The sequence below is a fragment of the Podarcis erhardii genome (genome assembly GCF_964252035.2).
Source record: "Podarcis erhardii genome assembly, chromosome: 9".
NCBI classification, from domain to species: domain Eukaryota; kingdom Metazoa; phylum Chordata; class Lepidosauria; order Squamata; family Lacertidae; genus Podarcis; species Podarcis erhardii.
In genome coordinates this window covers 32145677-32215859 of record NC_138512.1, presented here as the reverse complement: position 1 = coordinate 32215859, position 70183 = coordinate 32145677, and the positions used below count along the sequence as shown (strand labels likewise).

Here is a 70183-nt window from a genome sequence, read left to right as displayed (position 1 = left end):
AGTGGAAGACAGGAGTGCCTGGTGTGCTCTGGTCCATGGGATCACAAAGAGTCGGACACGACTAAATGACCAAACAACAACAACAACAATATTAAAAATATCAGTGAACAAGCCTTGTGTTCTATTATGGGCAGGTAGGTAATAGGCTATAAAATTTCTAAGATCACATACTTGCTAAATTCAAATGAACCTTTTGACTCTTTCACAAATGCCTAACTTTGGAAATCCTGATCACATGGCATAACATGCGCTGTAGGGTGTATGCCTAATCCCTGCGATCTCTTCAGCCATAAAACTTGAGGTTTCTTAAAATGGTTTTGGAAATGTATAGATTTTGGAAAACTCTCTTGTGGTATATTCATCCAGTCATTTGCTATGAAATCCCAAATGCTCCAGTTAGCATATTAGTGGTTTTTGTTTTACATTTCCTTAATCAAGTAGTAATTGAAACCAGGGCTTTCTTTCAGCTGGAACTCACTGGAACTCAATTCTGGCATTTATCTCTCAGGTGGGTGTCACTGCCATTATAAGAGAACGAGGGAGGCATTCACCTCCTTTTCTAGAAAAATAGCACTGGATGAAACTGATTTGAAAGTCACAGCCATGATTAAGGGGCACTTGCCCACTATCAGAATAAAACTATCTTCTTTATGTGAATAGCTTTATAGGATATGGAATATAGTAATAAACATTGCACATGAAGGACATGCTTCACAAAATAAACCTCCTCTGAAATGAGCTATGCTTGAAATGTTCAGGAATAATTACAAACTCCATGAGTATGTCAGAACCTATGCTGTTTTCTCTCTGATTTGATAGCACTGATTTCTTTCTTGAAAGTAGCGTTAATAACTATATATAGTGTTTTAAACATGAACATGTGTGCATATTTAATTTCTTGCATTCCTGCTTCCGCCGCCCGTATTGTGTCAACCAGTACATTCTGTGAATGGAAGCAGTTGCCACTCACTCAAGAAAGGAAGACACTTTCCGCTCACAGAATTATGCTTGCATCTGACTGGAGAACCTGTGGCATTCCAAATGTTGTTGGACTCCAACTTCCATCAGCCCCAGTTAGTACAGCCAATGCTGATGGGAACTGTAGTCCAGAAACATCAGGTGAGCCACTGGCAGCCCATCACTGACCTAAGAAGGTGTCATAAGGTCCAGTCCCCCTTTCAAGAATATTCTGTATTCCGCAAGTCCAGACTTTAGTAAGTCCAGACTTCAGTAATTCAGTGTTGGTGGTAGCTATTGATTATTGAAGGAGGGAACATCTCTCAGCCTGTTCGACCTTGCAAGAAAGGCAGGTAACAGCAGTTATAAATGACTTTATAAAGTTGTCTTTTTTAAAAAAAAAAACTGGTTTACAAATATGTACAACTTCAGAGTAGAATATATCTGGGACACCAGTTCACCCCTATTGGTCCACTATTGGTGGATGTTGCAGATGTTGTCCCTTACAGGAGTTAGTACCAGAAACACTGTGTCCCCCCCACAACTGGAACTCACTGGAACACAGTTCCAGCACCTTTCAGATGGGCACCATTGCCATTGTAAGAGAACGTGGTGAGTTCCGGCACTTCTTTTTCTTGAAAAATAGCACTGACCAGCAATGATATAACAGCAATGGAAAAGTTCAAAACAGCTTACTCAGTTTGAAAACTTTTAGTTTTGGAATCCTGCCTTGGACCGAGGCATTATTACAGTGACAGAACGATCTCCGTTGGGCCACTGAAGGCGGACATAAAGAACAGGACAAGTATTTAACTACAGGTTGTAAAGGTTCTTTTCATTAGGTCCTAAGTAATAATGAACACTTATAAAAGGAAAATAGCACAGATAAAGTATTTCCACTGAAGGCATTTTATGCGCAAGTTCCCTCATTATTAGTGTTTAAATATGGGCCAGGCAGTATCAATTCAAATGTGCATCCATAATTCCCTGCATAAAAACATAATTGTACCCAATCTCTCTCACTCTCTCCTTGCCGCATTTTTCTTGAGTTCCAAGATCATTTACAACGGTGGTGCCATTTCCCCTTTAAAACTGTCTCTGCTCACCATGTCTCAAACGGAATCCTCATTTGTAAACAAAATGGTGATTCATTATTGAAGCTGAAGGGCATCGTTTTTACCTGGATGTAAATTTATCATTTTTTAATGCCTCCCAGCTTGGTGCCTGAAATCTCATCAAGCCCTCCGAAAGCTTCTTTGACACAGATTGATGACCCAAACAATTAACTTAATAAAGGAATCAGCAAGCATAGGTTGGCGCTGAGCACCGGAAGCATGGGCCAAAGCGATCCCTCATGCAAGCCCAATGAACTTTGAAGAGTTCCTTGAGGGATTTGTCTATTTACCTGCATTTGTAAAGGAGGTTCAATTAAAGGCTTTTCCTGCTCTTATGTCATGATCTTTTTAGGGGGTACAGCTGACCACAATGAGCAATATTTGCAGCAAAGAGCTAAATGGGATGGATATGCAAGTTGCATTTCAGTACAACTGTAAACTGCATTTGGCTATCCCTCACAGTTTAAGAGAAGGGCTGGCACAAGTGGTACATTTAACCTAGCCCTGCACATTGAAACCTTGAAGGCCGTGAGGCCTTATACACAGTCGTTAATATTTTAAGCTCTTTAATATGACTAAATCCATATGACTTAACAAAAATTTGTAAATTATCAAATCACATTTCTTATTTCCTTAAATTTGTAGTTCTAAGCTGAGAGTGTGTCACATTTCGGTATAAGGTGTATAAAAACATATTGTGAAACTTACTGAACACCAGATAATTAAGAAGTGCAGAAATCTGAGGTGCCATTTGAGCATAAAGCCCTCAGGCCTAATGGTTCTTTCTAATCCCAGTCTGATAGGACCTGATCATGTTATTAGAACGCCTTTTCCATTATAGATTGATAGATTACACACTTATGAATATAGATAAATTGTACTTAAGAGTGTGCTATCATAATACAAGCAGGCAGTTACACTTTTTGGAAAATTAGAATCAAAGTGAAGCAGTGTAATACACTGTATACTTTCAAAGACCTATCAGGAAAGAAAACACCGTTAGAGCAATAAAACTTGCCATCTTGCTGATGACACTCAGGAGAAATTCAACAGATGTTTCTCTGAGCAAATATATACTTTGCCTCATCTGATTACACTGATCTTGAGAATTTTTGATTTGATTTGACACTTAACAATTCTTCAACAGTCTCATTAAAAAAAAATCCTCCTGGAAAATATGAGCTTTGAATTTTTCCTCACAAACAGTTGAGATGAGCCCACACTCCCTTACGATGAAGCAGTATCCTTATGTTCACACAACTGAACTATAATTAAATATGATGCCAGCGTCTCTGTAACTGCCTGCTGAATGCAAGCCACATTTTTTTGGTCATTGTGAAAACCACTTTCGCTGAAGTGACTGGTGACCGCAATAAATCATTTCTCACACTCTCACTTGCTATGCTGTATGAATAATGGCTTTTGCACTTCTTACCTGAAAAGAGGTTCGCAAACCATTCATTACTGCTTCTGAATACTTAAAAATGAGATATTTTTCTCTTGCCAGATAGATATCTCTATAGCAATGTAACAGTGCTTATGGACATTATCCAGAACAGGGTGTCCTCAATATATGCTGGTGTCCCAAACCCCTGGCCTACCTTGCAGCAAAGTTCAAAGTCTGAGGGTCAATCCACACAAGCACAGTTCAGAGTCCAAAATCCCAAGTCTGAAGGTCAGGAAAAGAGGTTCAGGGTCAACCTAAGTAGCCAAGTCTGAAGTCCAGCATTCGCTACACTGAGTCAAACCTGAAGCACAATCTGTGGAGGTCCAGGAGCATCCAAGTCAAGGTCTAGCAGCAGGGGCAGTTGAGTAAACATAGCACCTCAGCTCTTCTGCATGCTGATTGCAGCACCTGGGCTTGATGAGGCAAGTGACCCTCACCTGTTCTGAGCCTACTCCAGCTGAGGAATCACACACCTCCTCCCAAAGCTAACGAGTCCCACCTGGCCTGCTAATGAACTGGGCTGTGGGCCTTTGCCTACCTCAGGCTCCTAGAGTGCTCCTCCTGCTTCTCTCTATGCCTCGGAGCCTGCCGTGTTCGTGGAAACTGGGGTCTCTCTGGCTCTGGGTCCTGTGCACTGACCTCCATATCCTTGTCATCCTCCGTCACCTCATGAGTACTTCCTACACTGTATTACAGGATAATGAGATATGTTACACTTATTGAAGTGTACTGATAATTCTATCACATTCCATATGGCCACATTTAAATAGCATGCATTTAAAGCCCTATGGCACCACTTTAGTCATGGCTTCTCTCAAATAATTTCTGGGACCTGTGGTTTCTTAAGCGTGTTGAGAGTTCTTTGGAGACCCGCTATTTCCCTCCCAGAGCTACTGTTCTCAGAACGGTTTAACAACCAGTCCCCAAGGAAATCTGGAAAGTGTAGCCCTGTGGGGTGAATAGCAGAGGGGTTTCCTGACAACGCTCAGCACCCTTAGCAAACTACAGCTCCCAGCAACCTTTGGGGGGGGGGAAGCCATAACTATTCAAAGTGGCATCATAGCGCTTTAAACGCTGGGTGTGAATGTGGCCACAGTGTGAGTAAGTTTATGACATGTGAATGGCATCCATTTTTTATTTTTATTTTTAAAGAGGCCCAAGCAAATTACTGCAGCATCTTGGGAAATATTACAATGATGGGCAGCATCTGGGCAAAAAAATAAAAAACAACAACAACAACCCTTAATGCATGGGCTTCTCCCTCTGGCCTGAAACCTACGCATTATAAAGATTGTTTTGCCTCCACTGTTCCTATAAATCACTAGGTGCCACCTTGTCTTCATGCGCCTCACCTGCTCAAATTGCTGGCATCATTAACGCACTTTATATTATGCCATTCCTCTTGCTGCCCAGCCTGTCACCTCTCTTGCTTTTTCTAGCCTCCTTCTTGACAGATGCACTCAAGGAAACCTCGGCTGCATTCTCTCTCTCTCTCTCCCCCCCCCCATTTTCCATAGCTTTGCTCGCGCTATAATGCCAACCTCCTCTCGAGGGCGCTGCTGCATCGTCTTCAGCTTCTGCTCATAACCAAAGCCACGGTAGGCATCACAGGGCCCAGCATAAAAACTGCTTGCTGTACACACACACACACACACACACACACACACACACACGAACGTTAGCTCACTCTGGAGGATGTGGATTTTGTACTTTTATTCACAGAGACCATTTGTTACCCTGAGCAAAAATATAAACACTGCACATTAAAACTGCAATATACCAGAGAGCTCTGTGTCTAAGGTGATACATTTTTCTCCCCCTGCAGAGAATGTACTTCTTCCTGTTCTTTTCGGTATTAAGCCCCTCACATTATCAGTCAGTGTGTACATGATGAGAGTCACATCTTCCATATATTCATGAGCAGGAAGCAGTCAGGAAGCTTTGCATCCTATCTGGAAGACTGCATGGGTCTGCATTTCAGAGCTGGCAAATACGTACTACTCCAGTCGAGACAAATGAGAATGGCGGGAGTGAAGGAAATAAAAACGAAAAAACACACTTCAGGGGGCAGGCTGGACTTATTCCCAATGCAAAAATCACAACATAGTTTATACTTATTAAACAAACAAAAACAAAAAACCACCTTTTTAAAAAACCAAAACAACCACCCTGCTTTTGTGAAATTATATTAAGAAACTTGTAACTCTATGCACACTTAGCAGGGAGTGAGTCTGAGCTTGTTTGAACTTGTTTCCAAGTAAACATACAGAGGATGGGGCTGTAGGGATAAAAAGGAGCAAAGTCTTCTGATCTTGTTTGATGTTTTTTCTCTTAAAAGATTTGCAAGGAACAAGACAATTCAAACCAGAGAGAGAGAGAGAGAGAGAGAGAGAGAGAGAGAGAATACAACTGTTGCAACACATGCTTGGTTCAAGTGCAATAATTTTGGGGGTGGGTAGGGAGAGAGTTGTAGCAGCTTACTGTATATAGTCTCATATACTGCAGTAAGGGATGCGGGTGGCACTGTGGGTTAAACTACAGAGCCTAGGGCTTGCCGTTCAGAAGGTCGGCGGTTCGAATCCCCGCAACAGGGTGAGCTCCCATTGCTCGGTCCCTGCTCCTGCCAACCTAGCAGTTCGAAAGCATGTCAAAGTGTAGGTAGATAAATAGGTACCGCTCCGGCGGGAAGGTAAACGGCGTTTCCGTTCGCTGCTCTGGTTTGCCAGAAGCAGCTTAGTCATGCTGGCCACATGACCCGGAAGCTGTACGCCGGCTCACTCGGCCAATAAAGCGAGATGAGCGCCGCAACCCCAGAGTCAGCCACGACTGGACCTAATGGTCAGGGGTCCCTTTACCTTTACCTTACTGCAGTATGGAGCTTCTCACTTGCTTCTCTGCATGCCTAGATAGATCTTCCCTGTCTTGAGAGTTTCTCCCCTTCAGATCAACCACAGAAGCAGTTCTCAGAGCACATATGAAGCCATTCCTTCTATGAGGAATGGGGAAACCCAAACACTCAGGACACTATTTGCATACAGAAGTGCATATGCATCTCATGGTATAGACACCCATATGCAACATTGGACTGGGATACAGGGGTGTGTTCCCCCCCTTTGATATCAAACATACATATTTCCTACTTTTAAATGGGAAGGCACTGGAAATATTAAATGATAATATTTAATGATAATTAAATATTTAATTACATAATATTTAATGATAATAGCTAAAACGTGCTTGATATACACACAAAACGAATTTGCTAGCTTACTGTTATATGTTCATGCTTTGAAATTTGTCTAGGAACTTTTACTTGGCTATTACTTCTCTGAAGCATATGCCAGTTTAATGAATGAGCTGCTTAATCCATCTTCTAGATCATTAATGAAGGTGTTAAATAAGACCATCACTAACACTGCTCCCCCTGGAACTTCACTAGACATCTCTTTGCAGCTCAATTTATCACCACTCTTTGCTTGGAAATTACTTGGAAGATACAGCTGATACACAACAAGCCAACCCACCTGCTTAGTTGTATTAACTACAGGGAGCATATTACACCAATTATTTTAAAACTTCACCACTTTCTTATTTGTCTCTGGCTGCAACTCAGGATACTCAGATTGTTGACAATGAGCGATGGGTCACCTCAAGGTTTTGCATCTTATTCACTTGAAAGGCTAAGCTCAGATTTTTAGGCAAAGTGCCAAGCATACAAAGCAATCTTCCAAAATGACATCTTCGTGAATTCCCCCCCCCCAAGAAATAATGTTAGTAAATGAAATGAAAGCATAAATCCAAAGACCAGAGAACACTGTGTGTGTGTGTGTGTGTGAGAGAGAGAGAGAGAGAGAGAGAGAGAGAGAGAGAGAGAGAGAACATTGTCGTCTTTATAGAATCCACAGTCATACAAAAACCATACAGGATCGAAGATATAAGAAAACAAACTCATAAATCAACCATCCATATATAAGTCTGACTGTGTTAGTCCACCTGATGTATCCATTAGTTCAGTTTCAGCTTGATTAGATGCAGCTCAAAACCAATACAGTAGTTCCCCTTTCAAAAAAAGGGCTGTGAAGGGATGAATGTGACCTTCTCCATTCATTGTTAAGTTATTGCTTTTTTTATATATAATGGGCATGGAATTTGAATGACAACTATCAGAATGACCACAACACAAAAGAAACAGCTTGCATGGACTACATGGAACTGGCGGAAATGACTGGCAGAATCCGAGACCAGGGAGAAGAGTCGGTGGAAGAAGATTGGAAGAGATTTAAAGATTATCTACAGAAATATTGTAAAATTAAGGAATGTTAGAAAGATGTTGGAATGAAGTTACATGGCTTTAGCAGAAATCTTATAAAGAATTAAGTATAATAGATTGTAATTGGATTAAAGGGAAAATAATGTTAGAATTTGTTAAGTTAAATGATAGGACAGAAGTTTGAGGAAGATGGAAAGGATTTGCTGAAACAATTAATCAAAGTGGTATACAAAAAAAGGGAGGTGTGAGGAGGTCGCTGAAACAAGTAAAAGAAAGTTAATAACATTGAAAGTATTGGATGTGTTTCTTTTTTCTTTTTTTAATTGTTTTTGTTTTATTTTTGTCATGTATATGTAATATTTTTGTTTTTGTATTATATTGTATGGTTTTGTTATGTTTAACACTTTTTCTTTTTCCTTTCTGTAACTTTCAAAACTTTAATAAATATTATTCAAAAAAAATAAAGAAAACAAACAAACAAAAGAAACAGCTTGCCTACAAATTGGGGTGGGTACCATCTTCATTGTTGGATGAATGCATCCATCAGGTGACCTCAATAAACTGAATGTGATGGAGAAGCACGAGTGCTAGGGCTTCCTGAAATTGTACCCCCCTTTACTATTATTTATTTATTTATTTATTATGTTTTTATATGTGTTGGAAACCGCCCAGAGTGGCTGGGGCAACTCAGCCAGATGGGAATAATAAGGATGCCCATATATTAACCAAGTCTTTGGTAGTCAGTCTGATGTATGCCGATCTGTCACAGAAGGTCTGGGACTCAACATCTCTTCCTTGGGCTGCTCAGGTATCACAGGAGGGCAGATAAAGATGCCCCAGGAAAGGACAGGAGGAAGGAGGCAGGGAGGGATCAAAGGAAGGGGGCAAAAGAGGCAGTAGGCCGAGGCTGGAAAGAAAGAGCAGATGAAAGGGCTAAGGGCAGTGAAGCTAGGTAGCAAGAAATAAGGAATGGAAGAGGAGAAAGCAGAGGCTTAAAGAGGGCTAAATAGGCAAAGGGGAGGAGGAAAGTAGGGATGGAGGAAACCAATTCCAGGAAAAGGTTATTGGGACTGGCACTTGTCTATCCACTTAGCTATAACCTACAGCCAGGACATAATGCCTTGTGCACATCAGATTACAAAGGCAATCTCTGCTTCATCCATTCATCTGAAGGTTGCACCAAAACAGCTTGGTGGATGGCTGAGACAAGTTGCTCCCTTTCACCACAATGCTGTGAACTGGGCTGTGTGAAGGCCTGATTGTGCAAGGCGTCATGACTATGATCCAGGGGCCATGCACCATGGGATCGAGTTCTGCAGCTTAGGGGCCACTGCAGAGAATGTTGTCTCCCAGGCTGCCATTTCCCTGAACCTCTGAGGACAAAGGAAGCCCCCCCTATGCCGATCTCAGCATCTGAGAAGCTCTGTGGTGAAGGGACAGACTTTTAGGTATTTGGGACCTGAGTCATTTAGGACTTTATATTCTAACGTGAACACCTTGAATTGGGCCCAGAAAAGGCGGCAGCCAGTGTGGCTGTTTTAAAACAGCTTATATGAGATCTAAATGAAATCTCAGCCAGTAATCTGGCTGCTGCATTTGGGGCTAATTGAAGTTTCCAAGTTATCTTCAAGGACATCCCCACATATAGCACACTGCAGTAATCCAATCTGGCCCAATAAACAGCATCACCATGCCTGCTTTGCACCTGCTGAAGAAATGGCAACTGAACAGCACTGAGGAAGTGTATGCAGTTAATTTTACAGTGTATCCTCATTGCTCTGCTGATGAAAATGAAGTAATTGAAAATTACCTATGGAAATTATCTGCCTCCCCAGCTTCTCTTCCAATGGCATGTCAGACATTTTAAAGGGATTACTGATAGTGTTTACACTGGTCCCCCCACAAAAAAATTTACACAACCTCAATGCTGTGATATGTCTGTAACAGTTACTTTTGATTACATAAAGAATGGCTAAGCCTTTTAAGCTTCATTATCAATAACATGGCTTTGATTCTTAGTTGCTTCTGAGAGCATTCAGGCCCTTTGTCAAGTCCAGCCTGTGAATACCAATAATTAAAACTCCAGAGTCTTCATTCATTTAAAATTCTATTTATAATGATCAGCCATCACATGAGGAGATGCTTAAAAAAAACCCCGCTCAGATTCCCAAAGCCTTTTAAAATGATTAACACCGGGGCTGTTTAATTTAGCCAGATTTCTCTCACTATGGCACACATTTATTAGTGGGATGGGTGAGTTCATTGCTCCCACCACCAGTACTGCAGTGGGCAGGGCTTTGGGACAGAGGTCCAGAGACCCACTTAAGCAGGATGGGCAGGAGCGCACCCAATTTCAGCAGGGCTGCATTACCTTTTGAAGGGATGTAGTATGCACATTATCATCAGAAGGGTGGGTAGGATGCATAAGACCATTATGATCAGAGTCTGAAGTACTGTATTATACACTGCCACTCAAAGAGCCCTTTATATACCTGGGTCATTACATGATTAAGTTCAGAATCTAAAATTACATTACTACACCAGTCGGTGGCTATCTTACTTGTGCCATTTTAGCTACCCCTGAATGTCTGCACACTGCAAAATAGGCCATCTCACAATCTATAAATATGAGCTTTCAAGTAGTTGCCCTCTATCTATCTATCTATCATCTATCTATTTATCTATCATCTATCTATCATCTCTCTCTCTCTCTCTCTCCCCCTCCCTCCCTCCCTCCCTACAATCTTGTAGAAACTTCAGGCGCACCAATGTTGTGTAGGCCCAATTGATTGTGATTATATGTCTTTTGAAATAAATACGCACAGGATTGGACTATTCTGTCCAGAAAAAAATTAAAATAAGCCAATAATCTTACTGTTTGCTACCTGATGTTCCCATGGTAGTCGGGAATAAAGGCGCAAAGGCCCACATAGATCTAACAGCGGAAAAAGAAATCAGTTTGAAAAAGACAAAAACAACAGATTACTTTCAAAGAGTAGCAGATGTATTATTGGAAAGAGCTGGCTCTATAATTTTACAGGAGAAAATATATATTAATGGTTTCTGACAACAACGGACACCAGACCTCTTGAGTAGCACTTATTGATCATCTGACTTACAGATCTCTCAATATCAACAGAACAGGTTGCATCTTAACGCCTGCTAGACTTAAATGGGTAAAACCAGTCTCACATAGCAAATTTATCCAAGCTGACTGCTGTGTCTAACAGAGACATCAGATTCTGTCAGATGACAATGTGGTTATCACTTTAAATAAAAATATTTTAGGATTATTTCACCCAAACAGCCATTTTTTCAGTATTATATCTGCAATCTCTGCCTATGGCTACTAGGCAAGTTGTTTAAAAAAAAGGCTAATATAGTTATATCTTTGAGAAAATATGAATTGCTAAATGAATATAATTATTAAAAATTATATAATAGATATTGATGCTACCTGCATGTGTGCTATGTGTGTCAACAGATAAATATGTTTAGAAGACAGACATACAATGTTTAAAATCAGCCAATTTTTAAATAAATGCAAAGATGGTTAAAACTAATTTGATATCCGACAAGTCATTGAAAAACTGATTTCCTTATCCTCCACTTTTTTCTGCTTTTCTCCTTGATTGTACTGGCCTCTGACTGCCTAATGCCTTATTCATTCCTCATTTTCTGGGCAGATCACTAGTTTGTGAAGATAATTAGGGACCCCTGCTATTCCATCAGAGACTTGGATCTCGAGGCTAATTAAAATGAAGTGCTGCACATATGCAAGCAGCTGATAAAGGCTTGCAACAAGGCACCTGGAATCCTGGCATTTGGATAGCAGCAGCGGCAAAGAGAAGAGGCACGTCTTGGCAGCAGAAAAACTAAGAGGAAAGGCAGAGAATCCTTCACTTGCTGATGTCTTCCATGCTAATATTTTCCAATATGCTGACTGGCTAACCTACAGCAGAGCTCAAGCAAGAGAGACAGAAAGTTTTTTGGGCTCCCTTCATTACACTGTAAAATCTTTGGATGAAAAAAGGGAGCTAGAGCAGACTAGAATTTGGATGACCCGGGTTCAGATCCTAACAAGGCTGCAAGGTTCACTGGGTCATCTTGAGCCAATCACACCTTCTCAGCTTGTCACATACATCACAGGGTTGTTGTGAGCACAAAATGGGAGGTAGAAAACCATGCAAGCTCCTTAAAGGCAAGACGGGACGTGAATGCAATTTTAAAACAAGTGCTGCCTGCACATTAAGCCTAGCTGTGCAATTCTTCCACCTCTTGTCTGGCGCAGAGGAATTACACATAGAATTGTAGAGTTGGAAGGGGCCCTGAGACTCATTGGCTGGAATATGCAGCTGGATCAAACCTGCAACCTTGATGTTATCAGCACCACACTCTAACCAGCTAAATTATCCAGTGTTGGTTACATGATCATGTGTGAATGTGCGCGCATGCACACACATTCATGATCACAAGACACATATCTATTCCCGGCACATATACACAGCCTACACACTGGGGCACTGGATGAACTGGATCTCACACAAATGCATGGATATGAACTGGAATTCTTTGTAAGGGCGCTTACATGCTGCTTTCAAGGGTTCCCCCACCCCTCCAACTAAGTCATACTCAGAACAAACATCATTATCAATGGACTTCATTGGCATATACAGTTATGACACACTGTGCTGCAGGCTTTCAAAGTTTTAAGAAAAATAAGTCTCTCTCCCCACACAGCCATGCCCAAGCCCTGGCAACTCTAAGGCTTCACTTTCGGTGTAAATACCCTGTGTTGCATCAACAGCAGCTCAGTCGGTGGAGCAGGAAACTCTTAATCTCAAGTCCCACGTTGGGCAAAAGAGTCCAGCACTGCAGATGGGGTTGGACTAGATGACCCGTGGAGCCCCCTTCCAACTACTCGGCAACCTCACTAAGTTCAATGGGGCTTGCTCCCCGCACCCCCGGCAAGTGCGAAGAGCATCTGCAGCTCAAATATCAGTGATCTTGAATACGCGCCAGATATGGAGGCATTTCCCCCCCCTTTTTTATGGAAGACAGAAGGAGGGAGGGAAAGGGATCCAGGGTCTGCAAAACACATTCGCAGGAGCCCTGAAAGCCCAGCCGTTCCTTCTACATGCGGAGCAGCTCTCGAGCTCAGAGTTGCCGGGACCCGGCGCACAAAACTCCCGGAGGCGGAAGCGCGGGGCGGGGCAGCGGCCAGGCCAGGCAGGCGGGAAATTTGAACGCTTTTTCTTTTTCCCCCCACGGCGCGAGAATGGTGGAAGGTCCCGGCTGCGCGCTGAACGGGGAGAAGATCCGGGCCCGCGTGGCCCCCGGGCAGGCGGTGCGGGGCGTGCGAGGAAGAGCCCTGACGACGCCCCCGTCCCTGTTTACCATCACGGCAGGACGAGGCGCTGCCGCGGCCGCCGCCTCTTCCCCTAACGCGGTTAGTAGCGTCTGCACTCCGCAGCCGGCGCGGATCTAAACCTCCGCTCCACCCGCGCTGCGGTTATAGGAATGACTGCAGGGAAGGAGTCGGGCAGCCTTGTTCACAGGGCTCCCTCCCCCCTCATAAGAGCAGAGGTTGATGATCACCTGTCAGGGGTGCTTTAAGTTAAGATAGGTGACCCTCGGCGTTCCTTCCAGATTCTAGGGCTACCCAAAGACACATCCAGCCAGATCTGCTTTTGGGAGCCCACAAGCAAAAACGAGGAATACCTGTGGCCTTGCAGGTGTCTTTAGACTGCAGCTCCCCCCCCCCCATTCCTGACCAGCCTCTAAGTTGGCTGCGGGCCTGCTGCTGATGGGAGTATTTGCTGATATCGCTAAGGTTGCAGGTTTGAGCCACTTTTGCGGCACAGCTGCATGTTCCTGCATTGCAGGGGGAGGACTCGATGATGCTCAGGGTCCCTTCCATCTGCTATTCTATGAAGATCAGTGAGCAGGATCCACACGCCAGCTTGCTTTAAGCCCGTTTTGCATATTATGGGTGTGATAAGGGCAGAGGGCAGATTGCTAGTTCTGCTCCCTGGTGTTGGAAAAGCACTGGCCCCTGGGTCTGAACACCCACACATTGGCACAGACGTGTTCCCGGGAGGAAGCTGTTCTTGTCTTGGCTTCCATACAATGAGGGTGTGGCATTGCAACAACAGCGCTTCCTGCTTCAAACCCCAAGCCCCGTGATTGAAACGACTTGCTAGGATTAGTTCAGCTGCTCCTCCTGAAAATGCATCCATTATAGAAAACCCATTTAAACTAATGGAAAGGACTGGATGTGTTATTGGTTGTGTTGATAGGATTTTAGGCTGTATCAGCGTGTGATGCGTTTACAAAGGTTATTGTCACGAGCAGGTTTGCAGACTGTAAAGGGGGAAATGGCACATGAGTACTTAAGAAATCTTACCACTGAGTTTTTAAACCAATGATATTTGCATGGCAAGTATGGTGTCCTTTGGTCCCCTTCATTCCATTTTGTTAGGCTCTATATTATAATATAGGGACGCGGGTGGTGCTGTGGGTTAAACCACAGAGCCTAGGGCTTGCTGATCAGAAGGTCGGCGGTTCGAATCCCCGCAACAGGGTGAGCTCCCGTTGCTCGGTCGGTCCCTGCCCCTGCCCACCTAGCAGTTCGAAAGCACGTCAAAGTTCAAGTAGATAAATAGGTACCACTCTGGCGGGAAGGTAAACGGCGCTGCTCTGGTTTGCCAGAAGTGGCTTAGTCATGCTGGCCACATGACCCGGAAGCTGTACGCCGGCTCCCTCTGCCAATAAAGCGAGACGAGCGCCGCAACCCCAGAGTCGGTCACGAATGGACGGAATGGTCAGGGGTCCCTTTACCTTTATATTATAATATTGTGGCCCAGTATTGGGCAGGTCATGTCAAACATTGTATAGGTTGCAACAGCGATGTATGCCATGCAGGTTGCCGGTCCTGTTCCTAAAACTAAGCATCTGCAAGGTTGCCCAGTAAACATTCCTTTGTCGCATGTCAGAATTACAACAGACATGACTGATTGACATGAGGTTTGTATAGCTGACACAATCGTCTCGTCCCCAGTAATCATCAGTTCTGACTGTTTCAGCGATTTCAGGCAGCTGTTTGTGAGGGGTTTTTTTTTTGTTTTTCCCCTGCACAAAACACTTAAAAAGAAATAACTGGCAATCTGTAATATATTCTTGCCATTAACATAATAAATCAACCATAACGAGTCTGATTAATTTGAAGAGTTGGTAGAGCTTGGGCAAACATCTAACACATGTAAGAAATAATGAGGAAAGTGTCCTCGAGTCACTTTGCCTAATTAGGAAGATGGCAATTTTTTTTAAAAAAAAAATTAATTAAATAAATAAAAATATTATAAGGAAGCCTATTATACAATATCTGCTATAGAGTCACTGTCATGGAGGTTTTTTTAAAAAGAAAAGTACAGGGAAAGATCACATACTGAAATTGGCTCACAGGAAAAAAAAAGCAAAGCAGGTGGATGGAGTTGTTTGTTTGCTTAAAAATGTACTAATGAGGCCTGCTGTTGGTGTGAATGCACAGGACAAGGGAATAGGATTCTCCTCCTCCGCTTCCCCACTTGCTTTCCCCATGTACACAGCATGCAATTTCTCCACAAGTTTTGATCACTTGTGTTGCCAGCATAAAATTACTCTGCTGGGGCTTGTGGAACTTTATAGAGAAAAAGATGTTGCAATATAAATGAGCAGCTTGGGTTAATGAGCTGTGAACATCCAAGGCTGTATTCCTGATTGGTGGGGTGGGGGGTACGGAGGAGACTCCCCACCCACGCACCCTGTCTTTGTTCAAGTGCAAGCAAGGAAATTTTATTAGAGGAAACCTAATCCTCAAAAGTACTCTGGTTACGTGGTCTTTGGTTGGAAATATATACTAAATATTCCAACTTGAAAATGCACAAAGTGTTCTCTGTTTAGGTTGTTTGTAAAGACATGTTTGGCATAAATAGTAAATCCTGACAGCACTTCGTATATATATTTTTTAACAAGTGGTAACTTGTATTTTGCCTTTGTAACGATAACTTGTGTTGCTTTTCCCTAGGATACTGTAGCTTTTTTTTTATTCAGTAGAATCTGGGCACCTTGTAGCTGTACACAAAGGCAAACAACTCAGCACTTGGCACTGAGCCTGGTGTGTTTCCCACAGAAGGCCCCACATCCAATCTCTTGACATCTGCAGGTGGGGCTGAGAAGGCTCCCTGCCTGAAACTTGGGAGAGTCACTGCCAGTCTAGCCTAGACAGCACTGAACTAAAGATGGACCGCTGGTCTGATTCCATATAATGCAGCTGCCTGTGTTCCTGCTTAATTGCAACCCTTTGGGAACAGGCCATGCCCATAGCTCAGTGGTAGAGCATCTGATTTGCATGCAGAAGGTCCCAGGTTCATAACCTGGCATCTCCAGGTGGGGATGGGAGAACACCCTCGCCGAAACCTTGGAAGGCCACTGCTGGTCAGTGGACATAGTATTGAGCTAGATGGGCCAGTCTAGGATTCCATGATTTCCTGAAATCTATGGTGTGACTTGATGGAAGGCAGCTTCCTATGCTACAATCCTTCTGTCTGATCTGCACAAACAGCAGATCATGTGGTAAAACATCCTGGATTTGATTGTTTTATAAAATTATTTATACTGTATTCTGCCTTTGGGGGCATGCCTTACCCAAGGTAGCTCACAGTATCATGAAAAAAACACCCACTAAACACAGCAATAAAAAATAGTCAATCTTACTTACTTGAATTTCTTCACACCTCAGTGGCAGGCAAGGGGAATCGCATGACTAACCGCACCTCCCAAACTTGCACACACAGAAAACTACATGTAGTGTGTTTGGAGGAATTCAAGGTTATAATCTTTCTCTCTAGTTGTTGTTTTCATTCAGTGAGGCTTGTCTTTCACAAAACTATGTCATCCCCTTTCCTCAGTTTTGGGGTATCTAAGAACACTTTTATCCTGTGATAAAGGTTTGTGGAGACTTAGTCCCCATTCATGTTAAATGCCAGTGACATGGAAGCCCTGTGGTATCTTCTTGTGTTCCTCTGGTAAGTGTCTGGATACAAAAAAACCTGCAGGGTCAAGTTCAGTTGTATGATTTCTTCCAAGCTGAGGTGGCCACTGGGCCGGGAGGCAGGGTGATTATAGACTACTAAGAACCAATGCAATTCACTGTGCTAGTAACAGTCCCTTTTTCCGTATGCTTACTGGACTCTAGCTCCTTTCTCCAGAGAATATACTTTGAGAAGTAAAGTCATTTCCCGAAAGCAGTTTTCAAACAGTTTGTGCATAGTTAACTTGGAAAAGGTATCATCTACTTGTTGTACATGGCCTCTGCTATTTAGGAGGTGGTAGATTAAGGCATCATGCCGTGGGTGGATTTGCTTCCAGATGATTGCCAGTAATGGCCTAGCCTTGTTTAGCTTGAGGGAAAAACGACATTCATGGTTAACAATGGCAGGGCATAGTATGTGGAAGCCTACAGCCAGCATGGCACACTGTAAACTAAGGAACTCTTTTGTTACATGTTGAACAGAATAAGCTTCAGTCCACCCTTCCTCATGAGCCTGTTTTTACTTGAATCACAGTCACAAAGCTGGATGAATTTCTTGCTTTTGTGGTGTGATTGGGAGAGCAAAAATGAAGCGGTTGTCAAGCATCTGTCAGGCCACAATGTACGGCCAGTGGGCTGAGTTTGCCTTGAGAATGAACCAGTTATACAGGGCTGGTGTACAAAAACATCTGAAAAACGAGGTCATTATCAACTGTATGCCTTGTTGGATGCACTCAAAAGTAAATTGGCCCTGAAACATGTTATTGAAATGCACCAAACTATTCAAAACTGATACTGGCTTTGGTCAGGCTGATGGAAAACCACTTCTAAAGAAACCTAAGTTCGCTCCCATTCACCCTCAGATTTTATGCATCCAACAGCAAGTTGTTATCCTGTCTGAAATAATCATAAATTACACCATGACCTTCAGTTTACAACATGTTCTATTTCACAAAGACATCTAGAAATTCAAAAAACAAATTGGCAATTGAGAAAACAGCAATCGTGGGCCTTTAAATTATTTAATATTGTGTGAGTAGCAAGGAAGATATTTCATAAACAGTGTCAGCATATTATAGTAGTTTGGCAAATAAATAGCTAAGTGTTGATGCATAGTGTTCAGCATTTAGCGTGTAGTCTTCCAAGAGCTTTTGCTTGAATCATTTCTTATATTCTGTTGTACTGACAGAAGGGTCCTAGTGGATAACCATAGACTTCCACAAGTTGGCTTCATACAAATATTTGGGTATTTGGTTTCATGAGTGTTTCAGCTGGAAAACTCTGAGCAAACTGGCAAGGACCAAAGCGGAGCTTAGCACGAATGTAATTAGTTTTCTTTTGTACAAACATTGGAAGATTTGTCCAAGTGGTCATTTGTGTTTTTAAAACCAACATTTTGATCTCAGATTCTTTTTGGTGCACGTATTTGGTTTCTGTGCTTTTAAAATCTACCTAGAAGGAGTTCCATCATACATTCTTAGATTTATATTTGACACAAAATTCCCTTTACTTATTTTTATTTTATTGTTGTTGCTATTGTTTTCGCATCACTCAGATGATTGGGAATAAAGTATCCAGTCAAGACGTCTTGAGTGTGCTTAATGGATGTGTTTACAGTGGTGTGGAAACTCTGGGAAAGGAGCTGTTCATGTATTTTGGACGGAAAGCCTTGAGGTAAGTAAAGTGTACATAATTTGGAGGAAATATTGCCCAACTTTATTAAGCCTTGTTGAAAAAACTGGGCTTTAAAAAAGGTGTTGCTTGCTCTCTCCATCTCTGCACGCTGACATGGTTTGCATCTCACACTAAGCCAAACCATGGTGTAGCATGAACACTCAAGTGCAGCTCCCAGAGAGGAGCTCATGGCTGCCTTGCTCCTCCTTGGTGGTTCTGTTGCTAAGCCCATGGTTCAGCTTACTCTGTCATCCAAACCAGGGTTCTTGGTTTAGCTCTCCTGAACAAACCACAAGCCATAAACCATAGGACAAACCTTGGTTAAAACTCATGGTGAGCCTGGAGAGAGCTAAACCATGAGCCTGGGTTCAAATCACACACCAAGCCATGACTTAGCTCAGTGAAAGCATGACAATGACCCGGAAGGATCAAAGTGGCTGCATTACTTCTCTGCGTACCTACACGCATTTGTGATAAGTTGTGGTTTGGTTTAGTGCGGCATTTGAACTAGGCCACTGAACGCATTCTCATTCCAACTGCAGACTTTTCAACCGTTGACATAAGAATATAAGAAGAGCTCTGCATCTGGTTGTAGTGATTGTCTAGAACTGCAGAAAAGAGAGGAAGCTGGTAGACAAGAGTCTGTTTGTAAGAGATGCACAGTCTAGCAAAAAGCTGTTTGTTCACACAGCGTGACAAAGGCCTTCATTAGCGGATTGGTGCTCACATGGAGGTGAATGTGTTGAGACAAATATATACCATATATAGCTAAACCGCTGATGACCACAGAAGGGGAAGATTAAGAAACAAAAATTTAATAACAATTACAGCAAAAGAAGAACCCCAACTGAAGCCCCAAACAATACCCCAGTTCATCAGTCTGTTCAGCAGCCATAGCCATTGTAGTTGGAGTTATGCCAAAGTAGGGGATAAGCTAGAAATAGTTAATGTTCTGAACTGAGGGATATTCAGAAATGTCTTTCTTTTCTAGGATCCACTTTGGCATGAATGGTTCCTTGCGTATAAGTGCAGATGCAAGCCAGAACAGAAGTGGAGAATTGGCAGTTCTGGAAATACAACTTACTAATGATTTGGTTTGTTTCTACGATGCAACTGTTGAACTTAGGTAAGCCATGAATGTTTTCCTGTGATATGTTTTTACAAGAGTTCCTGAAGGGGGAAATACTGTGGCTCCAAGTTAGAAACATTGCAAGATGGCTTAAATCAAGCGAAAATTATGCTTAAATTCAAGTAGTTCCTTTTATTTGTTTTATAAGCGGGGTGGTGGTGGTAAAAGGATAGATGTTTGCAAAATGCATGGATACACACTGGAAATAAATGAATAAATTGTTATCCATAAAACTGACAAAAGAATATACTGCCCTCTCACAAAATATCAGGGTATAACATGTATAACACTACATTGCACAGCGATATAAGAACACGTGTGTAAGATAACATATTTGTACTCCACATTTAATGGAGAATAGTTGCTTCCTTGCAATCTTTGCTCATAAATAAATGCATGTTTGTACTAGGGCTGCAGGGTTGAATCAACTTATTCATTCATTTCTTAAAAGTTGACTAAAAATATGCCCTTATTAATCAGGAAACAGATTTCTTCCCCTCCCTACCCACCCAAAGTATTGCTATATAGTAATGGGAGTCCTGTAGTCTTCCAGATGTTGGTATACAAATATCAGGTGATGGACTGGTTGGTAGCCTCACCCACCTGCCAAAGAGATCTGGGATGGGATTTTGTTCCATCCACTGGAAAAGGTTTCACACTCCTGGTTTGCTTAGACAAGCTAATTTCAAACTTTTGCTTATGAAGTTTTATTCAATAACCCATAGTTACGGTTAACCACAGTTTACGGTTCTGGCATAATGTTAAACTGTGGTAAATCAGAATGGAGCTTAAAAAGGGGGGGGGAGTTCCTGGTTTAGAACTATGGATTGCTTCCTGCTAAATCCAGCCTGGCTTTGGGCAGTTTTGTTTTTTCTCTCTGATACTACCTACTGATAAAACAACTATTTAAATATTTTAATTGCACAATGCATTGCTCACCTACTCTCCGCTTACAACATATTCTCTTCCCCCTTAACCTTGCAGGAATGCTGCTGAATGTGAACAGAAAGTCAGAATGCTAGAAAACTTGGATGTATGCTCTCCAAAATTTAGTTTTTTAAGAGCAGAAGGTGAAATTAAGAAGCAAAAGGGACGTATGTTATGTGATGTGTTGCTCGACCAGGCAGTCCTACCTGGAGTGGGAAACATAATAAAGAACGAAGCACTTTTTGACAGTGGTCTCCATCCAGTTGTTAAAGTATGTGAAATATTCCTGGCTTCCTCCTACTTGCAGGTTTGAATTGCGAGAACCAGAGTTTAAGAAAATATATGCAAATCTGTACCATTTTCATAATGGTAACAGAATATTAGGCACCTGGCCATGGCAGTTTCAAAAAGCAGATCCTCAAAAGAATCTTCTCACAAAAGGGATGTGGCATGCAAGTGGTCTTGAGAAGAAAATAATTCAGGTTGATATTTCCATATTGGGCAAGTGTGCTAAAATGAACAGTTTAAAAAGTAGTAAAAACTCACAAAGTATTCAAGTACAGTGGTACCTCGGTTTATGAACAGCGCTGTTAACGAACTATTCGGTTTACGAACTCCGCAAAAGTAGTGTTCCGGTTTGCGAACTTCACCTCGGTCTACGAACCGAAGCCAAATGGTGGAAGGGCACTATCGGTGGGAGGTCTCATTAGGGAAAGTGCCCCTCTGTTTAAGAACGGATTTGGTTTAAGAGCGGACTTCAGGAACGGATTAAGTTCATAAACCGAGGTACCACTGTATCTTCTTTTAAAAGCCATACGATGATAAAATTGGTCCCTGATGATGATTTTCTGGTGCCTGAAAAGTCCTATGATGATATTTATCTTCTTGGGGGTTCCTGACTTTATGTGTGCTGCCCCCCAAACCAAATCCTTGCGTAAATGGTGGGTCCACTGTATATCAACTCCCTACATTTGATCTGGAGAGGCCGGTGGGAAAGGGGACCTGGAAACAGCCATAGTTCAGTTGTAACCAAGCTGATTAAAATTCCAGCACTGATCCCCTTTAAGTGATTGTCAAGACAGAAGTTAATGGCACTACCTGGTGTTCATGTTTGTGGTAGAATTTTATACATGTCTTCTCAGAAGTCCACAGACTTCAATGTGGTATACTCCCAGATACATATCCATAGGATACCAGCCTTAAAACAATTCTAGTTGTCCCGTTACCAGTGATGTGGCTTCTTAAGATAGGGGTTCCATGTCCTCAGCCTTTCCTTGTTTTAAGCAGTGACCCACTGTGGTTTGGAGAGTCCTTGGCTGTCGTTTTTTAAACCTCTGCTCCAAATTCCAGGCCTGTCAGCTAATGGATGAGCAAGTACATCACTTGGTGAAAATGACTCGGGATTTCACGCTACTCTTTTATAAGGTAGGGAGAAAGCCCTTTCTCAAGAGATCTTCGAAAACTGCATTAAAATGTAAATGCTGAACATGTGTCTTGATAGTAAAAATGTTTTTAACACCATTAGTATAAAATTGCTTCACCCAGCCAATTGATTGAAGAGGCTTTTTCTCCCTGGCTGATTGAAAATTGCCTGTGGAATCCAAAGGGAAATGCACTTGAGTCTTTTAATTTTCATAGGACTTGGGGCCAACTGATGTATTTAGAAAAAGTAGGAAAGAGCTGTGCCACTCCACTAGAGAGCCCAGGCAGAGAATTAGATGATTCAATGTTCCCAAGCCATCAGAAATTATCTGGATATAGAAAGGTAGCACAACCAGGGGAAGTGGTTTTGGTCTTCAGCATGCTAGGTTTCTGTTTGATTATTTTTTTAATAAGAAAAATGTAATGTGAACTCTCCTGGAGTGCTGCACTATCAGCTTTTTCTGTCCAGGTTGGTTGGTCCTTAAGCACCATTGATGGTAACTGCCAGAGAACTGGTAACTAACCCATCATCCTTTGCACTGTCCTTAAAAGATGAATTGCATTGCTTGACGTCTTGCTTACCTATAAGTCAGAAAGCTAGGGGAAATGTTGATGGTTTCTTTTCTCTTTTTTTGCTGATAACCTTTTGCTTATTCTGCAAATAAGAAATATGGGTTTGTAACATTATATATATATATATATATATATATATATATATATATATATATATATAAAACTTTTTTAAAAATTAAGGAGCTTATTGGTTCACAAAAAAATGTGCATTGTTGAATTTCAACCAAGGGGAAGCGAGGAAGTCACTTAACAAGGTCAATAAGTATAATTTTTAATAAGGTTATGATTTTTGTTTGTTTGTTTTGTTCATTTATAATTTGGTGAAAATTAATTTTAAAAATTGAGAGAGAAAATGTCATTGTCTTTTTCTGACAACAACAAAAGCAGTGCAGTGATTGACAAGCAATTTTTAAAAAAGCAATGATAAAGTTATAAGAACATATTACAAGCAGATTTAACAAAATAGCATCATTTGTGCTGCCCGAGGAAAACAAACCTCTTTGCCCGGTGCCAAAACAAAGCTGGTGCCTGGTTATTCCTCTAGGGAGATCAAAGGGGAAGCTAATTTCCAGGACAGAAAAACAGGAATTTCTCAAATTCATGGAACTTTTTTTAACTGCCCAAAGTGTGAATGTATTTAAATCTCTCTTTTTGGATTTTATTTTATTTTTTCTAGTCAAGGATAAAATGATTTGACAATGGGCTGGAGCTCTGGCTTTCTAAATCACATGAATAATAGGGTAATTCAGTTCTCTGTTCTAGTGTCGCAAGACGGGATCAGCGTTGTATAAGCATTACAGGGTGTACAAGCGCCCTAACTGTAGTCAGTGCAGAGCAAAGATCACGGTGTGCCGCTTAGGAGAGAATAACAGAATGACGTACTTCTGTCCTCTGTGCCAAAAGGACAAGCCTCAGCTTGTGGATCCTGGGTAGGTTGTTCACCTTTATCAAACATTTTCTAAATTATCGCAGCATTCTGAGAAGAGCTGGTTTTAGAAATGCTAACCTTTTGCTCAATAGCTCTCCAGCTTGTCCAGTGTCAAAATCCAACCTTTGGCGTTTGTTTGTTTTAAATGGCATTCTGTATTTTTCTGTCACTCCTTCCTCCTCTCTCTGGGCTACCCCTGCCCATTGCCCAGCCACCTGAATTAAGCCAGCAATTCTGTACGCTAAACCTTGGAGCGAATCCTATTGAACTTATTGGGACCAAGTAGATATGGATAGGCTACCACAGGAAAAGAGTTGAATGTGCACCAGGGATGTCCCACCGGTCAATTGCTATCAATCTATGTTTACAAAATGCCTGAATACACTGGAAATAAATGAATAAGTTGTTATCCGAAAGAATATACTGCTCTCTCACAAAATATTAGGGTATATAACATGTTTAACAGTAAGATCACATATTTGTACTCCACATTTACAGGAGAATAGTTGCTTCCTTGCAATCTTTGCTCATAAATAAATGGATGTTTGTACTAGGGCTGCAGGGTTGAATCACCTTATTTTTTAAATGTCCTGATTAATCAGGCAACAGACTTCTTCCCCTCCCTCCCTACTCACCCAAAGTATTGCTATATAGCAGGGATGTCCAACCGGTCAATCGCGATCTACTGGTAGATCGCAGGGCGTCCCTGGTCGATCCATGTCTTTCGTGTGATCCTGACTGATTCACCCCCCCCCCAAAAAAAATACTTTGGCTCCCTAAAAAAAGCTTAACAACTTTGGTCAATCCAATGGGTAGATCACTGCAAGTTTTTTTATAGTGTGAGTAGATTGCAGTCTCTTGGGAGCAGGACTCCGTGTAGTACATCAACGGAACTTAGTGATATAATGAACATTTCCTGCATTCAATGAGCAAGGCTGCAATCCTAAAGGCACTTTCCACAGAAAGTGGGGTACAGCAAGGCTGCAATCCTAAATCCTGGTAAGGAAGTCCCATTGAACACGGTGTGGCTTATTTCAAGGAAGGCATGCATAGGATTGTGCTGTAAGTAGCCCACCTACTTTTTCTTCGTCTTCCTTTAAATATTTTTCATCCCACCTCTTCTCTCCCTTAGACAAAGTGGTTATTTTTAGGGCCGTATTCCCTGATTCTAAAACAGTAGGGTTAAGGAGCGCATTCACTGCTGGAGTCACACAGATATCTTATTTTCATCCCCTTGTTTCTCTCATGCAAAATAATGCAGGCAGCAGGGTTTCAGCTTGTTAAGCTGCAGATGGAGGATGTCTACTGAGAGCACCAGGGGGGCAAGCTTTTATTGAGAATATTTTCTCCACGATTCAGAAAAGGGGAGAAAAGAAAAATTCTGCTACCTTCTAGCTAAATTGGAAGAGATTTTCAGGGAGGATCGTTTTAAGAACATAAGAAGAATTCTGCTATTTAAGACTAAAGGCTTGCCTAGTTCAGCATCCTGTTTCTTACCTTGGTCCACGAGATACCTCTGGAAAACCCAGAAGGAGGGCAGCAGCCTCCTCTCATGGATGTCCCCCAGTGGTATCCATGTACAGTGGTACCTCGGGTTACATACATTTCAGGTTACATACGCTTCAGGTTACAGACTCCACTAACCCAGAAATAGTGCTTCAGGTTAAGAACTTTGCTTCAGGATAAGAACAGAAATTGTGCTCCGGCGGTGCGGCAGCAATGGGAGGCCCCATTAGCTAAAGTGGTGCTTCAGGTTAAGAACAGTTTCAGGTTAAGAATGGACCTCTGGAACGAATTAAGTACTTAACCCGAGGTACCACTGTATAGCTAAACCGTTGCTGTGAGGGCAGTTCTCTGGCCTGATGCAATACCTGCCTTTTTCTTAGAATGAATTATGTATTTGTCCTCTTCTCTCCCCTCCCCCCGCAAAAAAATCGGGTGTACTCTTTGGGTAGGTACATTTAAGACTGCAGTGATAGCATGCCGCGTTAAACTATGGTTTGGTCAGGATAACAAACTGCTGAGATGGGAAAGCAAGAAGAAACATGTGATTGAAAATGGCTTCCATCATTCATTCCATTCCCTGGTTTCCAAATCACAAGGGGGGAGCCTGCACATTAGCATCCTGTCCCATCTACAGGCTGCCCCCACAGTGAATGGATATTGGAGGCTGTGGGGTTGAATCTAGCAAGCGTAAGTCCACACTCTCCTCCTCATATGATTGATTGTTGATTACATGAGGAACAATGCCCAGTCAGGGTTATTTTGTTGAAATCCAATTTTAAAGCATGGAAGAATTTGAGAATTAGGCTGGAACATAAAGTTCCCTTTTATGTCCCCCCCCCCAAAAAAAACTCACCTATATCTAACAATCTCAGTGCAGGATACACAGAAGCAATCACAAGCGGGGGACGGAGTGGGCAGACTTCTCTTCTGATCTACACGTGTCCATTGGAACATGTGTATAGAGCCCTCTATGTATGGCAGCTGTTATGACTGTACAGGGCAAGGGAGGAACCTAATTTCCATCACTTCCTGGCCTAGCATGTGTATTGAATCTATTTGGAAAGTCTTGAAGGGCTGGACTGCATAGATCAGGGATTGGCAGCCTGTGACCTTTCAGACATTGTTGGACTTCATCAGTTCAAGCCAGCATGGCCAACCACCAGGAATGGTTGGCGTAATGATTGAAGAGCTTCCAGAGAGCCAAACAGTAGCCATCCCCGGTACAGGTGGCTGATATGCCACTGTGTTTTATCATCCAGTGCTTTGAAATAAGTAAACTCTTATTGTTGTTTTTGGGAAATACACTTTTGAGGAGCGGGAATAGTGCCCTTCCCATTCCATGTCTCGATAGCCAAGTTCATAGCCTTGATAAACCCTCAAGGCGAAGCTGGAGCCTCCAAGCTATCAGACGCAGCAGCCCAACTTTCCCCCTCGCTGGTGGCCAAGCTATTAGAATCCAGTGCTGAATCTCCCATATAACCTCTGGTGGAACACAACGCTCAGAACAAACCTCTCAACATGTTAACATCAATTTCCCCCTTTCTTTCACTGTGCAGCAAACTGCCAGGAAGAAATGGTTTAATTGGCTGGGCGTACAGCAGGGGGTCGTCTTGTAAGGAACAAGTTGCTCAGGAATCGGAAGAGGAGTGGGCCTGTACACTATGCACGCTGATAAACAAGCCGTCTGTCAAACTCTGTGATGCATGCCTGACTCCAAGGCCTGAGCGTAAGTCTATATGGTTGTCTGACTGGCATCGTAATGTATTACAGCAGTGCAAGTAACATGGAACCGTTTTGCTTTGCTTTGTGTTGTTTCTACTCCTGTTCACAACATACAGGTAATATGCTCATTAATACACTGGTCCTAAATGCCTATTACTTGCCCTAATGCTTCAAATCTAAAATAGTATATGAGGAGGAAGACAAAGGATATCATTGATATTATTTTATTTCAGAGTTGCTTTATATTTTGTGGCATGGTGCATGCACTGTTCCCTCCCCCTCTCTTTTTCTCTCTGCAGAAAATGCCACTCCCATTTAGCTAGACATGTCCCCAAACATTTAGAGACATGTGACGGACATGTGGTTGGAATTGGGAAGCTGCTATTGGATGTGGCTTCCTGACATGTGTTTACTGCTTATTTGTTATCTTTTCTTTGTGGACTTGACCCCTTTGATGTAGGAACTGTAGGGGTAGCTAGCCTAGTTTGAGGGCCTGCTCTGGTTCCCCAGGCAAATTCTTCTGGGACCCCAAGACCTGGCCAGTTTTCATGACAGCATCAAAAAGAAGGAAAAAATAGTGGGACGCAGCACTGGGGTTGGTAGGCCCAAATTCCTGACATGTATGCAGATCTTCCCTTCCCCAGTCATTACACCAATGACTAATGCGTGGGGAGAAAGAATGATAGCCAACCATGATTCATCTAATCTGTATGATTCGGCTGTGGAATGGGATGGGGGGCAGTCTGCTGGTGTGCCTTTTGCATGTGTGCATAGATGAGGCTGTGTTTTGAATGTGTGGCGTGGAGGGTTGGACAGGGCCAATATATACTAGCGACCCCAAAGTCCCAATTAAAAAGTAAAAAAAATGAGAAGGTCCTTAGGTGTCCTAGCTATGTGGGGTGGGAAGAATAGACAGCCCTTCTTTCCACAGACTAGGAAAGAAATTCAAAGGAAATACTCTCTCAAGAAAATTAAGATAGAGAAAGGTTATGAAACAGCCCTGAGCAGATGCCCGTGTTCTTAGAATCTGCATTATAAACCCAGAAACTTGTCTCAAGGAACAACTGTTTGTGCAATAATAGCATGTTCCTTTTGTAACTCAAATATATACTTTCACAGCTGTTATCCCATCCCATGCTGCATGAATTATTCAGTTAAACCTTTGGTACTTTTTGCAGATTTCAGCAACTTCCCTGAATTGTCAGACCAAATGTTCCATAAATTGAAAGGAAATGCATTTGTAAGGAGAAAAAATTTTTTTTATAGCTGGAAGGGACAAAAGCTGTCCTCCACCCTGTTAGTATTTCAAAAACAATAGAAGTGTTTGTGTGTGTGTGTGCATGAAAAATGTTTAAAACCTGTAATAAAAATTGTGATTTTAAAACTAAGTGTTGAAACTTCACATGGGTATATATTTTTTTTACACCTTTTACAGTTGGAGCACGGCGTTTCCGTGCGCTGCTCTGGTTCGCCAGAAGCGGCTTAGTCATGCTGGCCACATGCTGGCCAATAAAGTGAGATGAGTGCCACAACCCCAGAGTCGTCTGCGACTGGACCTAACAGTCAGGGATCCCTTTACCTTTACCGTTGGAGCAAACTCCAATCACTCAGCAATGATGTCTTTCATTTCTCCCACAAAGAAGAGCTGTTCTCAGCTGCAGTGTTCAGCTTCTAATCTCTGAGGCACTCTACTTCTCTGCCCTGCCCTACCCTGATTGTATTTCCTCCCTTCTCTTCCATGATTCTCTCCTCCTTGCTGTCTCTTTCCTCTACTTCCTCCTGCCTTTGTGCTTTCTGCTGTGCTGCTCTAATTTATCAGCCTCCCCCCTCTAATGAACAAGCCAGTTTCTTTTAAGAGGCTCCCCAAGTTTGGGTTAATATTATGTTTCCTGCATGTCCAGTCTCACCTGGATCAATTGCTGGCTATCCTTACCAACTGCAAATCAGGGGTGGGGAAACACCCACTTTTGCCTCTTCCTTGCCCAGCAGAGGGCATGTGGCCCCAGAAGGTTGCATGGCCCTTGGACTGCTGTCCATTCCTGTCACTCTTCCTCTTCCAGGTCTATTTGTTTTGCACTTGATCTGCCAATTGCAGTCCCTGAGAAGGTGCCTTTACCCATAAGGATGACATAGACTAGTGAAATATGCCTGGAGTGGGCTTGGCTGTCAGTGGAGCACTGATGCTATAAGCATCTGGTAGGATCTTCCAGTCGAAGCTCCCGGAAGCCTTTCACACTCGGGACCGCGACTGGCTGTAAGGGAAGGTTGAGAAAAGATGTGCCGACCTGCTGTAGGTCTTCTGGAGCCAGCAGAGTGCTGGGCAAGGGAGGTTAGCGAGCAACTGTATCTGCAGTTGGGAAGGATTTCTGTTGTCTGCCAAAGTTGCTCTTGGCTGATTGTCTTCCACTAAAATGTCAGCCCCAGGAACCTAAAGATTTAGTCTGTTCAGAAAGTCAGATTTGCCAATTAACTTCTCTCCTGGAATTTATGCACCCAGCTGGTTCCCTAGAAGCTGAAGCGGACCCAATACAACAAAGGCAGCGTGGCTTAGGGCTTTAGAAGAAAATCACGATAATGCTCTTTTTCTCTCTCTCGGCATCTTTCATTCCAGTTGTGAAGCTTTTGAGCTGTTATCAAAGTCCAATGCTGGCATCTAAAGACTTCTTTAACATATGTTTAAATAAAGCAACTTTATCTCAAAAATCTACATTAAAATAAAATCTAGAGGTTTTTTTTAATAAAAAAGATGATGTAAGTAAAATGATTTCCTCAATGCTTATAATTAATGCTTTTGTCCTAGAATCATAATTGTAGAGTCAGAAGGGACCCCAAAAGTCATTTAGTCCAAGCCCCTGCAATGCAGGAATCTCAATGTACCGACGGTCTCTCACCCAATTTGAAACCATACCGGATCCTGCTTAGCTTTGCAAATGTGCTTGCAGTTTTTCCCCCTCCACTTACCGTAATTAATGTATCTAAAATTCCCTTAATTAATTGAATGTATGAAATTTTACTTTCTCTGAAAAGACCCTTTCAAAAACTTAAGTTATTCTACATTCTCCATCCTTGCATATGTTGCTAGTGTGCATTTGTAAGGCCCTTGCTGTCTTTCTAGAGTGATAACCTGAGCTGACTTGAGTCCCATTGATGTAAATGGGGATGTGCATCAGCATCCGAGCCTAGTAGACATTATGGATAACTATTTCTTAAGGAAGAACTGTAGCTCAGTACTTTCATGCAGAAGGTCCAACATTCAATCTCTGGCATCTCCAGGGAGAGCTGGGAATGTCTCCCTGTCTGAAACCCTGGAAAGTTGCTTCCATTCAGGGTAGACAAGCTGAGCTGACTGGACCAGTGGTCTGTCTCGGTGTAAGGCAGCTTCCTATGCTCATAACTATTAAAAGGATCTAGGGGTTTTGGTGGACCACAAGCTTAACATGAGTCAACAGTGTGATGCAGCAGCAGAAAAAGTGAATACTGTTCTAGGCTGCATCAATAGAAGTATAGTGTCCCGATCAAGGGAAGTAATAGTCCCCCTCTATTCTGCCTTGGTCAGACCACACCTGGAATACTGTGTCCAGTTCTGTGCACTGCAGTTTAGGAAGGATATTGACAAGCTAGAACATGTGCAGAGGGCAACCAACATGATCAAGGGTCTGGAAACCAAGCCTTAAGAGGGTCTGTTGAGAGAATTGGGTTATGTTTAGCCTGGAAAAGAGGAGGCAGATATGATAGCCATCTTCAAATATCTTAAGGGCTGTCACATGGAGCAGGGAGCGTGCTTGTTTTCTCCTGCTCTAGAGGGTAGGGTTTGAACCAATGGATTCAAGTTGCAAGAAAGGAGATTCCGACTAAAGAACTTTCTGACTGTAAGAACTGTTTGACAGTGGAAAAGACTCCCTTGAGAGGTTGGGAACTCTCCTTCATGGAAGGTTTTTAAGCAGGAGTTGGATGACCATGTGTCGTGTATGATCTAGTTGAGATTCCTGCATTGCAGGGCATTAGACTAGATGACCCTTGGAGTACCTTCCAAATCTACCATTCTCTGATTCTATGATTAGTAGTATGTAGATTCCAGGGGGTGATAAGTTGTTCAAAGAGGATACTAACTGGAATGTCTTCCTTTTCTTGCTATCTATTTTAAGTTCCAGAAATACAGAAGAATGAAGCTTTGGCAGCATTTAACAGCAGCTTAATCAAGTACCCATGTAATAACTTTGGAAAACCAAGGGGAGAAATTAAGATCAACAGGAAAACTGTGTTTGGGACAACAACATTGGTGCTGTCAGATTTTGCTAGCAAATTGCCTCTGCCGAAGCATAATGGAAGCAGAAGTCTAACTCCAGATGGAAACTCTCTGTGTGATTCTTCACGAAATGATTATAACAGCACCAACCACCATGCTGTAAATACACCCGTATCATTCTCCCATCAATATAATTCTTTAAAGCCGGCACAGAAGAAACAGAAGATTGATTCCTCATCTTCATCTGTTGGGACGATCAATGAGAATTTAGCAATCAGGTTTGTTAATTCCAGATCTAAACAAGATTCCTCTAAAGTATATTTCATTGAATGTGGACTTGAAAGGTAGAAATTGATGGGTGCCAGGCAATGTTTATAGGGAAACATTGGTTTGGGGTTTATTGCGTGTTTTGCTTTTGAAGTGGTTTGATATAATATATATTCTGTCCAATAAGGATAATGGGTAACTCATGAAACAGAGTTTGTTGCTTCGGTGTGTCCCTTATTTGTCACAGAATCGCTTGTGACTTGGGCAACTTCTTAGATCAGAAGAAAGGGCAATTTGCCAAGCTCAAGCGGCTAACTGCAGTGGCAAGAGATTAGTTGCTGTGTCTTAGAAATGAAGTGGGGCAGAAGCCTTGGAACTTTACAGAATTTGATTGTAGGTGCAAGGGGGCCAGTGGGCTTCTCTGTAGCACAGCAGAGCAATATATTCCTTGCTGCCTGATTCCCTACTTGGTAGCCCATAAACAAAACTGCATTGTGGTGTAGCCAGTGTAGCATAGCGGTTGAAAGTGTTAGCCATGGACCTGGGAGACCAGGGTTCAAATCCTTACTAGGCCATGAAGCCCACTGGGTGCCCTTTGGCCAGTCTAGTGTACCTCACAGGGTTGTTGTAGGGGTGAATTATTATTATTAATTAAAATTGTATACCGCCCTATACCCATAGATCTCAGGGCGGTTCACAACATAAAATTGAAGATGGAGAGAACCAGGTATGTCACTTTGAGCCCCTTGGAGAAAAAAACTGGGTATAAAGGCAATAAATAAATATACTTGTACCTTGGTTCTCGAACGCCTTGGTACTTGTACATTTGGTTCCTGAACGCCAAAGACCCAGAAATAAGTGTTCTGGTTTTTGAATGTGTTTCAGAAGCCAAACGTCCGATGCAGCTTCCGCTTGAGTGCAGGAAGCTCTTGCAGCCAATCGGAAGCTGCGCCTTGGTTTTCGAACAGTTTAGGGAGTCAAATGGACTCCCAGAATGGATTAAGTTTGAGAACCAAGCTTCCACTGTAAAGGTGTATATAACCCATTTGAGTAAGGAGCCAAGTAAACCCCCGTTACCCAAAGTTGGACCTTTGGGGAGGTGGTGAAGACTGAGAGGGGGTTGGAGGAGGATGTCAGAGTTCCCAGGTAGCACTTCACGATGTATACAGGAGCGCGAGAATAGCACCGCCGGGTGGAATTTGGCCTTGACTTGTAGAATTATAGCAAAAAAAAGGTTGGCTGCTGCTAAATCAAAGTAACAGGGAGCGAACTAACCTTGTTTAAACATTAACCATCAAGGAAGATGCCCTTGTGCCTTGTAAGCGAAGATGTTCTCCAACTCTTCTGGTGACGCTAATGTTAGGGGAGAGTAAAGCTTCCCTGCCACCTTCATAAAATATACTTTTCTGCTCCGCCAGTCAGACTTCCTCCTCTGTGGAACATGATTGGGATCATTAAAGTAGCTTTGATCAAAGAGCATGGAAAATTGTCTCCGAAGCGGACAAGTAGGTAGAGATCCCCATGGCCTGGTCTAAGACACTTGTAATAGCTTTCCAGAGGGGGAGACTATAATTGGAGGGAATTGGGCCTCGAGTACGTCTTGCTGCTGCCAATTCGGAATGCCTTTTAAACAACATGAAAGGACAAAATTTATGCCAGCGACACCGGAATGGTGCTGCTTTATATTTTTAAAAATGAGATAAAATAAGAGGCCACGCAATTTTGGGACTTTAAATTTGCCACTTGCCCTTCATTTCAATTGCCTGGATGCTCAGTGCAGATTCCTTCAGTTTTATTTAAAGAAAAATCAAGTAGGGCAGGTAAAATATCCGGTTTCTCTATTTTGGTCACTACACGTGTATAACAATGCATTATTGACAGCTGCGTACGAAAGGCAAGAGTGTTTGGTGGAAGGGAGGAAGAGTGTTGTTGCTGCTGCTGTTGCTGTAACTAATCCCTTTTAACTTCATGCAGTTTTTATTATTATTTTGCAACCTGTCATTGCAGAGCACCTCCAGTTAATATGACAGATGGTTCTTACACATTAAATACTGGCAACCCTCGCTGCAGTAAACACAGCCGCTTCTGCGTTCTTCGCGTGGTGAGGAAAAACGGAGAAAACAAGGGCAGGCAATTTTATGCCTGTCCTTTACCCAGAGAAGCCCGGTGCGACTATTTTGAAGTACGTGAGATTGCGTAGCCTTGCCGAGCACCCTTGAAGGGTACAACTTTTTTCCTCCAACCCATTATGATTACTCATGGGTTTCATTCGTACTTTCGGGATTAGTGTACTGGAAGGAGAATTACAATGTCACTGATGAAGTTAGCTTTGCCTAGATAACTTCTAGACACATCCTGGCCACTGCAGAATGGTTTTCTGGGTAGAGTCATGGACTTTGAATTCAGATTTTACACTAAAAGATTTTCATTTATTGATACTATTAAGCGTTAATAGACATATAGAAAGCTATGGCTTATTGATATTCCTTCCCCAGTTCTGAAAGCAAAAGCAGGGGGGATGCTCTTGTCAGTCATGATCAGGATTTAACTGCCTGGCTGAGATGACTTCTTGCGTGGGGAGGTCACAAGAGGGAATTTATTTGAAGAGTGGAATTGATGCAGAGATGGGAGTAGAGATTATTCTTCAATCAAGTAGCCATTGCTGTCCTTGAAAAGCTGGAGAATGGGGAGTTTGGGAGAGGGTTCTCCCCCTACTTCTCTGCCTCTTCAACCAATAGCCATCTATGGTAGTGATGGGGAACCTCAGTGATGAGGTTCACCTTGGGCCTCTCGGTCAGGTCTAAGGCACTCTCTCCAGGCCACAGACCTGCTTCACATCCTCCTGGGATGTTTTTGCCACATTGTGGAATGTGTGGTGGTACCTCCTGCCTGCTCAGATGGAGACAGATTTCTTCCTTCCATATGCAGAGTAAATGTATGGAGGAAGGAGCAGCACTTTCTTCTTCCAGATGGTACTGCAGCTTGTTGAAAGGTCTGAAAAGGGCTCCCTGTGCAAATTAGTGGTAGTCGCTGCAAAAATAAAATAAAATCTAAGAGTCTCTTTGTATGGACCTTGGCATCCTTTTCAGACCTTCTACCTCATGGGGCTGGGCTAGCAGAGGACAGATATGTTGGGAGTGGGGCCAGTGTATACTCTCCTCCCATCTCCACATGTTTAATATACACATGGAGGGAAGTTCTGAAAGGGGAGTAAAAGGCCCTCTCAACTAACTTCCCAAGGATAGGCTGAACGCAATATACAATAGATTATTTTCACGTGGGTTTTGTTCTGTTAACACAACAATTACACTGGCCTCTGCAATGCAGTAAGGAGTGCAGTAATGTCATTTTGACCTTCAGATTCTGAAAAGGGAGAGAAGGAAGTTGGAAGTGTGGGGAAGTGAGATCTATTGCTATTCAGCTATGAGGTACCAGAACTTTACTTGGATAAATTGAACCCATGTTGCCTCCAGAGTCAGATAAGACTCCCGAAAACTGTACTCTCACAAAGTCAAACCAGTGGAGCTCAGGCAGTGAAACATACAGCGTATTTGAAAGAGAGCCATTTACCCTGATTATTAGCAGTTGCCACCTACCTGGCAGAATTAAAGTCGAGTTTCTTGCCACCGGTCTAAAAGAGGGATCTGATGTTAAAAGGAGAAATGATTTCTCTCTACAGTGGGCAGACCTGCATTTTCCCTTCTGCAATCACATGAAACGCAGCATTATGAGGACGGTGTTGAAGATTGGTCCTAATAATGGAAAGAATTTCTTTGTGTGCCCTCTTGGGAAGGATAAGCAGTGTGACTTCTTTCAGTGGGCAGAAAATGGTCCAGGAATGAAGATTATCCCAGGATGCTGAGCAATTCATCTCCAATACACCATCTGACGTTAATCTTCTCAAACTGTGTGTACAACGCTGCTCTTCTCTGGGAGATACTTTAGGAGGGTCATGATCAAGTGGTATCTTGCGATTGCAAATCCATCTAGATTATACATTTGGACATGCTTTCTTTTGTTCCCTCCTTCTAACTGCCTCTGTGATTTGTTTTATCTATCTAGCACTAGAAGCTCTCATGTGGAAGGGTTAACATATCTGAACAATACCCAGTCGTATCTTTTGTTGTCTTGTTTCCTGACACCCCACCCCAAATTGCTTAAATGCAATCTTCAGGAATTATCTGGATTTAGTTGTCTCTCACAATGTGCTACAATCTGTCAACAAAACATACATTTTTAGTCAGAGTTTGTACATGTTGTTTGTCCTTCAGCACTTTCCCCCCACTCCCAATTCTTAAGCTGTGCTTCCATAAACATTTATATTTCAATGCATTTAAGATGAATAGATTTTAATACACTTTGTAATCAGTTATGAAAGATTAATATATTCAATAAACTTGTTTCTAGCAATGACGAGCCTCTGTTTGTTCTTAAGGATTGCTCTAAATGAGCTTCTTGCCAAAGTAGAAGGAATGCATTTAACTAACATGCTTTATTGTTTGTTGCAGATCTGTAGGTGACCTTGTGATGGTTTCCCTTCACCTTATATTTCTTCATATAGGAACCTGTCCTAAGAAAAAAATGATGCTCCTTTGGAACTGAACAGGTGGTCAGTTTAGCTTGGCTTATGCAATCAGCCTGATCCCCTATGCAGAATTAGGCACACGCATTTGGGGTGGTTTGGTGCCCTTAAGTCTGCATAGGCCACTTGCACTTAAATCTGGTGGAAATTTGGACAGCACTTTACCCATCTTTTTAGATTTTAGATCCATGGAGTTTGGCTAACAAGCATGGCAGAGTTGGCCACTCTCTTCTCATTTATTGGTGACCTGTGGATTGGACACATGCCTATTTGGGAATAAGTCTCATTGAATTTAGGATGATTTAGTTCTGAATAGACATGCATAGGGCTGGGCTCTTGGCATAATTCTTAAAGACAGCTCTGGCTCCAAACATTAGCTAGGTTAGGCACTGGCCAAAAGCCCCATGAACTCAGAAACACCTCTTACCCTGCCCTCCCTGCCAAGTCCCTGGGTGGTTGTGTTTTTTTGGGGGGGTGGGGGCAAATCTCTGCTCCCACCTGCAGTGTCCACCCTTCATTTTAAATTTACCCAAAATGCAATGCCCTAGCCTATAGATCTACAAAATCTATAGGCTGGTTAGGAATATAGATCCATGGTGGAGCATTGAATTTGGGGCAAATTAAGGTGATGGGTGGCCATCACAGATGGAAGCCCATTCAAAAATGGTAAACGGTAAAAGGACCCCTGACTGTTAGGTCCAGTAGCGGACGACTCTGGGGTTGCAGCTCTCATCTTGCTTTACTAGCTGAGGGAGCCGGCGTACAGCTTCCAGGTCATGTTGCCAGCATGACTAAGCTGCTTCTGGCGAACCAGAGCAGCACATGGAAACGCCGTTTACCTTCCCTCCGAAGTGGTACCTATTTATCTACTTGCACTTTGATGTGCTTTCAAACTGCTAGGCTGGCAGGAGCAGGGACCGAGCAACAGCAGCTCACCCCGTTGCGGGGATTTGAACCGCCGACCTTCTGATCGGTAAGCCCTAGGCTCTGTGGTTTAACCCACAGCGCCACCTGTGTCAAAAATGGTACTGCCTGCTAAAATATAATGGGTGGGGGTAGTCAACAAGGAGAGCAGCAGGTGTAGCAGAGCAGAAGAAAATATACAGCATGTTTATCTGGTGGCGGCCCTGCTGAAACACCATTGTGGTAGATTCTCTTGGTGGATTGGCACAGATTTTCCTGTAGTTGCTCATTCAAAGATGGAATGCTCTCCCCATGGTGGCTCCTCCTATCCCAGACTTCCTCTGCTTCTTTGATCTGCTCCCCTGGCATATAGTTTTTCTTGGGAGTCTCTTAGAATGAGCACCTCCTGTGGCAATTGAATTATACCTCATCTTCGTTTGTTCAGCTCGCCTATTAAGATCATCCTGGGCCAGCGACAGAACTTAATTGTGTTGAAGTGCTTTAATGCTGACAGAGTGCTGTTTATTCTTTAAGGTCACTTTGAAAGCACTTACACATCCATCGTTCAAGAAAGCCTAAAGCAAAGCAGCTTATGGAGAAACCCTATGGTTGTGTGCGGTGAACTTTGACGAGGGATCTTTTGAAAGGACAACCTACCATAGGTACATGAAGAGATGCATTGCGGGCAGGAAAACTGCCTTGGTAAACCCGGAGGGAAACATTTCCTGCCCCCTGTGACAAAACTGCTGCTTTTCTGCACCCTCTTAAAGTGCACAGAGCCACCTTGTTTTCCTTCACAGAATGTTAGGCTTAGAACCCAGATTTAAAACCCAGAGTTCATTTTGTAGGCAGCCTCTGTCAAATGAGGGTAATAGTGAAGTTTGTCCTCCTGACATGCTTAGTTGCAGTACATAATTCCACCTCCTTTTAAAAGGCATTCTGCTTCTACGACAGGAATGACACGCCTGCACTTATTGCCAGATGGTTTCAGTGCAGGAAATCAATGCTGTATGTACATATGTGACATACATAACATCTTAAATTAGCGTTGAATGACTCACAGTGGGGCGGGGGGGGGGACTGTTAGCGATTATGCAGGAGCCTTCAGTATTTGTTGCGGCACAAATGATGTAGAGATGCTGCTTTTGTAACAACAGAATTTCAAGAAGTAAAGCCCTGCCCATAACTTGCCACCTGTTGCATTTATCTCATACATTGTTAAAGATTATCTGTCAGTGGTGAAAAGGTGGCAAACGGCAAGTATTATGAAACAAAATGCACAGAATTCTCTCTGAAACCAATTATGCCATATAGCTAGCTGTACATTTCATAGCGTTTGGGGAAAAAACAACGATGCGGATGCCAAATGCTGAAATTCAGAGAAAAAGGAAAAGTCAGATCTCTCATTTGCCATCAGTTTTTCATTGAGAGGGGTGTCTATTTACTTTAGTTTATCTATCCCCCCATTTAAAATGTGTTGAATTTAAATTAGGGCATTATTAAAATTACCAGTCTATTAAAAGGCACCCTACCTTTCATTAGGATTGCAAATCTTTTAAAGAGAGTATCCAAAATGAAATTTCACTATTTAAGGCAATAGCTTAATTCTCATCTAATAGTTCTTTCAGTATTAACATTTCTATTGTAGATTGTGAAAAGCAATAGCAATTCTGCAAAAGAGAATGCAAGATGTTAAAGAGTGTGATTTTGTTGTAATCGTTACCTTGGCTTTTAATGGTTCTGTTTTCCAAAGTTTAGCTAGATGTGGAATGCTGTTTTAAAAAATTCTAGAACTGTAAATGTAAATAGAATAGTGCGCCTTCAGCTGTCATTTAACACGGAATAAACAAACTCTGCTACAAGTATCTCATTTCCTGGATGTTCCTATTGGGAGGCAGCAAAGGATATAATAAACACATTAACAAATTACACAGAAATGCAGAAGTTTGCTTTTAGCAACAAATGGAGGTGCTGCTATAGCTAACTTAGAATCAGACTAAAGCAGATTAAAGTAGATTGTCGGCAACTGTGCATTTACAGCTGAAGTTTTTGTGGGTTTGCACAGTATCTCTCCTAAAATAAAAAGAACTGGTCTTACACATAATACAATACCTTGAGGGGGGAAAACTATAGCAGGCAAGCAGAACAAAGCTGAGGAAGGCAGGAGCAGGAATAAACAAGAAGGTATGAAGGAAACATGTAAATATAATGAAAGAGTCAAGGCCTTTGGGTTTGAACTGCAAGTGACTTCAACAGATTGTAGTTATAATGGGAAGTAGCTAGGTAATGAGCTTTTGAAGTAACATCCTGAATGTATCATTGGTTCATGCCCATATAAGTATTTATTATTGAAAGGGGTTTAAAACACAGGACAGATTTCATGCCGGAAAGAAGCACCTCTATAAACCCTAGGGCAGAGGGGAGAATCTGGCCATATGTATGTTGCTGGAGGATAACTCACATCATCCCTGAACATTGACCATGCTAGCATCAACTGATGGGAGCTAGAAGTCTAAAAATATATTGTGGGTCGCTGGTCCCCAACCCCTGCCCTAGGCTATAGTTATAGTTCAGGCATCCCCAACCTGCAGCCCTCCAGATGTTTTGGCCTACAACTCCCATGATCCCTAGCTAACAAGACCAGTGGTCAGGGATGATGGGAATTGTAGTCCAAAACATCTGGAGTGCCGAAGGTTGGGGGGTGCCTGTTATAGTTGATATCTTATGTGCTCACTTCTCTTTGCAAAACATAACACAGGTGGAAAAGAACTTAGTTGCTGTGATGGGGGAACAAAGACTTCTGTATTAGGAGACAGAAAACTGAGACAAATACTTAGGATTGTTTTAGCTTCAACAAAGGCTAGAAAGATACACAAATTTATGGCACAACTTTGAAAAACGATGAGGACTATGAAGATACTCAGGAGGAAAGAATATTCCCTATGAGGAAAAGTTACAACATTTGGTGCTTTTAAGTGTAGGAAAAGGGCAATTGCAAGCGGGAGGGGGGAGGGGAAAAATGATGATAGAAGTCAATAAAATTATATGTTGTGGAGAAAGTGGATAGAGAGACGTTCTCTCTGAAATAGGAGAACCTGGGACAATCCAATGAAGCTGAATTCCAGGAGATTCAGGACAGATGAAAAAGAAGCACTTCTTCACATGGCACATAGTTAAACTATGGGGTTTTCTACCACAAGATGTGGCAGCCAGCAACTTGGACGGGAGTTGGTAAAATTCTTGGAGGATTAAGCTTTTGATGGCTTCTATCCATGATTGCTTTTAGCTACTTCTAGTAGAGGTGCTACGCCTCCGAATACTGGTTGTTTGGGAACATAAAGCGGAAAGCGGCTGCGGGGCTCATGTCATGTTTGCATGCTTCTAGGCATGGAGTTGGCCACTGTGAGAACAGGATGCTGGACTAGATGGAACTTTGGTGTGATCCAACAAAGCTCTTACGATGAAGTAATCATCAGACCTGCATATCTTCTGTGTTAGCAGCTGAGGTGCATGCTTTGAAAACTCCAGTGAGAGTCAGTATGGTGTGGTGGTTAGTGGTGATATCAGGCTTTGGGGGAGCGGCTTCCTCCCTCCCTTTGGCCATGGATAAGCAGAACAAAGCAAAAATAGTCCATTACCATTTAAAGAGATTTAATGATCAAAGCGAAATAACAAAGAGTCAATTCTCGGAGTAAAGGTACTTCCAATTAAGGTTTATACCTACTTCCTCCTGAGTCACCCTCACCACTTCCTCATTTTGCATCCTGATCTCGCAACCACTGTGCCTTCTGTGCAGCTACTTATCTAACCTCTGTGGCCTTGGACTATCCAGCGAACTGGAGTCTGTTAACTCTCTCTCTCCCAGTTCTTCTTCTCCTAGTTGTTCACCACCCAGTTCTTCCCAACTTTTGTCTTCTGAACTATGTCCCTCAGCAAACCACTGTTCCAACTCTATACTGTCCCACTTTACCTGGGAAGATTCGGGATCCTGATCAGGGGGAGGAGGAGGGGAAGGCTCCCACCATTTCTCATCTGTGCAGCCCTCCTCAGCACAGTCCCTGACAGGTTATCTAGGACCTGGGAGACCAGGGTTCAAATCCCGACTTGCTCATGAAGCTCACTGAGTGACCTTGGACCAGTCACTGCCTGTCAGCCTAACCTACCTCACAGGGTTGTTGTAGGGGTTAAATGATGAGAACCACATGTGATTCATTGGAGAAGAAGGTGGGATATTAATGCAATAAATAAATTTCACACTAGGCTACGAAGTGAGACAATGTCTAGCGCAGTGCTACCAGCCCCCTGCTGAGGTGTGGGCCAATGCCAACCCCTGATCCCGCTCACATCTGCAGGCCAGTATCCCATGCTAACATCAGCCCAAGGACACTGCCTCTTCCTGCTCTTGCCTTCTCCAGGCCCCATAAAAGGTGTATGCCAGGAACAGGACCTTTTGACTGGCAAGTGAAGAAAGCTTCACATTCTTTAGACGGCTCTGACAAGGCTGCTTACAACATAAAACACAACCCCAGTGCTAGCCCCAAAATTTCTCCCCAAGTCGGCATTCAAACCTAACACTATTCATCAGAGGAAAGCAGGAAGACAAGCACAGAGTGGCAATTTGAAGCAGATGATGAACACCGCGTGTCGGAATGAGAGATCCATTTAAGCATAAGTATAGTTAAGTGCAAGTTAGGCAACAATTGTAAGCATCAGATTTCAGGATGCTAACAGCTGGGAGGTGGAAACACTGATGGCTGAAACCCACAGAAGCTTTTTAGCGGCATTATACAGCCATTCATCTTGTTTGGGCTTCTGCTCTGGGAGATGCTGGAAAAAGAAAAGATAATGTAATGGCAATAGTATATCAACAGTCAATTGTGGTTCTCTCTGAAAGCAAGGAAAGACACTTTGGATAGAGGAAAATATTTAAAATGCTTTTTATTGTAATTAACACTGCAGCGCTGGTGTTTTTAAAGGGTCTTGTTACACCCATTTACTGGAAGATTTCATTAGAAGGCCTCTCAGTTGTTGAGCCAAGCAGCTGTAGGGTTGCTGCAGGTTCAATACAAGAGAAAAAGAGAGTTAGTTAGTTAGTTAGTTAGTTAGTTAGTTAGTTAGTTAGTTCCTGGGCCTTTAACTGTGGTCAGAGACTGCTTCTTGCACTATGGCAGCTTGATGGCAGGGTAACTCAACCCTTCCCAAATACTACCTTCTCTTAATCATTTAAAGTACTGAATTCTCTTGAACTGGGCAGCTCTAGGTGAGAAAATGATATTACAAGGTTTACCATCAAGTTCCAACATAAAGGGTTGGTTTTTTTTTTAAAGTACTTTTAACTCATGACTATAAAGGGCAGGTTGAGTTGTTTCACATGATAAATATGAAAGACTTCTGTGCTGTAGTGGTTAGAGTGTTCAACTAGGACTTGAGAGACCAGAGTTCAAATCCACACTCAGGCATTAAGTGGCCTTGGGCCAGTCACATTCTCTAGGTCTAACCTACCTCACAGGGGGTTTTTTGAGGATAAAATGAGGGAGAGAAATTTGTATGCTACCTTGAGCTGCTTAGAGGAAAGGTGATGTATAAATGGAAAGAAGAAAAGAAAGACTTTTATACATAATGTAGGACTGGTGAGCAGGGATTGCCTTGACATACAATGTCTAATCATACTATCTAAGCTCCGTGGTATGCTGTCTCCTTCCTCGAGTCATAAGATAGTGTCTTGGGACATGCTTGCATCATCATGTCTCAAGATAATCCTTAATATACGGTACCTCCACGTTGGAATCTGTTTGCACAGCAAGATATCAGTCCAAGGTAAAGTGAAGAAAACTATTTGGATGGTCAGAGCTTCTTTTCCCCACTCTCTTGTTCTGGGCTAGGTCCCCAAATAGGCTACACACACACACAGTAGCCCAAGAAAATGAACTGCCATGGAGACATGGCATGGATATCCCTACTTATTCAATTTTGTCTCCAGCTTGCAAACATTATAGAATGTATAATGCCACTATCTGCCTCCTGAATTGCTTCTAGATTTCTCCCATCAAAAGCAATGGGATTTGAACTCCATCTCTGTCACATTCAGACAGCAGTTTCTAATACACCTTGCAGAAAGGCAGGAGTGATTTTTTATCAGTTTGTTGCAATCAGCTCTCACAGCAAAAACAGTTTGCAGCTGCTTTGTCCAAATGAAGCTGCATATTGTAACAGTGACAACAGGCCAGCAATTTTAGCTCCTGTTTGAAGCAGGTGAACAAATAATCAGAGGTAGTTATAACTACAGTGGTGCAGAGAAGAACATATTTTGGACACCAACTGTGTTCTAGGCCACATGTGGTAGGAAATGTTCGGATAAGCATGCCTCCATTGATAGGTACAGTATCCCCATGATTAAAAAGTATTTGTATATTCGGTGGTTTGGAAGGGATCAAGACAAATACTTGAATGCCACAGCTTCCGGGAAAATATGGATGAGAGTAATGTCATAAGACTTAGTCACTTAAACAATGCAGACAGCATCCAGAGAGAGAGAAAAAATCCTGCTAGCAATTTACTGAGAAAACCCCCCCAGAACTAAACCGTGTATAATTTGAGGGAAAAGCAGTAGAAAGGCTTTTCCTTTCTTAGTTCAGGCCTTCAACAGAGCAGGGACACATTCAATAAAATATACACAGAAAAAACTCCCTCATAACTATACAGCCAATCAGGAAACATGCTACCTCAGTAAACATCATGCCCCTCCCCCTGCCTAGTTGCTAAGCTATACCTCTACCTATACCCTTCTTGGCCAGTTGATGTCAATACTAACAGAATTAACCATTAAGTTGCACACAGAATGATCTCTGCTGTTGCACTTTCAACAAAAATACAGTCCAAAATACAGTTGTTGTTGTTTTTTTAATCCAAACATAACTGGGAAAACATGCTACATTTTTAGCATTAAGCAGTAAAGGCACATTCTGAAAAATTATGCCCATAGATGACACTATACAAATAACTGGAATCGTTTCCATGTAATGTAAAAGGCATGTGTGGTGAGGAATGGTAATCTATGGTGGGGCTGAATTTGTGTTTGTGATGCATCTTTAACATTTAACATGAATACCACCACAATTTGTTAAATTGTGCATTGTGCACATATTCATTTTCCCACCTCTCAGCTTGTCTTTGGTAAAGCTTTCTCCACAGTAATAGAAAACAATTGATAATTTTGATTTTAAAAGAAAAAAGAAATAAAAGTTCCCACAAGGCCGCTATTAATCAAACACCATTCAGCAATGTAGCACTTTTGTCTGTTAATTGTAATTGTTCGGGTATCTACTGTAGAGTGGTCTTCGCAAATAGAGAAGAGTCCTTTAATGACTACTTAGGTGATTGTACGCAGCCTGTATTTACTGACAGAAGAGTCTGGTTGATTGAGGACTTTTACTGATGGCTGGAAGTTGCTTTTCCTTATCCCAAAAAGAAAAGAAAAAATCATGGCCAGAACTTTTTGTCCTCAGGTTTCCTATTCCAGAGTTATCTCTTTCTATTTATTTATATCCCAACTTTGCTTCAATGCACTCAAGTTGGCATATACTTTTATTACTGTAATCCAACAAGATACAGAAAACCATGGTTGAAGAACACTGCCCTAGCAGATCTATGGATGGTCTGAAATAGATCAGTAAGGTTTTGTGATTACCAATTGTTCAACAGTGAGAATAAAATGCCCCTCCCCTCGGATTAGACTGCTGAAATTAAGAAACCTTGGGGTAGCCAGAATTCTTTTCTGTGGAAGTATGGAAGTTCTGTTGTGATATGCAGAAGAAATCTGTGTGCCCAGTAACTACTCAGAGGCAACCCATACTTTAAGCATATGTGCTTTTGCTCAGGGCTCTAGTGAAACACAAAATAGATCCTGCAATCTTGAAGTCTGCCTTCCCCTGTTGACTGTACCAGCTTACCTGCATTGTGCCTGCTTAAATTCCTGGTCCAAATGAGTAGGAATGTTCAGTGACGCATGTTGCAAATCACCCTTCTTCTATAATGATCTGGTGAGCTAAAATCCTAGTTTAGAATGTTAATATAAATTAATATGCTCTCCATGCCAAATAGACACTATTATTAGCCAGCTTGCTTGGTTTCTATTTGTATACCATTCTTGAATTTACCATGCTATGCACTTACTTACTAAAGGCCTGCTTTTGTTTTGTTTTTAAATCCCAATGACCAAGCAACCAGAGTGAGAAGCAGATTAGTCCTATGTTAAGTAGTGCCAGCTTGAACATTTGAAAGGTGATGCCGTTGCCATTTTCACCCTTATTTAATGAGAGCAGTGTCTTGTTTTCTGTATAGCTGACCTTTGATTTATTCCCCCTGGAGTGGGACATCACTGTAGGGGTTCAGTATATAATTTTAACAATGGCTATCAGAACAGTAGGGATCTCTGCTAGAGACAAGACATCTTTGGCATGAAATATGACAGTTTTCTTCTTTGGTCTTTACAGTGCTTGTTGATGTGTATAAAATGACTGCTTCAAATATAAGAGCTTAGTTAAGGAGCATTTCTTTTGTTTTCCTTTTCAGGATTCTATTTTCTTTTGCTGTTTCCAAGCAAATTAAATTTACTTTCTCCAGCTGCTGGTCTGGATGGAAGTAATGCAACCATCATAGATAGAAGTAGACCAACAGATATTTTTGGATTTTGTACCATTATATGAATGTAGGTAGGCATGTCGTAGATGAGCATGTCATGTACTCATAAGCCCAATCTATGCAGGCAAATTGACAACCTGTGAAAACTCTTCCAGCTTATTAGGAACAATAAAAGTGATGTTTTGGACTTGAGATCTTGCAGTCCTTACTTTTGACATGCCTGGTGCAGGACAAACTATGTTAATAAGAAGTTGTTATTAATTCTGAAGAAGCCATGTAGAGTGTTAGACAGTTAGAAAAGCTTCCTGCAATCAGAGGTGGGAGGCAATGCTAATTTCCAGTTAGTCATGTAACTCCATTGTTTTCATGTGAATTGTGGCTGGCAGGTCTAGACCCTGAGAAGGTTCATTTACCTAGAGCTGTGGAGAATTGCAGCGGAATGACATATGGTGGATGGAATTCTTCCATCATTACACAACAAAGGTACAGGAACTCTCCCGGAAGATGCCTTCGGACTTTCACTATTTTGAAGGAGAGATTCAAGTGCATACCAGAATTTTGTTGTTGTTGTTTAGTCGTTTAGTCGTGTCCGACTCTTTGTGACCCCATGGACCAGAGCACACCAGGCACTCCTGTCTTCCACTGCCTCCCGCAGTTTGGTCAAACTCATGCTGGTAGCTTCGAGAACACTGTCCAACCATCTCGTCTTCTGTCGTCCCCTTTTCCTTGTGCCCTCAATCTTTCCCAGCATCAGGGTCTTTTCCAGGGAGTCTTCTCTTCTCATGAGGTGGCCAAAGTATTGGAGCCTCAGCTTCAGGATCTGTACTTCCAGTGAGCACTCAGGGCTGATTTCCTTCAGAATGGAGAGGTTGGATCTTCTTGCAGTCCATGGGACTCTCAAGGGTCTCCTCCAGCACCAAAATTCAAAAGCATCAATTCTTCGGCGATCAGCCTTCTTTATGGTCCAGCTCTCACTTCCATACATCACTACTGGGAAAACCATAGCTTTAACTATACGGACCTTTGTTGGCAAGGTGATGTTTCTGCTTTTTAGGTTTAGGTTTGCAGAATTAAAGATTAAAGCACTCATCACCCTAGCATAAATCCACTTTAAAAATCCAGACTGACTTCTTGTGGTTAGTAAATTGATGGGGGAGAGCACGGAAAAGTATAGGATAAACAATTGTCCTCATCATCCATGAACTAGCTGTGGCATCTGCACAAGCCAATGTGCAGAGACTTTCTTTGGAGTTGGAATCCTGAGGATTCCAGCTTCCAGGGGAAGCCTACACACAGAGAGATCTACATAGAGCAGCTCTTCCTAAGCAGATGTCTACACTTAGAAAGCCATGAAACCTCAGAGGCAATGCCAGCAGTGTGGTCTTGCTGCCCCTTGATTGTGTGGAGGCCTCTTCATGTCAATTATAGTTGAAGCAGGCTCATCCAGGCAACCAGATTATTCCGTGTGAGAGTGTCAAATGAAGACTGGGGGAACCCAGGTACAATTCCCTGCCTGGCATGACTATTTCACATGGGATCACTGTTTACTATCATAGAAGTGAGATTGTCCCTAGGCAGTCTACTTCTGCATAGCAGTCTACAATGTAAGCTGGGTACCCAAAGTTTATTTTACCCCACTCAGAAGGACAAAATTACTAGTTCTAGCTAATTCAGTCAATACAGTTGCTAATACTTTAGTAGTCAAATAAAATTACAACTTCACTTGCCATCCTTATTGTCCTTTAATTGGTTCCCTAAAACACACTGCAGCTAACGTCTCACGTTCTAATTAATAATGGTGATAAGGAGAAATTATCTTCATTGGGCACAGTATGTCAAAGCTATTAGGACAGAGTCTATTAAGGAATATCATAATTTGGGTTGTTCCAAAGCAGGGGGTATATGGAATGTTTTAGATTCACCGACTCTGGGATCTTCAGAAGTACTTATTTGAGCAATCTTAAAAGGAGATTCTCATCCTCAAAACATACATGAAGAATAATTCATCCAAATACAAAGGACAGCTTCCATTTCCCCCCCTTTTAATGTTGCAAAGAAACCCTCTCCTTGCCATTCCACACAAGATAAAATGAAATTTGGAATCATTAAAATGATTGTCTCTGCAAATTTTACTTAGGCTGCAATCCTATAATCAGTTAGCTGGTAGTCAGTTGAACTTAATGAGGCTTACTTCTAAGAAGATATGCACACTACAGGATTGTTAAGACTGCTGTAGGGGGGAAATCATAAGAAAAGGCTAAAGCCTATTAAGGTCTATCCTTATAATTAATAGAGCTGGAAGAGACTCTAGTCCAGCCCTCTGCAATGCAGGAATCTCAACAAGAGAATACATGAGAGAGGGCCATCCAACCTGTTTAAAAACCTCCAAGGAAGAATCTACCACCTCTCATGGGAGTCTATTCCATTGTTGAACAGCTCTTACTGTTAGAAATTTCTTCCTAATGTTTAGTCAGAATCTCCTTTCTTGTAACTTGAAGCCATTGGTTCGGGTCCTAGCCTCCAGAGAATACACCTTTTGCTTCCTGTGAGAGGAGTGTAAGGCCCCAAAGAAACACATATTTATTTTTATTTTAAAAATGGCTTTAGAAACGTTAGAATCCAATGAGACAATCCAAATTCAGTCTCATGAATAGTATGTACTCAGACTAGTATGTCCTTATCAACCTAAACACTTAATTTTAACAAACAGGTAAAATCTTCTCTTGCAAAACACACAAAAAGAGAATGTTTTATTTTGTCTGAAGACCTGCTTCAGGAGCCAGTTGTTGTTTTAAAAGCATGATCCCAATCAAATGTTATGTTGCACAAAGCCGCACCAAAGGAAAACATCTCTAAAATACAGATGCAATAGCTTAACGGGCTTCACCAAAACAATTTAGTTAACACTGGTAATAAAAAAGGAAAAAGGAAAGTCACCTGAAATATTCTCTTAAGCAACACAAACATGAACAAATATTTCTGAATGCCATACATTTAGGGACTTGACCTACACTTAGAAACCCTGTGTGAGCAAAGTCTGCTTCCAACGAAACCAACACAAAGACATACAGTATCCCAGAGTCATGGGGAGAGGTAACAGAGAATGAGCTGACAGGGGCAGCTGCATCCTGGCCCGAGAGTGAATGTATCCCTTAAATGCCTTTTAATAGGTTTCTGCAAAGAAGACTAGGTTCCAGAAACTGGACCTGTACTGGAAAGTGGTCCAAAAGGAGGTTGGGATTAATGGTGCTTTGGGAAGGTCCATGGCTCAGTGGAAGGGCATCTGCTTTGCATGCAGAAGGTCCCAGGATCATCCCAGACATCTCCAGGTAGGGCTGGGGAATATTCCTGTCTGAAACCCTGGCAAGCTGCTGCCAGCCAGCATGTGAAGATGGACAACGGTCTCAGTACAAAGTAGCTTCCTATGTTTAGCACAGCACCTGTGGGTCTGTCCTTCAAGAGTAAATCAAGATTGAGAAGTAGAAGCCTTTTCAGTGCTATTCAAAGTATCGTCATTAGTTCTTGTCTCAGGGACCAGCGGATAGGCAAAATCTCTTACCTGGTCCGGTTGAGTAAAACAGGTTGTAGGTTCCAGAGACTACTTATGAAAAGTGTGAAATGAGAAGCGTGACACTTGGGCCCAGCAAGTTCATCTTGCACCAGGGCAAAGACGGCATAATACTGATGTTGGTTGTAACCCAAATGCGGCAGGTCTAGGACATGGTTTTGGAAACTAAGCTCTTGATTTTGGCCCTATGGGCTGAAATGATCTGGAAACAGATCTTGTGGGTAGCATTTTGCAGAGATATTGTAAATTAGGAAGGAATTTACAGGGGTCCAAGGAAGGACTTTTATTAGCAGCTATTTGTATCCATCTTTTGGGGGGGGCATACACAGGGCAACATTCACAAGGCGATCCCACTTTATTGGCTTGGCGACAAAAGGAAAGTTAGGTTAGGTTGACTGATAGTAACTGGCCTAAGCGAGCTTTACAGCAGAGCTCCAGAAGTTAGCAGAGAGTGGCTGGGGAAACCCAACCAGGTGAGTGGGGTATAAATAATAAAATTATTATCGTTGTTGTTGTTAGCAGCAAGAAAGAGCATGGAAGTAGTAGCTGATTATAACACATTTAGAGGTGTGTTGTTGGTTTGTTTGTTTTTTAAAAATAACAATTACTACAAATTCAGGAGCAGGGTAGCAGCTCGGCAGCTCCAGCATGTAAAAAAGGGGAATATTATTTTGTAAATTGCTAGAAGGAATGACTGGATTTGTACATTTCAAAATTGTTCTTCAAAATGAAATGTGTTTATGGAGAAAATTTGTCCCTGTCCTGTCGCATTTCTCCTCCATTCTTGAAGCTGCATTTCCAGCTGTCACTGGCAGAAGGGACATATTCAGAAGTGTCCTGGCAGGGCTATTCCTCATCCAGATATAGGAAAGAGAACTCCAGTGGATCTTTCAAAACAAAAGTCAGCTGAGAGGAAGGCTTTGTGGTAGGGTTTGTTCAAAGTGACTGGGCTTGACACATTCATTTCTTCGCACCCAGAAACGGTAGATCGCTTTGGTTGAAGTTGAGAAATATCTCGGCATATATTTGAGTGAATTTCTTTACTCAGCTTATTCTGTTTAAATTTACTTAAGGGTCAGCAATACGGGAAAGAAAAATTAAGGCTACAATCTTAAATTGTAGGGGCGGAGAGTGAAGGCCCCCTAAAATTCAGTTTCCTGCTAGACTCACGGAAACCCTCCTTTACCCTTTTACCTTATTTAGTTTGGAACATTTACCCTCCTATAGTAAATAACAAGGAGGAAATTAATGAGAAATCTTGAGGGGAAATCTTCCCATTCTGGGAACATGTCAGGAGGATGAGACAGCGATGGCTCCTGCTCTCTCTCTTTGATGTGAAGAGTGAAGGCCCCCTAAAATTCAGTTTCCTGCTAGACTCACGGAAACCCTCCTTTACCCTTTTACCTTATTTAGTTTGGAACATTTACCCTCCTATAGAAAATAACAAGGAGGAAATTAATGAGAAATCTTGAGGGGAAATCTTCCCATTCTGGGAGCATGTCAGGAGGATGAGACAGCGATGGCTCCTGCTCTCTCTCTTTGATGTCAGAAGGGCAACAGGAAAGCCTAGGGGGCGGAGATCTGGCACTCTCTTTCTCTGCCCCCCTCTCCTCCCAGGGGCCAAAAGATTACAGTCTTAAGACAGAGAATAAAGGCTCCTTGGCACAAATCAGTAACCCCTCTGCGCTATAATTTATGGGGAAGTTGTGTGCACAACTAATTTTTGTAAAAAATGGCAATGGCAATCGTCTAATTTTGTCTTATTCGTTTCTTCCAGTGAATTCTTTAAGTTTAGGGGGGGCGGGGGGGGCTGTGTTAAATGCAGTCTATTATTTGCTCAGATGGTTGCTTCAAAGTGGGATTAGAAGCCATAAAGTGAAACTGTGTGAATCCTGAAACTTTATTGCAGGCAGCACCTGTGTCAGGAAAGGGAGAGATAAGAGAATAAAGAGAGAACAAACTATGAGAGGCGCATTAATCTGTCTCCTTGTGCTTTTAACATCTAAGGATCCCACTATTAATTCAGCTACAATTGTGCAATTGTTCTTTTATAGCCTTAATTAACCCAGCATTGCGCTTTCTTTTAAAAAAGTCATCTTTCCTTCACTTGTTTTAAACTCTTGAAGACGAAAGAGTCTCCAGCTAGCACTATGGCCTTCACAACCTAAAATATAATTCCAAGTTTAGTATATTTTGTTTCAATTTACATCTTAATACTGGCAAATGTAATGAGTCCACGGGTCTCTAATCTTTCAAACGGAGAACTGTGGGAAATCAAAGATAAAAGAAGTGCACTGAGCAGCCTAACCCAATACGTCATATCGATTAGCAAAATGATTCTGCATGGTGATCCAAGGGCTCAATAATGAGATACCCAGCATGACTGATCTTGGATTGCTTTGAAGCAGAGTCTCAGACTCTGTCCCCCGCCCCCCAAAAAAGTGAATATTTTGTTTTGAGTCCTTTCCTGCATGCTGATGTGACAAATGGGCAACGAACACAGAATCCAAGTGTTGCGAACTTATTCCAACCTATAAATTTGCACAAAACAAACTTCTGAGGTAGACGCACCATAGCTTCCACTTGCGTTGGCACAGATAACGGCACCAAAGAAGTATGGCTCATATTTCTGAATTCTAGAAATAACTTTCTGGCAGGCTATGGTGGGATCCATTCCTGTTCGCATATACTCCACGGCTTGATAGCTGATTTAAGGAAAAAAACAGATATTAGCACAAAGGTTCTCCAAGTGTCATAGTATGCATAGTATGCCAAGGAGGAGGAAATGAACCTTTAAAAAAACCCTCCTCCGCTGATAACGAAAAGGGAATCTTGCACGAATTTGCCCAACGTTGACACGGGATAAAAAACCAAGACAGCGCCTTTTTAGTGGTGGTTCCCTATCTCTGGAATGGTTTGATTTGGCCCTAGTGATCCACTGTGAGCAAAGCCCCTGGGTTATCAAAAACTCATAATTAACTGGTTTGGAATATGAATTTGTCCAGGTCTTAATGCTTGGGTGCAATATGAACTGAACACTAGTTCCCTTCAAAATTCTTCTACAGCTAGGAATGTAGAAAGAGAGTCTGCACATTTAAACGAAATGTGAAATAGCTATTATTAGTTCAAAATCCTGGTTGATAACTACTGTTTGGACAAGGCTAAGCAACATCCCCAAGATGATGTTGTTTTTCTACATCACGAAGGACCTGTGGGCATGCCTAGTGACACCCCTAAGGCTTGAAGCAGTGCAGTGCAGCTTCTGAGCTTGCCTGTGCAAAGCCCATCTTTTACCCCAGGGTGGTCTCACAATTAAGCCCAGTATCAAAAAGACCCAAAGAGTTCACAGAATATAAAAACCTGGGCAAGAAGCGCATCATCAAATCCCCATCTCCAGTGGCAGCTGCAGCTCCAACTGTACTATCTGCATATGCTCCAGCTCCAGCAATTGGAGAGTCTCCCACACGTCTAAGAAAGACGAAGGTGATGTTAATCCAATGAAAACAGCCAGGCGATGGGGAAAGATTCTGATAGTTCCAACAGAGTCACAAACAAGCTAGCAACAAAGACACACTGAGGCCTGCTTCTCATTGAGTTAGTAAACCTGTGCCTGCCTGGAGTAAACTTCTCGGAGCTATATGTACAATCTCAGGACTCTGCCAGACAAAGAATTTGTCCAAATTTGCTCTTACAAAGCTTAGGCAGCGGTTACACCATGTCTGGTATTTACTGAGAATTTGTTCAGATTTGTTTCTGTTTCTTTAGGAGGAGAGCTCATGAGGACAAAAGGCCATTCATCCTGATTTGCTTTTGGGGTGTCTTCCCACCAATCATTTGTCCATTCCACACTTTTCTATACAGAGCACTTTCATTGTGCATGTCTAAGTTTCCTAAGTTTCGAATTTCCCTTGCAAAATACATGACAGAATGCTTGTTCATTAAAAAATAAGACACACACCCCCAAACCAAAAAGCACAAAACTTAGAATTGCTTCTCCCCAACATTTAGTTTTCTGTGCAGAGGATAGTTCAGTCATGGGAGTCTCTGACTGTAGTCAGTACAGCCCAGACACAAGCTTACCACCTCAAGAAGATGTAGTGGTAAGTCTCAGTACAGTGGTACCTCAGGTTAAGTACTTAATTCGTTCCAGAGGTCCGTACTTAACCTGAAACTGTTCTTAACCTGAAGCACCACTTTAGCTAATGGGGTCTCCTGCTGCTGCTGCACCGCCAGAGCACAATTTCTGTTCTCATCCTGAAGCAAAGTTCTTAACCTGAAGCACTATTTCTGGGTTAGCGGAGTCTGTAACCTGAAGCGTATGTAACCTGAAGCGTATGTAACCTGAGGTACCACTGTATATAATAGCAGATTTTGTTTTCCCATGCGTCAATTCCATTCTTTTTGGACAGCAATATTTATTATTATATTTGCTGAACTGGGCTGAAATATCAAGGCAACACTTAACTTAAACATCCAATATAATCAAGCACAGCTCTAAAACGGATAGAATTGAAGAGGAAGAAGACAGAAAACAAATTCATGCATTCTTCACATACCCACTTTCCCACAAAATCCTTCTTTCAAGTGATATAAAAATCATTACCATTACAGCAGCAGTTCACATACACACTCATGCTTACTATAAGCAGCACTCAAGAAAGGAAAACAAATTTCACCAATAAGGAATCTTGATTTTATTGTGACACTAACCCCTGAATTTTGTGGTCTGCACCATTTGTAGACGTCCCCACAGCAATGCTTCCATTCTGACCAATCACAATCATGCCTACAAATGAAAACAGGTGGGGAATTTAGAAGCAGCATTATGGGTTAATGATTTTGTTAATTGAATAGGGGTAATGTTAGGCGACCATCCTTTAAAACAAACCAGACTCCTGCTGTCCTTCAGACAGAAGTGGGGAACTGGGTTTGACCAGTGAGTTACAATGTTTATATCCCCATCCCCTCATAGGCCAAATTTGACAGGTGGGTGGAGCTCAGGAAACCCCTTTCTAAATTCTGGGCAATGTAACCCTTGGACAAAGCACGATCTCATCCATTGTTTTACATAGTGCTTCGTAGACACTGCTGATCAGCCAGGCCTGCAAACCCCTTTTCAGCTAAGCCACATTTTGACCTGGCCCATACTGACAACATATATGACAGCAGCTGTGTGCAGTTGGGCCAAAATGGTCTTGAAGGCCAAATGGGAGGCCTGACAGGCAGTGGCGTAGCGTGGGGGGTGCAGGGGGGGCCGGCCGCACCGGGCGCAACATCTGGGGTTAGGGCAAATCCACAGGTTAGGGGGCGCAAATCCACGGGTTAGGGGGCGCAAATCCACAGGTTAGGGGGCGCAAATTACTTGCCTTGCCCCGGGTGCTGACAACCCACGCTACGCCACTGCTGACAGGTGTAATCAGGTTTGGAAGCTGAGGGTCCCTCACACCTATTTTAAGAGTTCCCGGTAATATACGACAGTCGCCACAATCTTTTCTTATCACAACTAGATGGTGATGGGATCCACTTCACCTGGGAACTGTTTGCCTTCCTTAGGCCTCTTTTACGTTTGGAGTAACTCCACCCTAGAGTCCATCTATTACGTTTAAAGAAAGAAAATCTCCCATCCGCGAAGACAGATGATCACCAGGATCACAGTCTGCCCCATAATTCTGCACTGATTAAGTCAGAAACATGGGCTTTGGCTCCTGGCTTCAGATGGGAGGCATTATAATCATTCACTTCAAGTGTGGAAATACATATTTTAGGACACTTAATTGTTAATTTATAGACCCACATCCAGATAATTCATGCACTGGCTACCGGAAGGCAGTAAGTGCCATAAACATAGTGTCAACTGAAACAGCATGAAGCAATTGTTCAAAGTTTGCATTCAGTTATTTGCCAAGTAGGCAATTTGCCTACAGAATGCAACTGCCTACAGTAGCCTAGTTCAGTTCTGCTCGCTCTTTGCCTCCCAAAGAAGGGAAGCAAAGAATAAATCACTGACTTGGGCAAACTGCCAAGGTGCAAAAGTTCATAAGGACACACCTTTAGATTAGCAAGAACCTTGGCATTTGACATTTTTAAAATGCTAATTACTTCGTGGTGACGAATTTAATCATCACACTAGAAGTGCCTCTTAAGTGTCTGGGAATGAGGCTTGTGCTCCCAAGTCACTTAGGTGCTTCTGTAAATTCCAAATTTAATTACTATGCAGATGGAAGAGGCTGGATCCAAACAAAGTTGTCGTCCCCCGCCCCACCCCATCTTCAGCTAATTTTGCAAAAGGTAAAGTTGAAACTTGAGCTTATTTGAAAAAAAAAACAATTTCCAGACCTATGTAGTTCTGGAATATCCACTAGGATGATCAATTCACTGGAATATATAAGCTCATTTTGAAATTACTTCTTCAAGAAGGAGGACTCTCGATGCACGTTCAGCAAACTAGCAAGCAAAAAGAGTAAATTAAGTTGTTCCTGCTTGAAAACAAAGTGGTGCTTCGATTTTGGATGATAATCATGTTCTACTAACACAAGTTCCGCCTCATCAGACCATGTGCGTATTTTTTAAAAAATGCTCATCATGTATCTGTAGAATAAATGTATGAATGTACGGGGACTGGGAAGGAAAGGTGAAAGGGGAATAGAATGTCACATTCCTGATTCTAGAACTAAACAGAGAAGCACAGGCCAGGTTCCTACAGTAAGTAGGGAGATTTACAGAATGGGGTGAGGGGTAACATGGCAGGCGTCCTTCCACATCCCAAGTCCTGCCAGTTCATGCTGGCCAAGGTGGAAGGTGGCTTCCATGAAATTTTTCACTATGCCAGCAATATATTGACATAGCTGAGAAACCCGAGGAACTTTTGGATCAAGTGGATCCAAGGCTGCTGCTGATCAGCCTCAAGACTCCTCATTTCAAGGCTCCTACACGCAGTAGCGTTTCACCCTCCTGGGCAGAGCCCCACAACCAGCAGAGAGGCAACTATGCGTAATCTGACAGCACAGCATTCAACATCATGGGGTGCTAGGGCTTCACGCTTGGGAAATGTCTTGCTGAATAACTTGTGTTATCTCTGCATCAGGCAGAGTTTGTTCTTAAGTGGATCGTGTCCTTATATCCCGCTTAAAATTATTCACATTCAGTTTGTCTGGTGACTCATTTAAAACAAGCAGAGGGATTGCAGCATAAAATAAGCTGCTGTCAAGAAGGCATACCAATAGTGTCATGGTTATGAACATCTATTCTTTTCTTTGATACACTCCGCTCTTCTTTGGTGAACTTTGCAGCCTGCTTGTATGGGCCACATGATTTTGAAGCATCTGGCGTCACACTCTGCAATCAAAGTTTCATTCACATTAAAATCTTGGAAGAAAAACAAACTGGCATTTCAAACAAACCTGTCTTCTATCCCCCCCCCCCCCTCCGGTCATCCTAAAAGAATAGTGTAAGATTTCTGTATATGCCAAGGATGAAGAAGTTTCATCGAAGGCAAATTACTGTAGCTCAGATGCTTTAAACAATGAACAGACAAAAGCATCTCCCTCAATTTAGAGTAACTCAATACTCAAAACACTCTAGTTATCGCAGCCCTGCTCAGATTCCACGTTATGTGATTTGCAAATGTTTCCTACAATGAACAGCCAGCAGAGAAATAAAAAATCAACATTCTATGTGCAAAAAACGCAGCATGATAATTTATCTTACCACCTACCGCTATAATTCAAGATCAGTTTTTCTCAATCCTCATGAGCATCCATGCTGATTGTGATGAGACAACTTTATAGACAAACCATACGGCTAAAGGCACTGAAGCCGGATAATTCAACTTGCTCTACTTCCACTCCACATACCCTGCAAACACGCTTTACAATCTAACACACCCTATTTTTCCCCCTTTTGCTGGTGGCTCAAGTTAAAATAATTAAGAAAGACTTTGCTTCAGCCACACAGACTTCTCCTGCTAGCCTTAAAGGTTGTTATCTTTCAACTTTCTTCCTATGATCTTGGGTGCAGAGGTCCCTCTACAGGTTTCTACATAGCCTGTGTTTTCTGCAGGGATAACTTGAAGGGTATAGATAGTCATGAGGGTGGGATCTGCATGCACAACGAAGGAAAAAAACATTTTACACAAATCACAATAGGCTTCTGATTCAATGATAAACGAATAGTACCGGAGTTCCATATTATATTTCTTAACAGTAAATATCTAATTGGAGATTTATTTTTTTAAGTGTGCCCATAGTTATACATCTGAGCGAGGTAGCATAAAAACAAAAAATGCCCATGCTGAATGGGTCCACATAGATTTAATGGTTACACACTTATCAGGATCACAGCAGGCTCAGAGCAGATCTTAAAATGAACCTGAATTCCAGATGCATGGCTAGAGGCAATTAAAAAAAAAAATCTTAACCAGAACATAAAAATTATTTTTAAAAGGATTTTAAAAATAAGGCAAACAGCAGGCAGAGCTTGGGCTTGTTTATATGAAATAACAATGTGTGGATTCTAATCATGGCACAAAGCTAAAAAGTTCCAAGGTGGGGGAAGAGCAGAAAAGAGCATATGAGAAAGATAAACAAGAAGCTTAAACCTAGCTCCTACAGAGGATCTGGTGAATAGAAGAACACGGGAAAGTCCCTGGGTACATAAAACTCCTTAAAAGCAACTGTCCAGTGATGGCAGGGGGACACAGATAGGATTATCAGGTGCCCAACACTTACAAGGCAGAAAATAAGAGCAAGAATCAGATGCAGTGGAAGGATTCAAGTTCAACTGGTTAGCAGAAGCTGGTATTAGCAGTGACCAATTCTAGCTCGACAGGAGGCCAAAGAGAACCGAAGAGCAGGACCCTCAAAGCTGATCAACAGGACCTTTTGGCTCCATAGGCCTAGCTCCATCGGAGAACTCTCTTGTACACATTCACATACATTTGTTCTTTGGTACACAGCACATTCCTCTTCCCCTGCAGCTTGCTCCAATGATGGAGTGGGGTGCTGGGAATGTTGCAGACATAAGAAGAGCCCTGCTGGATCAGGCGCAAGGCCAATCTGGTCCACCATTCTGTTCTCAGTGGCCAGCCAGATTCCCATGGGAAGCCTGTAAGCAGGACCTGAGTGCAACAACACTCTCCTCGCTTGCAATTCCCTGCAGCTGGCATCCAGAGGCATACTGCCTCCAAGATTGGTGGCAGAACAATATTTAATACAGTGTAGCCACCAGGTTTATAAAACAAGAAAAAACAAGGGGGAAAGTTGTGTTTTACCTTCCAGAAGTTTGGCTGACAGTTTCGATTAAGCCACTGTAAGTACATTGAAAGAGAGCTCTGTGTAGTCAGGTCTTCACTTGGAAACCCCATGCTTTCTGCAAATAGTGAGGCTTTATGGAACAGAAAATAATGAGTAATTTCTTTTTCTATGTAACTGTATTTGCAATTCAACAAGCGTGCAAGAGGACACTTTTCAGCTCATCGAGATCCCTATGAAAACACGTCATGGCACTTGTAAACCATTTTCATATTGTATTACAGCAGTCAGAGCCCAAGTCACTGCCCTATACAAGTGTATACATTATTATGATTTTGTCCTCAACAGAAATGCCTTTCTCATTTTCTAGAACAAGAACATATATCAGGGGGCTTCAGAATGCTGAAGACTGATAGCAAACTAAGAGGAAGTATATCAATTTGCAACACGGAATCCATAAATGAAAGACTTGTGATAAGAAACAGCAATGTTCCACTACACTGTCAGATAGAAACTTTAAGAATTCAAAGTAGAATGTTTTAGACTGTATTGATTATTTTAAAAAAATATCCTGTTGCTTTTATCTATTATATCTGAAGTATGTTTCTATTTTTTCCCTGTTAAATTTTTTAAAGAGAAAAGTATTTTTGGGGATGTCATATTTATAACTGCACAGCTTGTGTTTTCACAGAATCCTTTCTGAGCTATCTGTTGCAGCTATACTTTTTAAATAATAATTTCTAATGCTAAAATTCCAAAAATCAGTGATGAGTTTTTTCACTGAAGGCTGCGATTCAATACAAATTTATTATTTTAATCTAAAAAAAACATTTACCTTTGCTCTCCAAAAAGAGTTCCCCAACCAAGTATATAAAAAACCAAAAACCCTCTTCTACACACAAGGGCATTCAGTCATAATAAATACACAAACAAAACCATAATTTGATAAAATAAACACATCAAAAATTTGGCAGAACAAAAATGCCTCAACTGCCCACCTTGAGGAGAAGGGACCTTTCTAAACTGGGAGTAAACACCACACCTCTAGGTTCGATTACTGCAATGTGTTATACATGGGCCTGCCTCTGAAGATGCCTCGAAATTTACGATAAAAACCATAGAAAGATGGTTTGAGCATATAACACCAATCCTGGCTCAACTGCACTGGTTGCCAATGTGTGTATGTGTGTGTGTGTTTATACTGTAAACCACCCTGTGATCCTCGGATGAAGGGCAGTATAGAAATTTAATAAACAAACAAAACAAAACAGTGAACTTAATGAGACTGGAGTGCATGTTGAAGAGGGCAGAAATAACCTATCAAGTCAAACCAGAGCACAGTGGCCCCTATCCATTTAAAGCAGGTGTGAGGAACCTTCGGCCTGCCAGATGTTACTGAACGACAGTTCCCACCAGCTCCAGCGAGCATGACCAGGGATGATGGGAGTGGTCGTTCAGCAACATCTGGAGGGCCAGAGGTTCCCCACACCTGCGCTAAAGCATTGCACTGTATCTTAATGAAATCAAGTAACTTGTCACAACCAACTCGTGACAAAGTTCTTGACACCAGCAAGGCAACTTAACTTCATGTGGACAGAGGCGGCTGCCTTCCACCACTGCATGGCGGAGCCAAAATTTCAAGGGAGCAAAATGAAGGAAGTTACCTGACTCTCCAACCAGTAAGGTGTGCTGAGTATGCTCTATCACTTTCCGTGCCACTCCAATAGCATTTTTTACGCGTCTGAGATCAGCTACTGCCCCAACTTCCATAGTATTACTGGACCAAAGACAGACAAATGTACCCAAAAGCAAAACAGGCAAACAGAGTCTTAAGTTTAAATTAAGAAACGCAGAGTATAAGAATAATGTATGCCACATCTAAAGGACAAGCATGAGATAAGTATAAAAATGAAGATTGGTGTCCAAACGTTACTTGCAATCCCATTAGACTAAATGGGTTGAATCTGTAGATGGGGAATTCTCAAATGACTGTCCACAGAATATGAGTGGTTTATTCAGGTGGTTTGTGGCATGTCTGTGGATTTGTAGTTGAATATAACACATCTATTGCTTTAAATATTCATTCTGACTTTTAACTGCATTCTAATTGCTTTTAATTTCTCATATTGCATTTTAATGTATTATAACGTGAATTCTATGGAATTCACATTGTAATAGAATAAAATGCAATATGCAGGAAATTAAAGCAGCAATAAAGACACAATTAAAATTCATACAGCATCTAGCACAGTACGATTGCTACAGCAGGCAGAAAAAACCATTTAAGTGGTCAGCCTCAACAATTTGCAAGTGGTCTGTGGGTAAAAAAGTTTGGGGACCACTGCTATAGACTACAGTTCAGATGGGCATGTGCTCTCTTTAAACTGACATTTTAAAGCATATTTAGTGATAGGAAAAAATAGAGCTAAACCTGACTTGCTAAACCAAATGCATACACTCTATTGCTACTAGTGCACAGCTTCTCATGAGAGCAGGGCCAGTTACATACATTGCCATATGTTTGTTTATCTGCTAGTTACTTTAGAGACCCTGGAGTGTGTATGAAATAATGTGCATAATAATGCAATAAGCCAGTAAAGAAACTGTACTTCTTGAGATCAAGGAGTGCAACAGAAACTAGAAAAAAATATATGTGTGGATAAGACTGACATAAAGATTTAGAAGAAAAACCCCATCCCTAGTAACAGCCCAGTCAGTCTCAGATGCACGCATGCCCTTCTGGGCTCATAGGTTCCCATCAGCTTTTCAATGGAGAGGGCAGCTAGAACAAAACTGTCTACTCTTTGAAGTGAATGGGGAAGATTCTGAACATGGAGGAGCTGCGTGCAATTGATAGCAGAACCCCTATGCCTGTTAGGAATGATGTGGGATTCCTTACCCATCCATAATCATAGCATCCAATGTTGTTTCTCCATGTTCATCTGGGTGTCCTCCATACCCCACACTTCCATCACATTGCTCAACTTCACACTGACCACAGCCTTTCTCTACTGCATCCAGTTCAGAACCACCTGCCAGTAAGGTACTCCAAGCTGAAAGGAACAACAACAAAAAAATCCCACTCACTCCACATGTAAAGTACGTAGAAGTCATATTCTTAAAAAGCACATCCCCAATTCCCATCCCTAGAATACACAGTACAGTGCAAATGTGTAAGTGTTCATTGTCCTGATTTTATGGAGGCTGGTCAATAAATACAAGAAAACTAAATCCATCATGTTCAGGGAATGTAGCATCGGTGGCAAAACTCTTAAACCTGGGATTCCTAGACATTAATTGTCAACTGTCTGCTTCTCATTGTATTCTCCCCCTGCCCTGCCAATCTGGCATCAGCCACAGTTGGCAAGCAAGCTATAGATTAAAAATGGCGCATTTGTCTGATGTGACAAATGTTGAGTTCATTCTAATTTCTTTTTCTTCAAGCCCAGAGTCTCCAATGAGCCAATTATGTTTAGAAGTAAAAGCAAAGCAGCACAAGGGTAGATAACTTCCATTTTTTTATAATAAAAAAACCTGGCCCTGCTCTTTTAAGTGGGGAAGCTTTTTCTGGCATGGTGATAAATGGCAGGGAAAGTTTTCCTAGCTACATGTCTACATCAAGTTGCAGCAAAACAGGAATGGACTGGGGGTGGAGGGCTGGGTGGAGATGGGATAACCCTCACTATATGGCAACAATGTGCTAGTTAAAGGGGGAAAAATATTTTTAAACCATTTGTATGGCATTTCACTGAGGGGTTTAAAACCATTTAATGTTGCTCCATATGCTTCCTTCACAAGCCAGGCATGTCACTTATGGTGCAAGAATTTCCTCAAGATGGACTTTAGCACAAACTTTATGGATATATTGGGCAAGGGAGAGGACTCATTAATCTTTTCCCAGATGCATGCACACTCACTAGAAGGAAGTGAGTACGCTTTTTACACACTGTGTAAAATCATATCTGTGCACTGTCTGATGTTGCTGTTATGAATCCAGTGAAGACACCCACCACAAGAGCTGCCAGCAGAAATCTATGTTGCACAACTGGCCACAAGATGTTGCTGTGGCCTAGTAGACCAAATTATGTAGCTTTTCTCTGCTACTTTCCTCTTCCTTGTTTGGTGTGGGACATTTTATGTTCTGGTTTAACGAGACATAATGTAGATTATGTCTCGTTAAACCAGAACGTAAAATGTCCCACACCAAACAAGGAAGAGGAAAGTAGCAGAGAAAAGCCAAGGAAGTTTAACAGTAGCAGTGTGGATGGCTAGTTCATCTGACCAGGCTTAAACTGTCACCACCCTTTCTCGTATTTCAATGCAAACATTATGTCTTGTTTTAAAAAGAGCACTGTTGAACATGCACAGACTGCCTTTCCCCTCCTCTTCCCACAGACAGATTTTTGGGACTGAGATAGTGGCTCCCGTAAATAAGAAAAAGGGGAAGGGAGCGGGGAGGAAAGAACAATTGGGTCCCAGGGTCTGGCAGGACACTGCTGACGGTGAAGTATCCCTCTCCAAGCAGCCCAAATCTGGTAAGCTTGAATTCCTCCCCCACCCTCAAAGCAAGGGGTCCTCCTTACTGCTTCACTAGCCCCAAGTGATCGGAGGGCCTGGGCTCCGAAAAAGCGACTGCTCTGCTCTTATGTTTCTCATCAACGCCTGACTTTAGGAAGGCTCAACACAACCTGCTCGAGACATCTAATGCCAGCGTGCGATGTTCTCCCAGCCCAGAGATGCCAGCGTGCAGCACGCACACAACCGCCTGCAAGGATCTTTGCAGATTTGCCAATGTGGCGCTGAGACCCGGGCTGGATCATGAATCTAGAAAGCGGGGTGCCGGGTGGGGGGAGCCCAAACAAAGTTTGGGGCAAACCTAGGACGGGGCGAGGGGTTCCTCTCCGCCCGCTCGAGCCTCTCCTCTGCGCAACCACGGAAGCCCTGGAGGAAACGAAACAGCACCTGCTTCGGCGGCTTTCCTAAAGGGCCAGGTGTTGAGGACCAGAGGCAGCGAGGGCGCCTCGCCGCTCGCCACCGCCGCCTGCAGCAGCAGCAGCAGCGGCAGCAGCGGCAGCAAGCAAGGTCCCCTCGGGCGGCTCCCGCGCCCCATGGCTCCGCCAGCCCCACTGAGCCGCTCCCCTGTCAGCCCCGCATCCCGTGACCGCCCGGCGGATCGGCCGCACGCGCAGTAGCGCGCGAAGGGCGGAGACTGTGTGCCGCGCGTAAAAGTCTTGCGCGGAGCGGCCTCGGGTGGCAAGTGCCGCCCTCTGGGCGCGCCGCGCGGTTCCTCTTTCTCTCTCCAGACCGCCCCCTACTCTCCGAGCGGCGCTTGCGGGGCCCCTCCGTCCTCCCATCAGAACTGCACTGGAGAGCTAGAGGAGGAACCATCGTCAGGGTTCCACGAGGGGGGCCGGCAGACCATCTTAGTCGCCTTAAGAGGCCGCTCCTGTTGCTTCGCAGAGTTGGTGCCTGGCTAAGCGCTTGTTTGCGTTTATGTTTCTTCTTTTGCACGCCACGAAGGAGAGGAACGTCCGTTACTACGAGCTGAATAAAGAGCATGAAATTCACACTCGACTCCGAGTATACTGCAGACGGGGAGGTTGCGGCGCGCCAGATGCTGTGGGGCAACGACTCCCATCCGCCTTAGCCAGCAGGCCCAGTGGTCAGGGATGACGGGAGCTGCAGTGTTGTGTGTGTGAAGGGTCCCTCATCCTCCACTCAGCACATCTCCCCAGCATGCCAGAGACAGGCAAGCAAGGATTAGGCCCCTGGTGCTGCCTAGAGAGAGTTACAGCCTATGCTTACCTGTCCATGCCTCCCTATAAGGCTTGGTTTCCAAACCCTTTATTGTCCTGGTCACTCTCCTCGGCATTCTTGTCAATATCCTTCTTGACACAGGACTCCAGGTGAGGTCGGACCAAGGCAGAATATTACTTCCATAATTGTCAACTTTCGGATTTGAAAATAAGGGATCAGCAGCCTCGAAAATAAGGGACCAGCAGCCTCACCTGACAGTCTACGAGATATCTAACAATCCGGGATAGCAGTGAGAAGTAGCGGGAAACGGTGCTGGAATAAGGGAATTTCCTGCAAAAAATGGAAGGTTGACAGCTATGATTACTTCCCTTAATCTGGACACTAGAATAGCATTAGCTTTTTCTGCCACTGCATCATACTATTGACGCATGTTAAGTTTGCCCTCATATTAGTTTTGGCCCTCATATTAGTTTGGTCCTTTACACATGTACTTGATGTCAAGACAGGTGTCCCCCATCCTATATTTGCATATATGATCATTCCCACCTTAAGGAATAATCTGATTATCCACATTCTAAAACTGCTGTTTATCCCCCATCCAGGCCACTTAAGAGACATTGAAGGTCATATTCCAGCCAGACAAAACACTCAAGGAAGGTGTGGCGCAAACAGGTGAGGATTGTGTCCTGGGAAGAAAGGGTGTGTGTATTGCTAAGGGAGCATCCTGTGGGCCAGTTAGAGACGTATGGAGGGCCACATTGGGTCCCTAGACCTGAGATTGTCCACTTCAAATACATGATGACAGTGACAAAATAAAATATTTTAAACACCACAGAATAACTGCACTTGCATTTGCATGTGTGTGTTAGCACCTGCAAGTGGGAAGGCGGAGGATTGCTAGTCCAGATCAGACCCATTGCAGATACAAGTTGGGGGAGGAAAATCCTCCACTTAAGGGCAGACTGTGTGACTATCATAACATGCAGTTTGGCCGTTAGTTGGATTGAATGTCCTGTTTTCACATGAGTTATAACAGGAATAGCCTCATATGAGCAGTAACTCCCAGTCAGCAGTCACCTAGGATAAATCAGGTGCTGATGCTACTTTTCAGTGGCAGGAAGGTTATAGAATAACTACTGAGGAAAAAACACTTTCGTTTCTCACCCCCCCCTTTTATTATTATTATTTTCAACACAAGAGCACAGAAAGTCGTCACAGAGATGCTTATACAATAAACACAATTCTACACATGAATATGAATACTAAATCAACACATAATTTAGAGCTGTATTTCTTTTTTAGGTACAGGTGCTACTTCAGGTTTCGGAATAACTGTCCTGAAAATGCACTTCGTTTATAATATTATTTCACTTGCAGAATATACTCCTACATAGTGGAGAAGTGCCAGAGGTTAATTTGGTTCCATATGTATAGTTCATATTTCTGAAATAGGGGAAGACAACTTGGCAGGACCTCATGTAAGACAAGATAAGTTTTGAAGACGCACGTATATTTTTAGAGCGTTCAAGCTATTTTAAAAAGCCTGAGGCTATGTTATTATTATTATTAGAACAACAAAAAGAGAAAAAAGGTGCTGCAGGCTTTGGAAGACTAGTTACCTCACAGCCTATTATTATAAAAGTCTGCAAAAAATAATAAAACCCATAAAGGCTTGAGAGCTGCAATAACTTGACCTTTGCCTCAGAAGTTCCATAAGGATGATATTACAGGAAGTCCAGAAACAACAACAACATATAATTTAGCCAACATACTGATGTTAGTTCATTTCTGATATGAAACTTTGTATTCCTACCCTATTCTTTTTTATAGACTTTTTTTTGGGGGGGGGAGTGAAACATGTATGTGGTTAAATGGGGAGAAAAGTTAAAAAGGGACACAATCAATATCTCATAGAATCATAGAATCATAGAGTTGGAAGAGACCACAAGGGCCATCGAGTCCAACCCCCTGCCAAGCAGGAAACACCACCAGAGCACTCCTGACATATGGTTGTCAAGCCTCTGCTTAAAGACCTCCAAAGAAGGAGACTCCACCACACTCCTTGGCAGCAAATTCCACTGTCGAACAGCTCTTACTGTCAGGAAGTTCTTCCTAATGTTTAGGTGGAATCTTCTTTCTTGTAGTTTGGAACCATTGCTCCGTGTCCGCTTCTCTGGAGCAGCAGAAAACAACCTTTCTCCCTCCTCTATGTGACATCCTTTTATATATTTGAACATGGCTATCATATCACCCCTTAACCTCCTCTTCTCCAGGCTAAACATGCCCAGCTCCCTTAGCCGTTCCTCATAAGGCATCGCTTCCAGGCCTTTGACCATTTTGGTTGCCCTCCTCTGGACACGTTCCAGTTTGTCAGTGTCCTTCTTGAACTGTGGTGCCCAGAACTGGACACAGTACTCCAGGTGAGGTCTGACCAGAGCAGAATACAGTGGCACTATTACTTCCCTTGATCTAGATGCTATACTCCTATTGATGCAGCCCAGAATTGCATTGGCTTTTTTAGCTGCCGCGTCACACTGTTGGCTCATGTCAAGTTTGTGGTCAACCAAGACTCCTAGATTGTTCTCAAACAGACAAAAACAACTGTTCTCAAACAGACAAAAACAACAGTGATTTTTCAGTGAGCTCCATTACACACACACACCAATTCTCAATTGTAGCAAGAAAAAAAAACACCATAGACAGTTATTCAGTGGTAAAGACCTAGATACTATATACATGCTGTTCTTAAGGAAATAATAATTTTGATGTATGCAGCCTCCACATGGAGACTTAAGTAGGAGGATAAAAAGTAGCAATCATATACATGTTCTACTCACTCAGGCTAAATTATATGCTGCTAGTGGGGAATACCTAGCACTGCCTGGGAATCTGAGGTACCCCAAAATTATGATTTTTAAGTGAATAGTGTAATTTGTGAGTTTGGACCCCACCCCTCAAAATGGAGATGTTATGGCAATTTCATGTTTTGGTCCACCATTTTGATTTAATTTGTTGCCTGGCACCAAACATTGATGGAGACTACTGCTCACACCTTTCATGCCAAGTTTGGTGACAATATCTAGAGAAACAATCAAACCCAAGGCAAAAAGTTAGTCATGTCTGAATTATATTTCAGTCGTCCATCTTGATTCAAAATGGTGTCCAGTTTCCAAATGTTGATGATTGCTAGCCCCATCTCAGGAAACCTTGTGCTGAGTTTGGCAATGATAAGCATCCAAACCAACAGAGAACAGTTGGGCAGACAGACAAACCATTTCCCCCAAAATATAGTAGATGCTTAATGTGTAGTAATCAGTTTTGTTTCCAGATCTTTTAAAATTGCAGGGCTGGAGAGATTGTTATGACCAGTGGGAACTTTTTGTTTCTTAGGTTTTTAGAAAACAACTTCAATTTCTGTGAAATATGAAGGTGGCTTTCTTGCAAGACCATGCATGCAATTATAATATGTAACTTGAAGTTTCATTTATTTCTATGTCTCTAAGAAATAGCTGATTTTTCTATTGAATATCCTGTTCTCTGGATGAAGGGCTGCCCGGAGTAATCTATCAAGTCTATTGATAACATCTGAAATCTCTATCACTAGTTTTGCCAGTGTTTGAATGCTTCCATAAAGAAGGAAGTGCATTGTTTTGCATCAAACAGCCTGAGGGACACTAGGCCATCAAAAGACATTGCCTTTTCCAATGCAATTCAAATTGTTGTTTTTTGTCTTCTCAAGGCACTCTGCTTTTGTTCATTTTTTTACAAATTAATAACATTTTACATTTTTAAGAAAATGAAATTATTTGTCGGTTCCATATGTCCCCAGCTGTGATCTCTAACTGTTTTTGTACCCCCAAGACACCTCCCCCAAATCTGTCCTTTAATTTTTCTAAATTTATATTATTATTATCTTAATCAGGCATGGCCACCCTTGGCCCTCCAGCTGTTTTGGGACTACAATTCCCATCATCCCTTACAACTGGTCCTGTTAGATAGGGATGATGGGAGTTGTAGTCCCAAAACAGCTGGAGGGCCAAGTTTGGTCATGCCTGTCTTAAGTGAATTTAATAATGAATGATTAAAAATGATTTAAAATAGTGTATAATAGATGATGGGAGAGAGTTTTGGAAGTCAGCTTTGAATTCTCAACATACCATTTTTTACAGTTTGGTCCCACTTATTTTTAACACATGTCCCCAGGCGGATTGACTATGATTCAATGCAGCCCTCAAAACCCCCTGAAGGTTAGCTATTCCTTCTACAGTGGTACCTCAGGTTAAGTACTTAATTCGTTCTGGAGGTCCGTTCTTAACCTGAAGCACCACTTTAGCTAATGGGGCCTCCTGCTGCTGCCATACCGCCGAAACACGATTTCTGTTCCCATCCTGAAGCAAAGTTCTTAACCTGAGGTACTATTTCTGGGTTAGCGGAGTCTGTAACCTGAAGCGTCTGTATCCTGAGGTACCACTGTATGTCCCAGGACCAGATATTTCAGAGGTCATCTCCTCCCATATGAGTCCTCTGGTGTGCTTGGGTAAATTTATCAGACCCTTCTCCAAGGGCCTCAGCCTTTGAAAGCAAAGCTGAAAGCTATGAGAGGCAGGACCTCCTCAGTTGTGACATCCACTCTGGGGAACTTCTTCCATCAGGAGGAACGTCAGCGACATTCACTGATGGCTTTTAAGTGTTTTGAAGAAGGCCTTTATTTATAGCTATTTCAAACGCCCTTACAATCTAATACTGCAGCAGCAATTGTTTTATTATTGTGTTTATAATGTTACTGCTTTATAGTTTTGAATGATAGCTGCCTTTGAGGGCCTGATACACGCCAGACATTGGGGTCTAGTACAAATGAAGTTTAAAACCCAAATTTCTCTATGTCTTCCTTATTTTACTCTAATAGTAGTTTGTTTCATTGAAAAGCACGTCCTAGATATTACCTGGTAATTGTGACTCACTATCTCATTTATGGAATTGTCCTATGTAATTATTTGCATTTTAGGGAAGATTATGTTGCTGCAATGATATGTTGGTCTGTTATGGTCCTTTGCTTCTGGGTTCGTGGGCAATATATTTCTCTTTAATAATTGTAATAGTAATAATAAAGTTGTCATACTCAACGTGTAATGGACCACTTCACATTGTTGGAACTGTTCTTTTATTACAACTGTTTGTAACTTTATGAGGCTTTAATAAATGTGATCCATTGCAATAATAAAGCTTTTGAACAGCTGCTACAACTCGCTGTTTCCTAACCCCAACCTTGAAAGATACAGTGACATTGATAATTAAGACTCTTCAACAATAGAATTTCAGGCAATCAAATGTATTGCTACGGGTAGGATACCATACAGGTAAGATAACCAATGAGAATCAATTTTATATGAATCTATAAGTATTTGCTAGGATTTATGGCCCCACCAAAACAAATATGAAATCCATTTGGTATACAACATATTATAAACATAATGCTCCTAATGAATAGGTTGTCCATTTTTTTACATGATGCTGTAGTGCAGGCTTCCTCAACCTCGGCCCTCCAGATGTTTTGAGACTACAATTTCCATCATCCCTGACCACTGGTCCTGCTAGCTAGGGATCATGGGAGTTGTAGGCCAAAAACATCTGTAGGGCCGAGGTTGAGGAAGCCTGCCGTAGTGATTAATGTATCCTTTGACCTGATTCAGTGATATAACATACGTAGGAGCTCTTAAGGTTCCTGCTTGCAGCGATTTCCCATTCATTTCAGTGGAGCAAATGGATCTTTTATTCTATTGAAATGAGCAAGACAACCGTATTGGAATATGGTTAAATGGTATGCATACGAATACCCCACAAGCAAATCAGGATGAATGCAGAACAAATGATCATTGTCATATAATGGCACTGTAAGCAAATCAGAACAAATAATGCAGACGGGATATAATCTCGCCTCCGCACTTTGGGCTGGCAAATCAAGATGGATGCTCATTAGCTATGTCCCCTGGGGGATCCCTCAATCCATTCAATACCAGCTTGTTCATTTGCCTTCATGCAAATCCTCCTCACCTATGGCTACCAGACTAGTACTTAAATATCATCTTCTTCTTTGGCAATCACTCGTAGCTGAGTAAGATGGTCTTCCATAAACACGGTTTTAACAATGAGTCCGTAAGTGACTGTGGAGGCCAATTCTGGATCCGCACGTCCTTCCACAGTGGGGACATTGGTTTCTGGGTGGGAGTTGATC

At 42.3% G+C, this 70183-nt stretch overlaps 2 protein-coding genes across 2 annotated transcripts; one reads left to right on the top strand and one right to left on the bottom strand.

Annotated features, from left to right (window-relative positions):
* Positions 1 to 12892: 12892 nt before the first annotated feature.
* On the top strand, positions 12893 to 35657 carry NEIL3 (nei like DNA glycosylase 3). Its single transcript, XM_081875337.1, has 10 exons — positions 12893 to 13238; positions 18415 to 18533; positions 19525 to 19659; positions 20647 to 20860; positions 21940 to 22014; positions 23347 to 23513; positions 26575 to 26744; positions 30886 to 31264; positions 33261 to 33435; positions 34933 to 35657. The coding sequence occupies exons 1-10, from the start codon at positions 12927 to 12929 to the stop codon at positions 35113 to 35115; spliced, it is 1929 nt and encodes a 642-aa protein (XP_081731463.1). The 5' UTR covers positions 12893 to 12926; the 3' UTR covers positions 35116 to 35657.
* Positions 35658 to 50618: 14961 nt separating this feature from the next.
* Positions 50619 to 63359, bottom strand: AGA (aspartylglucosaminidase). The gene is made up of 9 exons (XM_081875444.1): positions 63157 to 63359; positions 61094 to 61247; positions 59859 to 59971; positions 58215 to 58327; positions 56164 to 56281; positions 53657 to 53732; positions 52307 to 52414; positions 51518 to 51651; positions 50619 to 50862 (listed from the first exon to the last, which is right to left on the bottom strand). The coding sequence occupies exons 1-9, from the start codon at positions 63302 to 63304 to the stop codon at positions 50762 to 50764; spliced, it is 1065 nt and encodes a 354-aa protein (XP_081731570.1). The 5' UTR covers positions 63305 to 63359; the 3' UTR covers positions 50619 to 50761.
* Between the last annotated feature and the right edge of the window lie 6824 nt (positions 63360 to 70183).

Bases quoted from the DNA above. Each gene is read 5' to 3' on its own strand.
- AGA (XM_081875444.1), bottom strand. From the start codon at position 63,304: ATGGGGCGCGGGAGCCGCCCGAGGGGACCTTGCTTGCTGCCGCTGCTG. The intron at 53,733-56,163 runs GTATGCCTTCTT...TTTCATTTGTAG, and splicing joins TCATAACCATGACACTATTG to GCATGATTGTGATTGGTCAG. The intron at 51,652-52,306 runs GTTTTTATATTC...TCCTTAAATCAG, and splicing joins ATGATGCGCTTCTTGCCCAG to CTATCAAGCCGTGGAGTATA.
- NEIL3 (XM_081875337.1), top strand. From the start codon at position 12,927: ATGCGGAGCAGCTCTCGAGCTCAGAGTTGCCGGGACCCGGCGCACAAA. The intron at 20,861-21,939 runs GTATGTGAAATA...TCCAAATTCCAG, and splicing joins GTCTCCATCCAGTTGTTAAA to GCCTGTCAGCTAATGGATGA. The intron at 33,436-34,932 runs GTACGTGAGATT...TTCTCTCTACAG, and splicing joins CCCGGTGCGACTATTTTGAA to TGGGCAGACCTGCATTTTCC.